The 72089-nt window shown below is 43.4% G+C and overlaps 2 protein-coding genes across 2 annotated transcripts; one reads left to right on the top strand and one right to left on the bottom strand.

The window, feature by feature from the left end:
• Positions 1 to 26670: 26670 nt before the first annotated feature.
• LOC123113911 (probable DNA gyrase subunit A, chloroplastic/mitochondrial) lies at positions 26671 to 41719 on the top strand. Its single transcript, XM_044535230.1, has 27 exons — positions 26671 to 27144; positions 28173 to 28242; positions 29672 to 29737; positions 30247 to 30348; positions 30434 to 30478; positions 30592 to 30690; positions 30804 to 30890; positions 32025 to 32095; positions 32182 to 32290; positions 32416 to 32478; positions 32686 to 32751; positions 32885 to 32973; positions 34305 to 34353; positions 34706 to 34792; positions 34863 to 34956; positions 35777 to 35847; positions 35938 to 36027; positions 37996 to 38121; positions 38245 to 38402; positions 38780 to 38861; positions 38946 to 39110; positions 39205 to 39306; positions 40075 to 40199; positions 40506 to 40626; positions 40856 to 40907; positions 41000 to 41099; positions 41280 to 41719. Exons 1-27 carry the CDS (start codon positions 26771 to 26773, stop codon positions 41371 to 41373), a joined length of 2757 nt encoding a protein of 918 aa, XP_044391165.1. The 5' UTR covers positions 26671 to 26770; the 3' UTR covers positions 41374 to 41719.
• A 970-nt stretch (positions 41720 to 42689) lies between these two features.
• On the bottom strand, positions 42690 to 45870 carry LOC123113912 (ADP-ribosylation factor). Its single transcript, XM_044535231.1, has 7 exons — positions 45655 to 45870; positions 45113 to 45305; positions 44191 to 44261; positions 43627 to 43746; positions 43408 to 43526; positions 43104 to 43185; positions 42690 to 42965 (listed from the first exon to the last, which is right to left on the bottom strand). The coding sequence occupies exons 2-7, from the start codon at positions 45258 to 45260 to the stop codon at positions 42960 to 42962; spliced, it is 546 nt and encodes a 181-aa protein (XP_044391166.1). The 5' UTR covers positions 45261 to 45305; positions 45655 to 45870; the 3' UTR covers positions 42690 to 42959.
• Between the last annotated feature and the right edge of the window lie 26219 nt (positions 45871 to 72089).

Raw genomic sequence — 72089 nt, 5'->3', positions numbered from 1 at the left:
GACCCTTTTCATCAAATATGATCCGACTAAAGTGGGAGAGACAGACACCCGCTAGCCACCTTATGCAACTAGTGCATGTTAGTCGGTGGAACTTGTCTCACGTAAGTGTACGTGTAAAGTCAGTCCGGGCCGCTTCATCCCACAATACCGTCGAAACAAGATAGGACTAGTAACGGTAAGCATATTGAACAAAACCAACGCCCACAACAACTTGTGTTCTACTCGTGCATAGAATCCACGCAATAGACCTAGCTCATGATGCCATTGTTGGGGAATGTAGCAGAAATTCAAAATTTTCTACGCATCACCAAGATCAATCTATGGAGATTCTAGCAACAAGAGAGAGAGAGAGGGAGAGAGAGAGTGCATCTTCATACCCTTGAAGATCGCTAAGCGGAAGCGTTACAAGAACGCGGTTGATGGAGTCATACTCGCGGCGATTCAAATTGCGGAAGATCCGATCTAGCACCGAACGGACGGCGCCTCCACGTTCAACACACGTAGAGCCCGGTGACGTCTCCTCCTTCTTGATCCAGCAAGGTAAGAGGAGAAGTTGAGGGAGAGCTCCGGCAGCATGACGGCATGGTGGTGGACCTTGTGGTATTTCTCCAGGGCTTCGCCAAGCTCTACGGAGGAGGAGGAGGTGTTGGGGAGGGAGAGGTTGCGCCAAGGACAAGGGTGCAGCTCACATGCGTCTCCCCACTATATATAGGGGTGGAGGGGCTTATTTCTTGCCCTCCAAGTCCGTTGGGGCGTTGGCAAAGGTGGGAGGAAAGAAATCCCATCCTTTCCTTTCCCCACCGATTGTTATCCCCCCTTTTTAGGGATCTTGATCTTATCCCTTCGAGATATGATCTTATTCCTTCTAAGGGGGGGGGTCTTGGTGCGCCTTGACCAGGGGTGTGGGACCTTGCCCCCACTAACCACGTTCATGTGGGGGCCCCCTTGCAGGTGGGCCCCACTCTGGAACCTTCTAGAAACTTCCTGGTACAATACCAAAAAATCCCGAACATTTTCCGGTGGCCAAAATAGGACTTCCCATATATAAATCTTTACCTCCGGACCATTCCGGAACTCCTCGTGACGTTCGGGATCTCATCCGAGACTCCGAACAACTTTCGGTAACCACATACAATTCCCATAACAACTCTAGCGTCACTGAACCTTAAGTGTGTAGACCCTACGGGTTCGGGAATCATGCAGACATGACCGAGACATCTCTCCGGCCAATAACCAACAGCGGGATATGGATACCCATGTTGGCTCCCACATGTTCCACGATGATCTCATCGGATGAACCATGATGTCAAGGATTCAAGCAATCGCGTATACAATTCCCTTTGTCAATCGGTATGTTACTTGCCCGAGATTCGATCGTCGGTATCTCAATACCTCGTTCAATCTCGTTACCGGCAAGTCACTTTACTCATTCCATAATGCATGATCCCGTGACCAACTACTTAGTCACATTGATCTCATTATGATGATGCATTACCGAGTGGGCCCAGAGATACCTCTCCGTCATACGGAGTGACAAATCCCAATCTCGATTCGTGCCAACCCAACAGACACTTTCGGAGATACCTGTAGTGCACCTTTATAGTCACCCGGTTACGTTGTGACGTTTGGTACACCCAAAGCATTCCTACGGTATCCGGGAGTTGCACAATCTCATGGTCTAAGGAAATGATACTTGACATTAGAAAAGCTTTAGCAAAGGAACTACACGATCTTGTGCTATGCTTAGGATTGGGTCTTGTCCATCACATCATTCTCCTAACGATGTGATCCCGTTATCAATGACATCTAATGTCCATGGTCAGGAAACCATAACCATCTATTGATCAACGAGCTAGTCAACTAGAGGCTCACTAAGGACATGTTGTGGTCTATGTATTCACACATGTATTACGGTTTCCAGTTAATACAATTATAGCATGAACAATAAACAATTATCATGAACAAGGAAATCTAATAATAACCATTTTATTATTGCCTCTAGGGCATATTTCCAACATAACCAACCTATACTAAGCAGTTTAGGATGAGCAGGTAAGGTACAACAGCCGGTACAAAAGCAGGCTATGCATCAGAATAGGAGCAATCAATTACAGTAGCAAAATCTAATGCAAGCATGAGAGAATGGAATGAGCGATATCGGGATGATCAAGGGGGGGCTTGCCTGGAAGCTCCGCTGAAAGGGAAGAAGTGTCATCAGTGACCTAGACGATCACAGGGGCATCCACTGCGGTCTTGGGGTCTACCGAAGAGAAGAGGGGGGAGAAACAGTAAATACAGAGCAAACAAGAGCAATAATATGCATGACAATACAAAAGCAGCACCAGGGGTGTTCTAACACAGTGTTACATGATACCGGTGACACGGGATAACATCCAGGAAAGTTTACTCGGAGTTGGGCATTTCGGATAGAAGAACCGAAGGGGAAATGTTTGATGTTTGCTATGCTAGGGACGTGTGGCGGACGAACGGAACACATATTTAGATTTGTCTTGTTGTTCTGAGCAACTTTCATGTATAAAACTTTTTCATCTGATTTACGGATTATTTTCTATTAATTTCTAAAGTTTTGGTAACATTCTGAAATTATTATTAATTTGAAATTAATTGGAAAAATGCTATATGCACCGAGCACAGGGTACACAGAAGTATACCCAGGGGCTGACAGGTGGGCCAGGGGGTCACAGTTGACCAGTCAACGTTGACTGGTCAACAGGGGGTGGGCCCCCTGTCATTGAGACATTTACTAGTTACATATTAATTAGCTAGTTAATTAATTTTTTAATTAAATTATTGAAAGGATCGAGGGGGTGATTAGACACTAAGTGAAAAAGTCACAGTTTTTAATTTCTTTAAGTTGAAGTGGAGTTTTAGCACAAGTTTAACAATCACAATACATAACAAGCAAGCATGCAAATAGTATATGAGCAACGGAAAGTAAAGCATGCAACTTGCAAGAATGTAAAGGGATGGGATTGGAGTGTGCAAACGCAATTTGGAGACACGGACATTTTTGAGACGTGGTTCTGATAGGTGGTGCTATCGTACATCCACGTTGATGGAGACTTCAACCCATGAAGGGTAACGGATGTGCGAGTCCACGGAGGGCTCCACCCATGAAGGGTCCACGAAGAAGCAACCTTGTCTATCCCACCATGGCCGTCACCCATGAAGGACTTGCCTCACTTGGGTAGATCTTAATGAAGTAGGCGATCTCCTTTCCCTTACAAACTCCTTGGTTCAACTCCACAATCTTGTCGGAGGCTCCCAAGTGACACCTAGCCAATCTAGGAGACACCACTCTTCAAGGAGTAACAAATGGTGTGTTGATGATGAACTCCTTTCTCTTGTGCTTCAAATGATAGTCTCCCCAACACTTAACTCTCTCTCATAGGATTTGGATTTGGTGGAAAGAAGATTTGAGAGGAAAGCAACTTGGGGAAGGATAGAGATCAAGATTCATATGGTAGGAATGGGATATCTTGGTCTCAACACATGAGCAGGTGGTTCTCTCTCAGAAAATGTACGTTGGAAGTGTAGGCATGCTCTGATGGCTCTCTCCACGAATGAAGAGTGGGTGGAGGGTTATATATAGCCTCCACACAAAATCTAACCGTTACACACAACTTACCAATCTCGGTGGGACCGAATCATCAAACTCGGTCGGACCGATTTAGCAAATAATGTGACTGTTAGGATTTTCGGTGGGACCGACATGTCAACTCGGTAGGACCGATATGGTTAGGGTTAGGGCATAACATAATCTCAGTGAGACCAATTACACAAACTTGGTGGGACCGATTTTGGTGATCAGCTAACCAGAGAGTTGGTCAGGCAAACTCGGTGGGACCGATTCGCTCATCTCGGTTGGACCGAGATGTTACGAAGAGGAACAGAGAGTTTGCATTGTAATCTCGGTAGGACCGATTACGCAAACTCGGTGTGACCGATTTTGGTAATGGAGACATACAGAGAGATTACAATCCCATCTCGGTGAGACCGAGATCCCTATCGGTGTGACCGATTTTATTAGGGTTTGTGGCAGTGGCTATGACATCTGAACTCGGTGGCGCCGGATAGAAAGAATTGGTGGGGCCGAGTTGGACTTTTGGTTTAGGTCATATGTGGATGTGAGAAAGTAGTTGAGGGCTTTGGAGCATATCACTAAGCACTTGGAGCAAGCAAGCCATTAAGCAACACCTCATCCCCTCTTGATAGTATTAGCTTTTCCTATAGACTCAATATGATCTTGGATCACTAAAATAGAAAAAGTAGAGTCTTGAGCTTGGAGCTTGAGCCAATCCTTTTGTCCTTAGCATCTTGAAGGGGTTCCACATCCTCTAGTCCATGCCACTTCATTGTTGAACTTATCTGAAACATACTAGGTAAAAGTGTTAGTACAACAAGAGATATGTTGACATTAATTACCAAAATCACCCAGGGAGCACTTGTGCTTTCAATCTCCCCCTTTTTGGTAATTGATGACAACATACATCAAAGATTTAGATAAAGATTTAGAGAATAACAAATAAAGCTTTGGAAAGACATGTAACATGCATAGGCTCCCCCTACATGTATGCAATCATGTAAATATGGAATATAGGAGCATGTGAATGCATAAGCATGATAGAGTAAGCATGTGTTACATTTATCTTGGCTATATGCATCAGAGCAAAAGATGTGAATATGGGAAATGTACCTTCATGCTCATGAGTCCTTCTTGCAAACAATATGTACATTAGCAAGAATTCCTCAAACACATGACTGTGATGCATATACTTACCTTGTGGTCTTGAGTTGGCTTAGGATGGAATGAACCTGTGTAAACAAGGTTAGATAACACAGATGCACCTACTAGCTAGAGCAAACAAAAGAAACCACAAGAGAACCAAGACTGGGATGACATGTAGAGAGTGAGTACTGAGTACCACGTTGGATATAGAGATGTCCCCAAAGGTAAAGATGTGCAAAGAATTCAAGGATTTCCTTCCCTTAGATGTCTTGCTCCCCCTAAATCTAGCATGGGATGCTGGGAGAAGATAGGGAACAGAAAATCAGATCTCAAAGAAAATAAACAAAGTTAATGCAAACAAACAAACATGTCTTTCCCCTCTTGAAGACATGTGACTTCTCTCCTCTTGAACACCAAGCATCTGGGGTCCTTGACGATTACTCTCTCTCCCCCTTGAGTATTCTCTCCCCCTATAGATGTGATTAAGCTTTGATGTGATCTCTCTCTCCCCCTTTGACATCAATTTTCAAGAAGGTTTCTTCTGGATATTTTTTACAAATGGGTTTGGTCCTTGAGTCACAGAGCAAAATCAGCAAGTTAAATGTGATGCTGGTAGAGGAAAAAATTCACTGAGTGGAGCTGGTTCAAAAAGAATGCAGGAACAAGTGGCAAAAATGTCTTTCCTGCTATGAAATCAGTGACTCCGAGTTTTATGCTTCAGTTGGACCGAAGGCAATATACCGGTGTGACCGAGTTCATCATAGAGAAAACACTTGTCCCCTCAGCTCACTAGACAAGTAAGATCTCACAAGGATTTGCAAGGAATTAACTGAAAGATTTGCAATGAATTGGATGCAGGGAATGCAGAACAGAAAATAAAAGAAAAGAAATCTAGATGAAACAAATATGCATGAGACAAATGCAAGAGCACAGAAAAGAACACAAGAGAACTTCATCTAGAGATGGTCGGCGACAAAGTCACCTATGTCAGAGTATATTGACTTAGGAGTCAAGTGAGATCACTTGATCATGGGTCATACTCATCGTTTAAGCTCAAAATGGGGTTACCATTTTTCGTTTAAGCATCTTGATGTATTCACATCTTGTCGAGTTGCTTTGACTCATGACTTGGAGTAAAGCTTCTCTAAGATGGAATAACATACATTGGGTAGTGGTGTTGATCGTGATCATGTAGTTGAACTTATTGAAGGAAATATGCCCTAGAGGCAATAATAAAGTTATTATTTATTTCCTCACATCATGATAAATGTTTATTATTCATGCTAGAATTGTATTAACCGGAAACATGATACATGTGTGAATACATAGACAAACATATAGTCACTAGTATGCCTCTACTTGACTAGCTCATTAATCAAAGATGGTTATGTTTCCTAACCATAGACATGTGTTGTCATTTGATTAATGGGATCACATCATTAGGAGAATGATGTGATTGACATGACCCATTCCGTTAGCCTAGCACTTGATCGTTTAGTATATTGCTATTGCTTTCTTCATGACTTATACATGTTCCTGTAACTATGAGATTATGCAACTCCCGTTTACCGGAGGAACATTTTGGGTACTACCAAACATCACAATGTAACTGGGTGATTATAAAGGAGTACTACAGGTGTCTCCGAAGGTACATGTTGAGTTGGCGTATTTCGATATTAGGTTTTGTCACTCCGATTGTCGGAGAGGTATCTCTAGGCCCTCTCGGTAATGCACATCACTATAAGCCTTGCAAGCAATGTGACCAATGAGTTGGTTACGGAATGATGCATTACGTAACGAGTAAAGAGACTTGTCGGTAACGAGATTGAACTAGGTATTGGATACCGACGATCAAATCTCGGGCAAGTAACATACCGATGACAAAGGGAACAACGTACGGTTTGACCGATAAAGATCTTCGTAGAATATGTAGGAACCAATATGGGCATCCAGGTTCCGCTATTGGTTATTGACCGAGAATAGTTCTAGGTCATGTCTACATAGTTCTCGAACCCGTAGGGTCCGCACGCTTAACGTTACAATGACAGTTTTATTATGAGTTTATAAGTTTTGATGTACCGAAGTTTGTTCGGAGTCCCGGATGTGATCATGGACATGACGAGGAGTCTCGAAATGGTCGAGACATAAAGATTGATATATTGGACGACTATATTCGGACACCGGAAGTGTTCCGGACGTTTTCGGAGAAAACCGGAGTGCCGGAGGGTTACCGGAACCCCCCCGGGAGAGATAATGGGCCACATGGGCCTTGGTGGAAAGAGAGAGGGGCAGCCAGGGTGGGCCGCGCGCCCCCTCTCCCTCTGGTCCGAATTGGACTAGGAGGGGGGGCGGCGCCCCCCTCTTTCCTTCCCCCCTCTCCCCCTTCCTTCCCCCTCCTAGTAGGAGTAGGAAAGGGGGAGTCCTACTCCTACTAGGAGGAGGACTCCTCCTCCTTGGCGCGCCCACAAGGGCCGGCCTGCCTCCCCCCTCCCTCCTTTATATACGGGGGCAGGGGGCACCCCATGACACACAAGTTGATCTACGGATCGTTCCTTAGCCGTGTGCGGTGCACCCCTCCACCATATTCCACCTCGGTCATATCGTCGCAGGGTTTAGGCGAAGCCCTGCGCCGGTAGAGCATCATCAGCATCACCACGCCGTTGTGCTGACGGAACTCATCCCCGGAGCTTTGCTGGATCGGAGCCCGGGGATCGTCATCGAGCTGAACGTGTGCTGAACTCGGAGGTGCCGTACGTTCGGTACTTGGATCGGTCGGATCGTGAAGACGTACGACTACATAAACCGTGTTGTCATAACGCTTCCGCTTACGGTCTACGAGGGTACGTGGACAACACTCTCCCCTCTCGTTGCTATGCCATCACCATGATCTTGCGTGTACGTAGGAAATTTTTTGAAATTACTACGTTCCCCAGCAGTGGTATCAGAGCCTAGGTGTTATGTGTTGATGTTATATGCACGAGTAGAACACAAGTGAGTTGTGGCGATACAAGTCATACTGCTTACCAGCATGTCATACTTTGGTTCGGCGGTATTGTGAGATGAAGCGGCCCAGACCGACATTACGCGTACGCTTACGCGAGACTGGTTTCACCGTTACGAGCACTTGTGCTTAAAGGTGGCTGGCGGGTGTCTGTCTCTCTCACTTTAGCTGAATCGAGTGTGGCTACGCCCGGTCCTTGCGAAGGTTAAAACATCACTAACTTGACGAACTATCGTTGTGGTTTTGATGCGTAGGTAAGAACGGTCCTTGCTAAGCCCGTAGCAGCCACGTAAAATTTGCAACAACAAAGTAGAGGACGTCTAACTTGTTTTTGCAGGGCATGTTGTGATGTGATATGGTCAAGACGTGATGCTATATTTTATTATATGAGATGATCATGTTTTGTAACTGAAGTTATCGGCAACTGGCAGGAGCCATATGGTTGTCGCTTTATTGTATGAAATGCAAACACCCTGTAATTGCTTTACTTTATCACTAAGCGGTAGCGATAGTCGTAGAAGAAATAGATGGCGTAAACGACAATGATGCTATGATGGAGATCAAGGTGTCGCGCCAGTGACGATGGTGATCACGACGGTGCTTCAAAGATGGAGATCAAAAGCACAAGATGATGATGGCCATATCATATCACTTATATTGATTGCATGTGATGTTTATCCTTTATGCATCTTATCTTGCTTTGATTGACGGTAGCATTTTAAGATGATCTCTCACTAATTATCAAGAAGTGTTCTCCCTGAGTATGCACCGTTGCGAAAGTTCTTTGTGCTGAGACACCACGTGATGATCGGGTGTGATAGGCTCTACGTTCAAATACAACGGGTGCAAAACAGTTGCACACGCGGAATACTCGGGTTAAACTTGATGAGCCTAGCATATACAGATATGGCCTCGGAACACGGAGACCGAAAGGTCGAGCGTGAATCATATAGTAGATATGATCAACATAATGATGTTCACCATTGAAACTACTCCATCTCACGTGATGATCGGACATGGTTTAGTTGATTTGGATCACGTGATCACTTAGATGACTAGAGAGATGTCTGTCTAAGTGGGAGTTCTTAAGTAATATGATTAATTGAACTTAAATTTATCATGAACTTAGTACCTGATAGTATTTTGCTTGTCTATGTTTGTTGTAGATAGATGGCTTGTGCTGTTGTTTCGTTGAATTTTAATGTGTTCCTTGAGAAAGCAAAGTTGAAAGATGATGGTAGCAATTACACGGACTGGGTCCGTAACCTGAGGATTATCCTCATTGCTGCACAGAAGAATTATGTCCTGGAAGCACCGCTGGGTGCCAGGCCTGCTGCTGATGCAACTGACGACGTTAAGAACCTCTGGCAGAGCAAAGCTGATGACTACTCGATAGTTCAGTGTGCCATGCTTTACGGCTTAGAACCGGGTCTTCAACGACGTTTTGAACGTCATGGGGCATATGAGATGTTCCAGGAGTTGAAGTTAATATTTCAAGCAAATGCCCGGATTGAGAGATATGAAGTCTCCAATAAGTTCTATAGCTACAAGATGGAAGAGAATAGTTCTGTCAGTAAACACATACTCAAAATGTCTGGGTATAATAATCACTTGATTCAACTGGGAGTTAATCTTCCTGATGATAGTGTCATTGACAGAATTCTCCAATCACTGCCACCAAGCTACAAGAGCTTCGTGATGAACTATAATATGCAAGGGATGGACAAGACTATTCCCGAGCTCTTCGCAATGCTAAAAGCCGCGGAGGTAGAAATCAAGAAGGAGCATCAAGTGTTGATGGTTAACAAGACCACCAGTTTCAAGAAAAAGGGCAAAGGGAAGAAGAAGGGGAACTTCAAGAAGAACAGCAAACAAGTTGCTACTCAAGAGAAGAAACCCAAGTCTGGACCAAAGCCTGAAACTGAGTGCTTCTACTGCAAGCAGACTGGACACTGGAAGCGGAACTGCCCCAAGTATTTGGCGGATAAGAAGGATGGCAAAGTGAACAAAGGTATATGTGATATACATGTTATTCATGTGTACCTTACTAATGCTCGCAGTAGTACCTGGGTATTTGATACTGGTTCTGTTGCTAATATTTGCAACTCGAAACAGGAACTACGGATTAAGCGAAGATTGGCTAAGGACGAGGTGACGATGCGCGTGGGAAATGGTTCCAAAGTCGATGTGATCGCAGTCAGCACGCTACCTCTACATCTACCATCGGGATTAGTTTTAGACCTAAATAATTGTTATTTGGTGCCAGCATTAAGCATGAACATTATATCTGGATCTTGTTTGATGCGAGACGGTTATTCATTTAAATCAGAGAATAATGGTTGTTCTATTTATATGAGTAATATCTTTTATGGTCATGCACCCTTGAAGAGAGGTCTATTTTTATTGAATCTCGATAGTAGTGATACACATATTCATAGTGTTGAAACCAAAAGATGCAGAGTTGATAATGATAGTGCAACTTATTTATGGCACTGCTGTTTAGGTCATATCGGTGTAAAGCGCATGAAGAAACTCCATACTGATGGGCTTTTGGAATCACTTGATTATGAATCACTTGGTACTTGCGAACCATGCCTTATGGGCAAGGTGACTAAAATGCCGTTCTCCGGAACTATGGAGCGAGCAACTGATTTGTTGGAAATCATACATACTGATGTTTGTGGACCAATGAATGTTGAAGCTCGCGGCGGGTATCGTTATTTTCTCACCTTCACAAATGACTTGAGCAGATATGGGTATATCTACTTGATGAAACACAAGTCTGAAACATTTGAAAAGTTCAAAGAATTTCAGAGTGAAGTGGAAAATCACCGTAACAAGAAAATAAAGTTTCTACGATCTGATCGTGGAGGAGAATATTTGAGTTATGAGTTTGGTTTACATTTGAAACAATACGGAATAGTTTCGCAACTCACGCCACCCGGAACACCACAACGAAATGGTGTGTCCGAACGTCGTAATCGTACTTTACTAGATATGGTGCCATCTATGATGTCTCTTACTGATTTACCGCTATCGTTTTGGGATTATTCTTTAGAGACGGCCGCATTCACGTTAAATAGGGCACCATCTGTGGTTTGGAAAGAAACCAAAGTTGTCGTTTCTTAAAGTTTGGGGTTGCGATGCTTATGTGAAGAAACTTCAACCAGATAAGCTCGATCCTAAATCGGAGAAATGTGTCTTCATAGGATACCCTAAAGAGACCATTGAGTACACCTTCTATCACAGATCTGAGGGCAAGATTTTTGTTGCTAAAATCGGATCCTTTCTAGAGAAGGAGTTTCTCTCGAAAGAAGTGAGTGGGAGGAAAATAGAACTTGATGAGATAACTGTATCTACTCCCTTGTTGGAAAGTAGTTCATCACAAGAAACGGTTCCTGTGACAACTACACCAATTAGTGAGGAAGCTAATGATATTCATGAAACTTCAGATCAAGTTTCTACTGAACCTCGTAGGTCTACCAGAGTAAGATCCGCACCAGAGTGGTACGGTAATCCTATTCTGGAAGTCATGTTACTTGACCATGATGAACCTACGAACTATGAGGAAGCGATGATGAGCCCAGATTCCGCAAAATGGTTAGAGGCCATGAAATCTGAGATGGGATCCATGTATGAGAACAAAGTATGGACTTTGGTTGACTTGCCCGATGATCGGCAAGCCATTGAGAATAAATGGATCTTTAAGAAGAAGACTGACGCTGATGGTAATGTAACTGTCTATAAAGCTCGACTTGTTGCGAAAGGTTTTCGACAAGTTCAAGGGGTTGACTATGATGAGACTTTCTCACCCGTAGCGATACTTAAGTATGTCCGAATCATGTTAGCTATTGCTGCATTTCATGATTATGAAATCTGGCAAATGGATGTCAAAACTGCATTCTTGAATGGATTTCTGGAAGAAGAGTTGTATATGATGCAGCCAGAAGGTTTTGTTGATCCAAAAGGTGCTAACAAAGTGTGCAAGCTCCAGCGATCCATTTATGGACTGGTGCAAGCATCTCGGAGTTGGAATAAATGCTTTGATAGTGTGATCAAAGCATATGGTTTTATACAGACTTTTGGAGAAGCCTGTATTTACAAGAAAGTGAGTGGGAGCTCTGTAGCATTTCTGATATTATATGTAGATGACATATTATTAATTGGAAATGATATAGAATTTCTGGATAGCATAAAGGGATACTTGAATAAAAGTTTTTCAATGAAAGATCTAGGTGAAGCTGCTTACATATTGGGCATCAAGATCTATAGAGATAGATCAAGACGCTTAATAGGACTTTCACAAAGCACATACCTTGATAAAATTTTGAAAAAGTTCAAAATGGATCAGGCAAAGAAAGGGTTCTTGCCCGTGCTTCAAGGTGTGAAGTTGAGTCAAACTCAACGCCCGACCACAGCAGAAGATAGAGAGAAAATGAAAGATATTCCCTATGCTTCAGCCATAGGCTCTATCATGTATGCAATGCTGTGTACCAGACCTGACGTATGCTTACAATAAGTTTGGCAGGGAGGTACCAAAGTAATCCAGGAGTGGATCACTGGACAGGGGTCAAGAACATCCTGAAATACCCGAAAAGGACTAAGGATATGTTTCTCGTATATGGAGGTGACAAAGAGCTAGTCGTAAATGGTTACGTCGATGCAAGCTTTGGCACTGATCCGGACGATTCTAAATCGCAAATCGGATACGTGTTTTTATTAAACGGTGGAGCTGTAAGTTGGTGCAGTTCTAAACAAAGCGTCGTGGCGGGATCTACATGTGAAGCTGAGTACATAGGCGCTTCGGAAGCAGCAAATGAAGGAGTCTGGATGAAGGAGTTCATTACCGATCTAGGTGTTATACCTAGTGCATCGGGACCAATGAAAATCTTCTGTGACAATACTGGTGCAATTGCTTTGGCAAAGGAATCCAGATTTCACAAGAGGACCAAGCACATCAAGAGACGCTTCAATTCCATCCGGGACCAAGTCCAAGTGGGAGACATAGAAATTTGCAAGATACATACGGATCTGAATGTTGCAGACCCATTGACTAAGCCTCTCTCATGAGCAAAACATGATCAGCACCAAGACTCCATGGGTGTTAGAATCGTTACTATGTAATCTAGATTATTGACTCTAGTGCAAGTGGGAGACTGAAGGAAATATGCCCTAGAGGCAATAATAAAGTTATTATTTATTTCCTCACATCATGATAAATGTTTATTATTCATGCTAGAATTGTATTAACCGGAAACATGATACATGTGTGAATACATAGACAAACATATAGTCACTAGTATGCCTCTACTTGACTAGCTCATTAATCAAAGATGGTTATGTTTCCTAACCATAGACATGTGTTGTCATTTAATTAATGGGATCACATCATTAGGAGAATGATGTTATTGACATGACCCATTCCGTTAGCCTAGCACTTGATCGTTTAGTATATTGCTATTGCTTTCTTCATGACTTATACATGTTCCTGTAACTATGAGATTATGCAACTCCCGTTTACCGGAGGAACACTTTGGGTACTACCAAACGTCACAACGTAACTGGGTGATTATAAAGGAGTACTACAGGTGTCTCCGAAGGTACATGTTGAGTTGGCGTATTTTGAGATTAGGTTTTGTCACTCCGATTGTCGGAGAGGTATCTCTGGGCCCTCTCGGTAATGCACATCACTATAAGCCTTGCAAGCAATGTGACCAATGAGTTGGTTACGGAATGATGCATTACGTAACGAGTAAAGAGACTTGTCGGTAACGAGATTGAACTAGGTATTGGATACCGATGATCAAATCTCGGGCAAGTAACATACCGATGACAAAGGGAACAACGTATGTTGTTATGCGGTTTAACTGATAAAGATCTTCGTAGAATATGTAGGAACCAATATGGGCATCCAGGTTCCGCTATTGGTTATTGACCGAGAATAGTTCTAGGTCATGTCTACATAGTTCTCGAACCCGTAGGGTCCGCACGCTTAACGTTATGATGACAGTTTTATTATGAGTTTATAAGTTTTGATGTATCGAAGTTTGTTCGGAGTCCCGGATGTGATCGCGGACATGACGAGGAGTCTCGAAATGGTCGAGACATAAAGATTGATATATTGGACGACTATATTCGGACACCGGAAGTGTTCTGGACATTTTCGGAGAAAACCGGAGTGCCGGAGGGTTACCGGAACCCCCCCGGGAGAGATAATGGGCCACATGGGCCTTGGTGGAAAGAGAGAGGGGCGGCCAGGGTGGGCCGCGCGCCCCCTCTCCCTCTGGTCCGAATTGGACTAGGACGGGGGGGCGCCCCCTCTTTCCTTCCCCCCTCTCCCCCTTCCTTCCCCCTCATAGTAGGAGTAGGAAAGGGGGAGTCCTACTCCTACTAGGAGGAGGACTCCTCCTCCTTGGCGCGCCCACAAGGGCCGGCCAGCCTCCCCCTCCCTCCTTTATATACGGGGGCAGGGGGCACCCCATGACACACAAGTTGATCTACGGATCGTTCCTTAGCCGTGTGCGGTGCCCCCTCCACCATATTCCACCTCGGTCATATCGTCGCGGAGTTTAGGCGAAGCCCTGCGCCGGTAGAGCATCATCATCGTCACCACGCCGTCGTGCTAACGGAACTCATCCCCGAAGCTTTGCTGGATCGGAGCCCGGGGATCGTCATCGAGCTGAACGTGTGCTGAACTCGGAGGTTGCGTATGTTCGGTACTTGGATCGGTCGGATCTGAAGACGTACGACTACATCAACCGCGTTGTCATAACGCTTCCGCTTACGGTCTACGAGGGTACGTGGACAACACTCTCCCCTCTCGTTGCTATGCCATCACCATGATCTTGCGTGTACGTAGGAATTTTTTTGAAATTACTACGTTCCCCAACACTTATGTGGGTTGCTCAAGGTTGATGTAGCTCATCAAGAGTTGGGAGCACCACTTGGAATTTGAGTTCATCTACCTACATGGGTTAGTTTTTGCAAGGAAGAGCACTTGTGTATCCAAAATGACAATCATGATAAACAATAACAAATTTGTCAAAGGATATGTTTGAATGGTTCTGTGCTTCCTTGTCTTCAACCACCATTGTGTAGAGACTTGGTGATGTAGAGATTGCTCAAGATGTGAGTGAGTTGCAATCTCATAGATTTAGATTCATCCAAGTACCTACAAGGGTTAGATAACATGCAAGGTGCAAATATATCCAAAACATAAGATTATCATCATAAGAGAAATATCAAGGATTAGTCATAGACTCATGTCTTGCATGTATCAAATGGAGTTCCTACTCCAAGTTTGAAGCATCAATGATGTTCAATTCAACTCTTAACCTGCAAAACACTTTATCATCAAGTGGTTTAGTGAAAATATCCGCTAATTGCTTATCGGTGCGAACATGTTTAAGATTAATGTCCCCTTTGGCAACATGATCTTGAATGAAATGATGACAAACTTTAATATGCTTAGTTCGAGAATGTTGCACGGGATTGTGAGCAATCTTGATAGCACTTTCATTGTCACAAAGCAATGGAACATGTTTCACATATATCCCATAATCTTTAAGAGTTTGGGTCATCCAAAGTAATTGAGCACAACATGAACCAGCGGCAATGTATTCCGCTTCGGCGGTGGATAAGGATACCGAGTTTTGTTTTTGGAAGACCAAGACACAAGAGATCTACCAAGAAATTGACAAGTACCCGAAGTGGACTTTCCATCAACCTTGTCACCGGCATAGTCCGAGTCGGAGTAGCCAACAAGATTAAAAGAGGCCCTCTTTGGATACCAAATGCCAAAATTTGGTGTGTGAATTAAGTATCTCACTATCCTTTTCACGGCCTTAAGATGACATTCTTTAGGAGCAGCTTGATATCGTGCACACATGCACACACTTAGCATAATATCGGGACGTGAAACACATAGATATAACAATGAACCAATCATAGAGCGATAAACCTTTTGATCAACCGGTTCACCATCTTTGGTCAAATCAAGATGTCCACTAGTAGGCATGGGTGTAGTCATACCTTTGCATTCTTGCATATTGAACTTCTTGAATAAGTCCTTGGTGTACTTTGTTTGAGAGACAAATGTACCTTCCTTAGTTTGCTTGATTTGCAAACCAAGAAAGAATTTGAGTTCACTCATCATTGACATCTCAAACTCCTCTGACATTAACTTTCCAAACTTCTCACTAAAGTGAGGGTTAGTTGAACCAAATATAATATCATCAACATAGATTTGGCACACAAATAGTTCTCCATTAACCCTTCTAGTAAAAAGAGTAGAATCAAATTTTCCAATTTCAAAGCCTTTTTCAATAAGGAACTTGGTCAAGCATTTATACCACGCTCTAGGAGCTTGTTTAAGACCATAAAGAGCTTTGTGAAGTTTATAAACATGATTAGGTTTCTTAGGATTGACAAAGCCGGGAGGTTGCTTAACATAAACTTCCTCCTCTATTTCACCATTTAGAAGCACTTTTAATGTCCACTTTGTACAAGGTGATATCATGGTGATTAGCATAGGCAAGTAAGATGCAAATGGACTCAAGTCTAGCAACGGGATCATAAGTCTCACCATAGTCCATACCTTCGACTTGAGTGTAGCCTTGGGCGACGAGACGTGCTTTGTTGCGAACTACTTGTCCATCTTCATCTTGCTTGTTGCCAAACACCCATTTGGTACCGATGATGTTGTGGTTGTTGTCGGGCTTCTCAACCAATGTCCAAACTTGATTTCTCTCGAAGTTGTGTAGCTCTTCATGCATGGCGTTTATCCAATCTGGATCTTCCAAAGCTTCTTCAACCTTCATAGGTTCAATGCTAGAGATGAATGAATAGTGTTCACAAAAGTTAGCTAAACGAGTTTTAGAGCGAGTGATTCTCCCGGTTTGGATGTCATTGTAGATTTGCTCGACGGGATGGTCTTTAATTAGCAACTCTTGCTCGAACTCGTGAAAGCTTTTGCTTGGATCTAGGTGGAACATCTTCCTCATCTTGTTCTTCTTCTTGGCCTTCTTCATTGTTGATGTTGTCGTTCTCTTGTCGTGGTGGAGAAGGAGGTTGTTGACGTTCATCTTGGTGTACTCCCTCGTTTTCTTCATCTTGGTGTGTCCCACTTGTGAATGCTTCCGTATCAACTATTGGTTCACCTTGTCGTGAGGTGGAAGCTTCCACTTGGATGGACGAGGTACTCTCCTTCACCTCCGTTGGACGAATCTTGCCAATAGACAAGTCTTGGATTGCTTCCGAAGGATCTTTGTCTCCTACATCAATTGGCAATTGCTCTACTTGCGAGCCGTTAGATTCATCAAACTTCACATCTACCGTTTCTTCAACCTTTCGAGTGAAATTTTTGTAGACACGGCAAGTGTGAGAGTTTGAGCCATAACCAAGTAGGAAACCTTCATGAGACTTAGGAGCAAAATTAGAACGACGATGCTTATCAAGAATGTAGCACTTTGAGCCGAATACTCGGAAGTATCCAACTTGGGGTTTGTTACCTGTGAGGAGCTCGTATGCCGTCTTGCTGAGTAGCTTGTGAAGATACAAGCGATTTGTTGCATGACAAGCTGTCTCAACCGCTTCCGCCAAAAAGTGCTTCGACGTCTTGTACTCAACAAGCATCGTTCTCGCCATTTCGATGAGCGTCCGGTTCTTCCTCTCAACAACTCCATTTTGTTGAGGTGTGTACGTAGCCGAGAACTCATGTGAAATCCCTTCTTCGTCAAGAAAGGTGTCCACATTTGCATTCTTGAACTCCGTTCCGTTGTCGCTGCCAACCTTCTTGATCTTCACTTAAAATTGATTTTGGGCCTTCCGAGCGAAGTTTTTGAAGATCTTTTGGACCTGTGATTTATCATCAAGAAAGAACACCCACGTAAATCTTGAAAAATCATCAACTATAACTAGACCAAAAGAATTTCCACCAAGACTTTTGTAGGCGTTGGGACCAAAAAGATCCATGTGAAGTAGCTCGAGTGGCCTCCTTGTGGTCATGATGTTCTTCACGGGATGCCTTCCTCCAATCTGTTTACCTGCTTGACAAGCGCTGCAAAGTCTATCCTTATCAAATATGACATCGTTAACACCAAGGATATGATTTCCTTTAATAAGCTTGCCAAGGTTTCACATGCCCACATGACCTAATCGTCTATGCCATAACCAACCTTTAGAGGATTTAGCAATAAAGCAAGTTCTAGGTTGAGCCTTTTTAGTGAAATCAACAATGTATAGATCACCTCTACATATACCGGTAAAGACCATTTTATGATTATCTCTACGAAACACTTAGCAATCTACTTCAATAAATAGGACATTGAAACCGAAATCAGCAAGTCTAGATACTCAAAGTAAATTGTAGCCAAGAGATTCAACGAGCATAACATTTTGAATGGAGCTATCATGTGAGATGGCCACCTTACCGAGGCCAACTACCTTACCCTTTGAGTTGTCACCGAAAGTGACATACTTTCGAGGGCCGTCATTTTCAGCAAGCTCACGAAACATATCTTTATCTCCGGTCATGTGATCGGTACATCCACTGCCAAGAACCCATTCCTTTCCTCCTGCCATATATCCCCGAAGATTTGCCATAATACCAAAGTGTCTCATTGCATCATCAAGATCAAAGTCACTATCATCATCCTCATCATAGTATCCATGTTCAACATCGCCATGTGGTGGATCAATCCCTAGAGAGGGTGATTCGTTAGAGTGAGTTTGACAATGATCTTCTTTATGAATTTTAATAGCTTCGGAAATAATATCGCTAATAATTCCAACATCTCCTTTGGCACGCATAAGGTTTGTAAGCTCAAATAGACAATCACCAAACATAGGATCATTGGAATTCATCTTACTCAAGGTAATAGACTTATGGAGAATTTCATCTAGATTTTTCAAGGAATAATTTGGAAAACGTTCCTCAAGAAATTTCCATATAGTGTAGGCACACTCAAAAGTAGGCAAGCATCCAATCAAGTTTCTAGGCAAGCCTCTAGTGATAAGATTAACAGTTCTAAGATTGTGAATCATGTCAATTGACTCATCAAGGGTAGGATGCATAGGATCAACATGAGGTGCACAAGGGCTAGCAATGTACTTGTTCAAATGATATTCATTGAAAATCACAAGCATCTCATTTTCCACTCATGAAAATACTCTCCATCAAGTATGGGCGCTCTATGTCTAAGACTCCCCAAAGTAGACTCATCCATCTTCCTCCAATGGTGTTTAAACCAAAGCAATGGAGACCAAAGCTCTGATACCAATTGAAAGGATCGATAAGAGGTGTCTAGAGGGGGGGTGATTAGACACTAAGTGAAAAAGTCGCAGTTTTTAATTTCTATAAGTTGAAGTGGAGTTTTAGCACAAGTTTAACAATCACAATACATAACAAGCAAGCATGCAAAGAGTATATGAGCAACGGAAAGTAAAGCATGCAACTTGCAAGAATGTAAAGGGATGGGATTGGAGTGTGCAAACGCAATTTGGAGACACGGAGATTTTTGAGACGTGGTTCCGATAGGTGGTGCTATCGTACATCCATGTTGATGGAGACTTCAACCCACGAAGGGTAACGGCTGCGCGAGTCCACGGAGGGCTCCACCCATGAAGGGTCCACGAAGAAGCAACCTTGTCTATCCCACCATGGTCGTCGCCCACGAAGGACTTGCCTCACTAGGGTAGATCTTCACGAAGTAGGCAATCTCCTTGCCCTTACAAACTCCTTGGTTCAACTCCACAATCTTGTCGGAGGCTCCCAAGTGACACCTAGCCAATCTAGGAGACACCACTCTCCAAGAAGTAACAAATGGTGTGTTGATGATGAACTCCTTGCTCTTGTGCTTCAAATGATAGTCTCCCCAACACTCAACTCTCTCTCACAGGATTTGGATTTGGTGGAAAGAAGATTTGAGTGGAAAGCAACTTGGGGAAGGCTAGAGATCAAGATTCATATGGTAGGAATGGAATTTCTTGGTCTCAACACATGAGTAGGTGGTTCTCTCTCAGAAAATGTAGGTTGGAAGTGTAGGCATGTTCTGATGGCTCTCTCCACGAATGAAGAGTGGGTGGAGGGGTATATATAGACTCCACAAAAAATCTAACCGTTACACACAACTTACCAATCTCGGTGGGACCGAATCGTCAAACTCGGTCGGACCGATTTAGCAAATAATGTGACCATTAGGATTTTCGGTGGGACCGACATGTCAACTCGGTAGGACCGATATGGTTAGGGTTAGGGCATAACGTAATCTCGGTGAGACCGATTACACAAATTCGGTGGGACTGATTTTGGTGATCAACTAACCAGAGAGTTGGCCAGGCAAACTCGGTGGGACCGATTCGCTCATCTTAGTTGGACCGACATGTTACGAAGAGGAACAGAGAGTTTGCATTGTAATCTCAGTAGAACCGATTACGCAAACTCGGTGTGACCGATTTTGGTAATGGAGACATACAGAGAGATTACAATCCCATCTCAGTGAGACTGAGATCCCTATCAGTGAGACCGATTTGATTAGGGTTTGTGGCAGTGGCTATGACATCTGAACTCGGTGGCGCCGGATAGAAATAATCGGTGGGGCCGAGTTGGACTTTTGGTTTAGGTCATATGTGGATGTGAGAAAGTAGTTGAGGGCTTTGGAGCATGTCACTAAGCACTTTGAGCAAGCAAGCCATTAAGCAACACCTCATCCCCTCTTGATAGTATTGGCTTTTCCTATAGACTCAATGTGATCTTGGATCACTAAAATAGAAAAAGTAGAGTCTTGATCTTGGAGCTTGAGCCAATCCTTTTGTCCTTAGCATCTTGAAGGGGTTCCACATCCTCTAGTCCATGCCACTTCATTGTTGAACTTATCTGAAACATACTAGGTAAAAGTATTAGTCCAACAAGAGATATGTTGACATTAATTAGCAAAATCACCCAGGGAGCACTTGTGCTTTTAATTATTATAATTATTATTTATTTATTATTATTTTACAAGAAAGGGGGGCTAGGGGCCCCATGAGCTATGACCCAGAGGGGGTTAGCGGGCGCGGCTAAATGGGCGCCGATGGGGCCCCAGGCGCGCGGTGCTGGTGCTGCCTGGGCGCCGGCTGAGCCCGACGCGGCAGGGTGCCGGCGGTCGGCGGTGGGGGCGAGGCAAACTGCAAGGGAGGGCGGCTCGGCCAGTCACGGGTTCGAGGCGCGGGCAACGATAGGTGCACACGGGCAGCCGCACGCGCAGCATGGGCGCTGGCATGAGCGAGCAGCGAATAGGGGCTTCGGTAGCAGTGGCAAGCCGCAGTGTAGTAGTGGGAGGAGATGAAGTAGCAAGCAATGGCAGCAGCAGGCTACATCACTAGCAGCGCAAGGAACCAGGGGTGGAGGCAGTGAGAGTGTGTGCGTGGGAGATGAGGGCCGGTCATGGCGGATGGAGAGGGTCGCGGTCGTCGCGCGGCTGGACGGTAGCGGAGTCGCAGTGGCCGGCCAGGGCGCGGAGGGATATCTGTAGTAGCGCGGGCCGGGCGCAATGATGCAACTCCGGGCAGGGGAAGCGAGACGCGGCCTATGGCGTCAAGGGAAAAGGAAAGCGGGGCGCGGGAGCTCACCGTGTGGGCGCACGAGGGCCCGGTGACGGATTAGTAGTAGCAGCGGTGCGACAACAATGATGGGATACGGCGGCGGCTCGAAGAAGAAGAGGGAGCAAGCGTCGTCTTGGAGGTCCTCGGTGCCGTCATGGTGGTGCAGACGGGGCCACGGAGTATGACGGTCCTTCTGGACACGCGAGCGGGGCTCGGGGTCGTCGAGGAGCACGCAGACGACAAATGCGACGGCGGCGGCAGCACATCGGGCGCAGCGGCTTCAGGCGCCCAAGGGCGGAGGCGAGTCCAAAGGGAGGAGGAAGTGGATCTGGAGAGGGCAGAGAGAGGGAAAATGGAGCAGGGAGGCGAGGGGACCGAGGGGAGGGCGACCTTATCCCCTCCCCGTCGGCGCCGATGAGACGGTCGGGGGCGACCCGTCCCTGTAGTGACTCGGTCGCACAAATAGGAGAGATTGGAGGGACCGAGGATGGTGGGCTGGCCTGGCGGTCCAGCTGGGCCGAGGCCCAGTGAGGAGGGAGGTGAGGGCTTTTCTTCTTCTATTTTTGTTTAAAAAAACTTGTTTCCATTTCCTTTCACCGTTTTGCATCTAGTTGGGATACCAAATGATTTTTGTTTTGAACAAAACTTGGCACATAATTTCAACACAATACCTTGAGATGGCACAAAAAGTTTGGGGGCAAAAGGAGTTGCCTGACCATTTTTAGAAATTGGAAAGGCCAATTTAATTGTTGCTGGACCACCAAATAAATTTCCAGGGGCACCTGGGAATCCAAAAGAGGTTGGTTCCAAGTTCCAACATGACAAATAACTAGAGATTATTTTCCACACTTTGAACATTTTAGTTTGCATGTTTGAGGAATTTGAATTTGAATTTGAATTATGATTTGGGTCAAGTGAGGATTAGCAACAGTAATGTGATGACATGGCACCATTAGCGGGGGATTATTGTAGCTTAATTATCCGGGTGTTACAAATCTCCTCCGCTACAAGAAATCTCGTCCCGAGATTTTAGGAGGTAGAAGGAAACAAAAGCGGGGTATCCATCACGAAGACGGTCCTCGCGTTCCCAAGTGGCTTCATCTTCAGAAGGATTTGACCACTGAACTTTAAGCAATTTGATAGCCCTCTGACGGTTGTGGCGTTCAACTTGATTGAGAACGCGGACCGAACAGATACTTCAGACTTCGATGTAGCATTTTCAATTCTCACAAAAGGAGAAGCATTTCACGCATTCAAGGAATAAATCCGTGCTTCGGCATTACAAACAAGATGAGCATGGTAACTTATTATCTCATTTAAAGGATGTAGTAGATGGACGGTTTTAGTGGCGCAAATGATAGAAGCGGTATGTGTTTTCAACCATTCTATTCCAGAATGAGGTTGATATTGGAAGACTTCAAAACAATGGGGAAAACATGAAATTCCAAACCTTCAAGTTCATCAGGGACGTTGTGACTAACCATGGTGGTTCGACATTGGCCCGTGGAATGCAGCTTGAAATTTCAGCCAAGCGGTGGCAGTTACAAAAGGTAAGGAACGCATGTGGCTGTCCCACCAGTGAGCATCGGGGCCCTTCAGGTAATAAGAAGCGAAGGTGACATAGTTGGCAGGGGCTACATCAGCTGACTCCAACTCGAAAGTGATGTTACAGAGCCAGTCATCAGCATCAAGGGGCTGAGTTGAGCTGCGGTAGATGACAGGGTTGAGACGCACAAAGTCTTGCAGTGTCACTGGAGTTGGTTGCTGATTCATATTGGGACACGGAAACTAAGCCACGACTCCTTCCATGAACTGGCAATTCAGCTCAACTGTTGTATCATTTCGACCATGTATTAGGAAGGTGGCGGATTGTTGCCACCACGGCCACGACCAGCAGATCTAACCATCCTGCTTAAATGCAACATGGGGGTAGTTTAGCCAGGGTGGAGCAAGTGTATGGAGTAATCCATGATGTAAGTTGAACAGTGAGCAAAGGGGCAGTATGTACAAAGCAGTAGTCATTAAAGACATACCGATACATATATAGAGCCAATTACATGTTGTTCATATAAGTTCAGACAAGAGAAACATCATAGACATACTTGGCGGCACACATGCACGCGATGGAGGGATACAACAATAGACATAGCAAAGGCTACATCAACATCAGAGAGAACCACTAGAGTGAGGAATTTGCAAGTGACGACACATGGTGCCCTCGATAAGAGGATCCCGCGGTCAGTGAACATTGGGAAGCAGATCTTGGCCCTCAATTCAACAAAGGCGTAATACAAATCTCCGGATGGATGTGATCACGAGATCCTAAGGTTTGAGTTAGCAAAATCATTTAACCCGAATAGAAGAGAGATCAGAGTCCCAGAGTACAGACGAGGAATGAAAGATCCTAATACCATCCAATGGCGACGTGGGCCTGTAAGCCACACAACCATGTTAGTAAAACAGTTTTTCAAAGACTAGACTCAACTTTGGCCAAGGAGTTGGAAAGGGGGTTCCTACAGGCAGTCGGCTCACCGTGTAAGCCACCAGAAGCTTGCAAGATTCCAAAGGGAGTTTCCTTACTTGGGAAACAAGGCATAGAAGTTGGACTCGGTCACGGGTTATACTACGACCCGGACACTATTGTAATACCAGGGCCTCCACCTTTATATAAAGGAGCCCCTGGGGCAGAAAAGATTAAGTTACAAGCTCTCGAGTACTAGGTTGGCCAAGTCGCACCCTAGTAATCGAGATCTCTAGCAATAATCATCAAGCATGAAGTAGGTTATTACCTCCACAGAGAGGGGCTGCACCTAGGTAAACCCTTGTCTCTCGATTCTGTTCAACCCTGTTCAAGCTACTACCTCGCGACGATGGCCTCACGACTAAGTCCTTTCACGAGGACATATGCCGTGACAAAACCACGACACTCCCGGTACAGAAAAAATCACCGTAAAATTCCATCGCGTCTGGACTTTGTTTGGTATGGTTTTTCTGCGAAACAAGGAAATGGACGGAAAAAAACAAAAACTGACACTAGGTACTAAGTTAATAGGTTAGTCCATAAAAACTATATAAAATGGCATATAAAGCATACAAGAATGATAACATAATAACATGAAACAATCAACAAATATAGACATGTTGGAGATGTATCAGTGATCTTCAATATACCATTGTGCACCAACGAACATGAGGACTTTTGGTCTTAGAATCTTGAAAAGGAGTGACACTTTACCTGTTCGCTCCCACTATCGCATGTTGGCGGTGGCGAAGAAGAAAAGGGAGGGGTGGCTCGATGAGCGCCTTGGCCATTCGAACGCAACGAATGAAGAGCTGGGGTGGTGCAGATTATGGAAAGTTGATGTCCCAACAAAGCTCCATATGTTCCTTTGGTGTTTGGCAAGGGTGTCCCATTTGAAGATGTTTGCAAGCACCGCAATATGTGCATCTCATCTATTTATTCTGCGCGACATTGAGGATCTGTGGAAACACTGTCTGATCGAGTGTTCTATGAGCTGATGCGTATGGCTGTTGGTAGATGGGGATATGCTTGAGCACATGATGGCCACGAATAAACCCAACCCCAAGTCATGGTTATTTTCCATGTTCAAGTCCATTACACACAAGCAGCTGCTTCATTTGGTGGTTACGTTGTGCTCGATCTGGACGACGAGGAGGAAGGTGATCCATGAGAATATTTTCCAGACTCCATTCGTGACACATGAATTTGTGAATCGGTACATCTCTAAGCTTGATGATCTGAAAAAATTAAAGCTGACAAAACCGTTAGTGCATGTAGCACCAGAGCATAATACCATGGTTTGAAATTTCCCCCGGTGGGGTCTGTTAAGATCAATGTGGATGGTGGAATCTCCAGGTCTGGGAATACTGGTGTGGTTGCCAGTTGCCATGGTATGCAAAGGTGAACAATGCCTTTGCTTGTCTGCTTCTGCTCTTGTCTTGCCAGGGGTCATTGATCCATCCACTCTGGAGGCAATGGGCCTTGCGTTGGCATTGGATCTTAACCTCCGGAGACTACACATTTGTTTCAAAGTGTGAGACAGCCATCAAGCAGGGGGAAACATGAAGTTGTGATAAGAGAAATTTTAGCATCCATATCCTTTTTCACTATCAATAATTTCATCCATAAAAAGGCTCAAATTACGAACCCGTTTGCATCTACTCTAGACCAGGGGAGAAACACATGGCTTGGCCTCCTCATGATACTCTTTGTATTCCGATGATTATTATTCAATAAAATCTAGTGGATTATGCTTAAAATACGACGATAGGCGGAACGAAGCGACGCAGAAAGAAATGACTCGCTACACATGAAAAATATGGACTAAGAATAAATGGATGAATAGTAGTACTATATATACATTTCTTGCAAAAAAAAAAGAACGTTGTTAACACACGGTAGAATCTAGACAATTTGTGCACGAGACAACACATAAAGCCATCCATGCATAGAGGAAAACTGACTATAACTGTTCGATCCTCCATCGTCCACAGCTCGTCCAAACGAAGTCGTGGTTTCACAAGAAAAAAAGTAGTATTATACCATATGATTTTTTTTGCATGCTCACCTTTTTCCTGGGTGCATGGTGTAAGCCGTCTTCAGGTGTCACGGACCCCCTCATTGCGGAGGCTCTGGCACTTAAAGAAGGAGTGAGATTTGCAACACTACGAGGCTACACGCATGTGATCATGGAGACCGACTGTCTAGAGGCAGTTAACCTCTGGAACTCTCGCTACATCGACCGGTTGGTGATAGCACCTATTTTCTCTGAAATTGGAGAGCTAGCTCTTAGTTTTATTTCTTTCAATATTCAACATGTAATAAGATCAGCAAACAGTCCTGCACATTTGTGTGCTATGCGTGGTACTACGCTTAATGTGACTGAGAGCTGGTTAGATACTACCCCTAGCTTCCTGATTAGCAACCTTCTGGTTGACTGCTCAACGAATGCTTTTGTTGAATAAAGCTCTCTGAAGTTCCCCGAAAAAAGAAAGGCTCTTGTCTCTAAATTTTGGCCGTCGTGTGTATTCGTGCACCCACACGGGCGAGACATCGGGCCCGTGAGCGTGGTTTCCCTTTGAAAAACCTAGGGGAGGCTTCCTCGCAGGCTCGGAGCAGCGCAGCGAGGAAGGTCAGCCGTCGGATCAAGCTCGGGCAGTGACCCCCGTCCATTTGTATCTCTCGCCCCGAGGCCCCGAGCATTCCGCCTCCTGTCATCCACCACGCCCACCCGATTCCATCTCCCTCCTGTTTATTTCCCCTTCCCCTCTGGCCCTCTCCCCACCCCACCCCAATCCAAAACCAAAACCCTCGCAAAACCCACCCCTCCTCCTCCCCTCCGCCATTTCCACCCCCTTCCAATGCCGCGGCAGCAGTAGGCCCCGCCCCGCCGCCGCGCCCTCCCCCTCCTCCCGCGATGGCCCTCTCCCGCGCCGCGGCGCTCCGCCTCCCGCTCCCGCGCCTCCTCCGCGGGCCCTCCGCCTCCCTCATCGCCGCCGCCGGGGCCGCCTCCCGCCGCCGCGCCGCCGCGGGGCCCGCGCCCGCCCTCCGCTTCCTCTGCGCCGCCCCCTCCCCCTCCTCCTCGCGCTCCGGGAAGTCCGTCCCCCGCGCGCGCCGCCGCGACGGCGACAACGACGGGGATGGGGCCGCCGTGACCAAGGAGCGGATTGTGCAGGTGGAGCTCCACAAGGAGGCCACCGACGCGTACATGTCTTACGCCATGTCCGTGCTGCTCGGCCGCGCCCTCCCCGACGTCCGCGACGGGCTCAAGCCGGTGCACCGCCGGATACTGTGAGTCCTCCCCTCTCGTTTATTTACCCCAGCTTGCTCGGTGCGCGCTTTCGCTTGTCGGATTAGAGGCTTCGCTGGATTTACATGTTCACCACCAAGTAATTTCGGTCGATTGGGGCTTGGGTGTGCTTCAGCTTGTTTAGGAGCTAGGTTGAAGCTGGTTCGTTTGCAGCTCGGTCGTCTAACTCGTTCACAAGCGACACCTGATTGCCTTACCATCTCGTTAGTCCATACTACTTTGCAAACAATTGGTGTAAGTTTTTTGGAGAGGGTTTGGTTTTGCCACATGCTTGTAGACTGCAGGGTCTGGAAGTATGCAGGAACGACCTCTAGTGGTAAACCAATAATGGTTGAGCTCTCCAATGGGTTTGAAAAAGAAGTATGAATTGTGCATAGTTTGTGATCAGAGAGTACGTCACAATATATACTGTATTGTGAATGGTTCTGGGTTGTTTTTTCTTACTTTGTTCATGTGTCGGATCGCTGTGGGTGTGTTCATTGCTGAATGCAGTCAGATTAGGATTTTGTCCCCATCTCTTTGTAAGAGTAGCCTTGATGGCCGTTTTGGCAATACTAGCCTGTCTAATAAGTCATATCAGTTTGAAGAAAAACAAATTGATGTTTTCTTAATAAATGTTATTAATGTTCTGTTGCTCACCCTTAGATTGTTGTTGAGTTAAGCAATCAAGATGTTACCATTAGTTACCAGATAACTTTGTACGTTGTAGCTGCCTGGAGATGCTTATCTTTTGTCAAACTGCTCCCATTGCAGTGAATGTATAGTAAAACAGCTGTTGTGCCTGAATCTGTCTCTTGAGCTAATCTACATTCTGAAGTATCTTAGGTTTACATGGCATCTGAATTCTTACTCTGAAGCAGTACTGGACGATCATATGAGTATTCTTCCATTTCTGAAGTTATCTGTATGACTAGTGTTATGCTAGCACATTTTGCAGATTAGTTTCATTCTAGTATTGTTATTAACCTTGCTCCAACCCATCTGGGTGATATCCTCATTTTCTCTGCAGCTATGCAATGCATGAAATGGGCCTTGCATCTCGTAAGCCATACAGAAAATGTGCCAGAGTCGTTGGTGAGGTATGCATGAAGGAACTCTGGTGTCATTGGTGATTTGAAGCATATATTCCCCTCCTGCTGTACCATGCTGTTGGTTTGTTTTACTTTGCTGTTGCACATAAGACTTTGTATTGTGCAAATAATACGCTCACTCTTACAGCTCCTCTGAGGCCATTAGAGGTCAGCCCAAGCTGATATGACCAGGATCTAAAAAAAACTGAAAACTAAGTACCTTAGTTTCATTCATGAAAGAGAGTCAAATATCTTCCAATTTCAGAATAGATCTGTAGATCATTTTTTTTGCTTTGCTACTATTGTGGAGATGGCTTAAAAGGCTTTTGTTTCTTTGGTGTCTCGGTGTGATAGCACTTGGATAGGAGAAGTGTGCATTACCTGTGTAATCAAGCATTTTGTGTTGATAACAGTGTTGCAGTTGCACCACGTAATGGGGTCATGAATTAGTTGACTTAGTTATACTGCATGGAGTTCAAAAATGGAAATGGTGGCACTATATTGGGTTTACATGTTAATCCACCGTGATTTTATAGAATGTCTTAAGTGTGTCCACATGGATAAATGGCAACTGCACACCCCAAACCATGTTTTTCCCTCATAAGTAGAAACACTAACATGTACATTAGAACCATTGAATCATCAGGAATACAGTCCCCTCCCTCCCTAGTATGGCTTCCCTAGTATTTGGATGCGGTGGACACGCTATAATGGTGATTTTTCCCATTTAACATCAGTATCCAGCAAAGCACTTTCCAAATAATCGCTCTCTCAAATAGTAAATTCATTTTCATGCTGTGCGTGAAGTTTTCGAGACTCCGCTCTATCAAAGAAGCAATTTGTTGCAGTTATTGTGGTATGACTGTAAGCTAATAGGTGTTCTTTTCTTTGTTCAATTGCATCTTCATGGCGAACAAACTATTTGCTTCTGGGCTTCTAGGGTATCATATAACAGCAGCAATAACCATTAAACCAATACACTAAAAGTGTTTTGTTTTGGAGCAGGCACATTTTGTTATACCATTGTGATCATATTTTCAGTTTATTTTGCACCACTTATTTTGCTACAGAATTGGTGGTCTCAAAACTGCATATCATGTTTGTCTAGCCTGCCCATGGATTTGGAGTTATCTAGTTAACTTTGCATATATCGGCTCACCTATCTAGTTCCTTACCCTTAGAGGCAGGACCAAAAAATTTATAATCACCTAGGCTGAGTTGTGAATGAGTTGCTACTTGCCTCATTTGACATAGTTACAATGATAAATTGGAAAGTTTCAGGTTGTAAATAAATCAGCAAAAATGTTATATATGTTGATGGATAATGCCAGAGCAGCATTACCTCTTTTGATAACATTTTTTAACGATATTGTGCTTTTCGGGTAATGCCTTTCTGCCTATTAGGTGTACGGACGTGAACTTTTCATATTTCTTGCAGGTACTCGGTAAATTCCATCCTCATGGAGATTCAGCCGTCTATGAAACTTTAGTGCGAATGGCTCAGGTAACATTACTGTGTAGATGTTATTTTTAAGGCCAGGTGGTGTCATGACATTTGACAGGTCATCTGTTTAAGTTTGTTTATCTGTCTACGTATTCCATGAAAGAATGCCATACAATGTAAATTTGTGCACTTCACCAGACCTATTCCCCTTTTGGGTGGGTGACGATGAGCAGATGCTGATTGATCCTCATTTAAACTTGGGTACTTGCATTATATGTCAATTTAGATAGCCATGACCAGAAACAGAGTTTAGTGACTGGACAACCTCTGTAAACTATATTGCAGTAGTATTAATTAATTAATATGAAAATAGTACTGACAATTCAGTTCATGTTAGGCAGATACCTGAATATTTCAAATTGTACGTACTAATTTTTGCATGTAGAATTTCTATATCTATCACATCTCTCCAATTTAAAACCAAGCTACACTCGTGAAGCTGCATCACATATGTCAAATTTGCTTATTTCATTTTAGCTGAAGAGCCTTTTCTGTATGCAATCTTGCAGGACTTTTCAATGAGGTACCCACTTGTTCAAGGACATGGTAACTTTGGTTCAATAGATTCCGATCCTCCCGCTGCAATGCGATACACAGAGTGCCGCTTGGATGTAGGTTTTGGTTCACTTCAATTTTTTTAAGCGAGCTGACTTTTTCACCAACTGAAGTCTCACGGCCCCTCTTGTTATTTTGCAGCCATTAACAGAAGCCATGTTCCTGACTGATTTGGAGCTGAATACAGTAAATCTTTGCGCTTCAGTTCTTATGTATTTCTCTTTGTGTGTGCATGCACATGTTTATGTGGATGTTCCTTTTTCCTACCTATTTCATGCTACTTGTTTGCCATTGGACAGGTTGACTACATTCCGAACTTTGATAATTCACAGAAAGAACCATCTCTGTTGCCAGCTCGTGTTCCATCACTACTGTTGAATGGATCTTCTGGAATTGCAGTATGAGCTCTTTTATAAGCTTATTAAGAAGAGTTCAGCTCATTCTGGCACCTATTTATGCTAAAAAGAGATGTGATGTTCTGGATATGATTTTTTATGCGGTATTATCTCAGGTTGGAATGGCGACAAATATCCCTCCCCACAATCTGGGAGAACTTGTTGATGCGCTCTCTGCTATAATTCAAAACCCTGATGCTACGGTAAGTATTCTATCATTATCTCCTTTTCGATCAATCGATCTTTGTTTGTTAATTGCATCGTAACACATAGCATGATGAATCCATAAATAACCAGTTGTTGGTCGCTGGTGGCACATTTGGTTAAAGCACTCAGGTGATGCCTGGTAGGCCTTTAGTGATAGAATTTGTCAATGCATGTTCATATAAATCAAGGGAAAAGTGCATGCTGCCCTTTTCTGATATATGGTCAATTGGTCATGCACAGTTATATATGGTCATGCTGCACTTCTCTGATCATGACCAAAGCTTTGGAAGTACAATTGCAATGCTAGTTGCTTAGCCTTCATTCTTTTGTGCTAAAACTACGTGGAAGACACTAGGGCCAGGATACTAGTACTCCCTCCGTCCCATAATATAAGATCATTTTTCAAGCTATGTTGTGGGACGGAGGGAGTATAAGGCAATTGCCCAGCCGAAACTTGCTGATGTAGCATGTCAGGTCTGTTGGCCAATTATAAGTGCTGCCATGCTGGTCTTGGATTGTGTCTGGGAAGCCTTCCGAATGATTGCCCTTAGTAGCAGAATGTTGAAATAGCTTCTTTGGCCGAACTGAAATGTATAATTTACGCATTCACACATCTGAGCTGTAGAAGCAACGCCACTAAATTGTTACGTACTCCCTCCGTTCCATATTAGTTGTTGCTCAAACGGATGTATCACTGTTTCGGTGACAACTAATATGGAACGGAGGGAGTATTTGTTAAGTAGCTGCTACTCTTTCTCTTAAGCAGAACAAGTGGACAACAATCTCTGCGGGCAAACTCTTGTAGTTGTTTGTTTTACTTAAGGCATAGTGAATCAATCTAATTGTCTAAAAGAAAAGGGCAGCATGCAAGTGTACTGTGCTCAATAATTGTCTGATTTTCTCTTAATAAAAAGTACATGTGCATCATTTGCATGTTCTCTAAAGAAAATATTCTCAAAACATTGGCATTGGTGTAGTCATACTAGGATAAATTCTTAGGTTCACAGCAGTTGACTGTTGCTCTTAAATGGATTTCTCTAGTTCTGTTCACTTCCAAGTCTTCTACTCCTTCTGCTTCTACATTTTATTGATTCTCATTATCTTGATTGTGATTCTCTGTTGTATGCAAGCTCCAAGAACTACTGGAATACATGCCTGGTCCTGACTTTCCTACAGGAGGGATACTCATGGGAAATGATGGGTACTGGATTCATATTTCATTGCTCTTGTTTCCCTTTACCATACACTAAGGTGTTATATTCTGCATTTCTTTTTCTGCTTGCATAGTATTTTGGAGGCCTATAGAACTGGGCGTGGTCGAATTGTGATGAGAGGCAAAACCGTCATGGAAACAATTGATGAGAAAACCAAGCGCACGGCTATCATAATTAATGAGGTTTGATTCCTGTTAGTATTTTCAGAGCAATGCCTTTTTGGCAGTCCATATTACCTTGTAATCAAGTTACCTTGTAACCAAGTGAACATATTTTACAATTTGTAATTCTTTATCCTTATGTGCAGGTTCCGTACCAGACAAATAAATCTACTCTAGTCCAAAGGATAGCTGAGCTTGTTGAAGACAAGGTAACTTCATTTGGGACATAATTAGTTGCATTTCTCCTGTATCAGGAATACTATTTTTTATTATTTGTGTAGCCTTTTGGTATTTGGGTTTATCCATAAAAAAACAGGACGTAAGTTAGCTGGTTGGCTGTAACATAAGCTTAATTTGAATTCTGTCATTGATACCACCACTGTGAACCACCAACCCATTTTCGTTACTAAGTGCAGGTGTTAGAAGGCATCAGTGATATTCGGGATGAAAGCGACCGTGCTGGAATGCGTGTAGTTATCGAGGTTTGTACTATCATCTTTGACTTTATGTGCTGAGCTTATCTTTATCATTTAAGACTGAAATTACGGGTCCAAGGATATTAGTTGTCTTGTTGCTTATGTGGAATCCATTACCTTCTCTTTCATACCGTTCCAGGTGAAAAGAGGTGCAAATCCTGCCATTGTCCTGAACAACCTGTATCGTCATACAGCATTGCAGTCTAGTTTTAGCTGCAACATGGTAGCGTAAGTAATCATTTATATAGTTGTATGATTTTCTTTTGTTTGGTCATGTGTTCTAGGGTAAAAGCAAAACTGTAAATTGTTCACATGGTGCATAGTATTTGCTCTTCATTTTCTTTTCTGATGTTGTTCCTTTGCCAAATTATCTTAGATGCGAGTTCACATTAATAGGAATATGAATTGTTTTACCTCGGTTCGACTTCCCCAGTATTGTTTACTTCATTAAATATTCTTAAATGTTCGGACTATTTTAAGGCACTTCCTCAATATTTATGTCAACCAGCTGCATTATGCACTGTTATAAGAAAATATATGGTACATATGCTTGACTGTTAAATTTGATAGCAAATATTTATCTTTGCATCATAATACCAGTCCATTCTAGGATAACAAGTATACATGAAGCTAGAAAAATATTGAAATGCCATAGTTAAGTGTATCTGCTGCAAATATCAAAAATAGAATTGACAGGGAGACTATCAATCATGTTTCACCCTTAGCCACTAGAAGCATCCATTGACCCATACCATGCAGTAACTTATTTGCAAAAAATACAATCTCATATGGAGAACTGGATGCCATGTTTGATGCAATACACATGTCAAACGTGATACTTACCAGCACGACTAAAATAATTGGCAGAATTGTTTATTTGATGTAACAACAGCTATTTAAGGCCTTATGTGAAGCTCCTGCGAAGAAGATTACCTTACATCAAGCTATGCATGCGTCCCTGTATGCAGGCAATCTGATGAGCCAGATAAATATTTAAGATCTCGGTTGACGTGTTTGAGCTCTTTATTTTAAAGAAATACTATTATGGTTATCTGTACCATATAAATCACATTTTAGGTTCGGATGCTCCCATTCAAAACCTTTAATCCAATTTATTAAATATACATCCAGTGGTTGTGGACTAATGTACCCTACCCTAATCTCTCCTGTACTTTTAAGTTCTTTATTGTCGTTATTGCCTCCTAATTACACTCTAAATAAAAAATGTTGCTATTTGTTTAATAAAAAATGTCCATTTCTGACTCTCAAGACGTGCATGTTATCTATACTGGCCTTTCTTAAAAGTGTGCACAAACATGTTTTGATAATTCTTTTCCACACCAAAGTTTCAAGATAAGAACATGTAAAAATTGGTAAGTATACATGTAAATTATAAGAGGTTTTTTTTTCATGCTTTGATTATGTTAATCAAACGTGCATTGTCCGTGCATGGTTGCCATACTATCTACAATTTGTATCTATGTCATTGCATTTTTAAACAGTAACTAACTTGACCTGTCTTCAGTTCTTACATCTGTTTTTTTCCTTGACTTGTTCAGTATTCTTGATGGGCATCCAAAACTGATGGGACTGAAGGAAATTCTTCAGGTGCTGTGATGTTCACCCTATCCTGTCCATTCCCATTCCATGTCATGTTCAATGAAGTTAATGTTTCTGTATGTCATGTCCACTAGAAAATATGTGTTGATTCTATCTGAAGTTGCAAATGCTAGTATGCTATACTGTATACCATGACATTAAGTAACTAACTGTTGGACAATAATTAACCTTCAGTAGTTTATCTTTGAGGAAAAGCTTTCAGGAGATACATTCAGCAATTGTAGTTACTGCGCATGCACACTCCAAGATTATGATTGATTACTAGGATACATGATCTAGCAGTTTATGTCCTTTTGAACTTCAGGCCTAACTTCCCATTGAAATCCTGATTGTGCTCTAGGCGTTCCTTGACTTCAGATGCTCTGTTATTGAAAGGCGTGCAAAGTTTAAGCTTTCACAAGCTCTAGAAAGAAAGCATATTGTGGAGGTAACTCATTTGGATATTCTGCCTTGTTTGGACAACAAAAGGTCGATGGTTAATTTGCTTAGTCCTGCAGGGCATTGTCATTGGTCTTGACAATTTAGATGCTGTAATTCAAGTGATAAGAGAAACATCAAATCACACCGTGGCAAAGGAAGCTTTAGCAAAAGGTAACGTTTTCTAGTTCAATTTTATCGGTTTTATTTCATTTAGTCATAATGTTGATCTTTCCATGAGGTAAAATCTAGAAATTGTTCAATGCTGTGACTCACACTAGCTCCTATTTTCTGTTCTTCTCACCTTAGCTCTACAGTTCTACAACAGTTCCATTAAAAATACCTGGTTGAGTGCTTTTTAGTTGTTATCTTTAACTCACAGGATTCACAGCTATAATGTGGCCAAGCTTAAGCAAACATAGTTGCATGTTGCATTTGTTATCCAACTTCTCCTAGAGATTCCATTGCAGAAACTGGTGTTCAGGCTATAACTGGCTGTGGCAAATTATAATGCAGCCGAATGCTGTACAGTTATTCCTGCATCATGCAAATTTGCAGTACAAGGGCACTAGTATGGACATGTTTTTGTTCAATATTTTCCTTGATTAATTTTGTTACTGGAACTCAAGAATGAAGATTTGATTTTGAGTTCTGCACATAACTAACACTAGCTCCACTGTATTCTTATCCTTCCAATTTTTCCATGCTGGTTAATGTTGAAGTGTATATGTGGATTGCCTAGCCCTTTCCATCAGTTCGGACTTTTGGTTGCATTGGCTAGTGCATGATGCTTAACAGTTAACACTGGTTTTGTTTTCAAAGTACCATGAGCGATTATATTAAGAAGAGCAATCAACTATGTGAATGGTTTCTTCATGTATTGACCACATTAACATCCATTATTACAAAGTAGTGACGTCAAATAACGTGCTGATTGATTGACTATATATGCTTTTGGCAGATCTGTATGTTTTACCCTGAATTACATTTGCAGAATATGGTCTATCTGAGAAGCAAGCAGAAGCACTTTTGGACATTACACTTAGGAAACTTACTTCCCTTGAGGTTGCCATTTATAGATTCCATTTGTCTCACAATTAAATCAAAATTATTTACCTATTTGGAGAAATCTGAATGGACCTCTGTTTGTTGCAGCGGAAGAAGTTTATTGATGAAGCTAATTCATTGTCGGAGAGCATTTCAAAGTTAAATGAGCTCCTGTCAAGCAAGAAACTTATGTTTCAGGTTCGTCATTTTAAGCTCTTCATCTATTCTGCTTGTTCTATATTTATCTGGCATTATATCCTGTTATCTTCTGAGCTCTATGAACTATTTTCTTGATATAGGAAAAGTATTAACAATATACCTAAAAATCTAATTCTCTTCAGTTTTGTTGGTAAAGAATATCAATGCTAAGTGTTAACATGTGAGAACATGAAAACCTGGTGATAAAACTGGTCATTTTCCTGTCATTTCGCTTGACTTTCTGTGTCCCTTGCTTTCTCATCTCCTATGTCTCTAACTTCTGATTCCTAGATATATCCAAAGGTACTTTTTCAAGGGGTACCCATGTTAGTTTCATCAAATAAATAGCATGACAGGCCAAATATCACCTTGCTTTGTCAGGAGTCACTGATGTATGTACTCCCTCCGTTCTGATTTACTCAGTCGTGGTTTTAGTTCAAATTTGAACTAAAACCACGACTGAGTAAATCAGAACGGAGGGAGTATGATCCATGTGATGGTGCCTTCCTGCCATGCTATTACCTCAGTTGCTAAGAATACAGTATAATTGTGATATCTAGGATGTCTGGTTTACTTTTGACCGGTTGAGCATTTTGTTTCCGTTTGCGGAGAATGAGAGAGTTTATTGATCAAACCAACATAAGAGTTATCACAATCAGAACCGATGCCCTCTGACATGCAGGAAGGAGCAGCATGAGTAAACAAATTAATAGTACCAACTCCAGATGCCAATCTAGCTATATCATGAACAACCTATTACACTCTCTCGAAACCTTGGACACACGAGCACCTGGCAGAAGAAGTAAAACAACCGTGGCCTCATTGCTTACCTGATGAATAACCAATCGATCATCCTTTGAGAAATTAGGGCTTGTATGACCGCCACACTGGACTCTGGCAATCGGCTAATGGCATAGATGCATAGTCGAAGGCCCTCCAGGCATGTGAGGACGTCCCCTAACTCTGCACTAGAACATGCTGGCAGAACATGCTATGCCGTTAAAACAACTTAAGCTCGTGAGTCCCAAATTACCATACCTGCACTCGAAGCACCATCAGTTTGGTTAAACAAGGTATCCACATTTCATTTTCACCCTCCCCTCTGGTGGGGATTTCCACTTAGGCTTGTCCAGGGAGTTCTGGCATGTGATACATTGTCCCAATTATTCTCCTGCCAGACCCTTCCCCTTTCATTGTTAAAACTTGATTTGTCCTGTTCTCAGTAACTTGTAGCTTATGAGAAGCGAAACTTTAGCCGTTACTGTATCTTGGCCATCTCCAGAGATTGAATTGTTCCGCAAATGCTGTGCTTACCAAAAGATGGAACTGTTCTGCAAATGCTATGCTCACCAAAACAGTATCAGAATTTCTGCCTTGTCGACTCACCGGCGCTAGCAAGCATGTTTAGCAGCCACTCCTTCTGTGTGCAAAACATCTTTCAGCAGAGAGACTCCAGGCCAAACTCATCTCAGCCCACAATGCTCTAGCCTCTTTGTAGCGGAGGAATATGTTCCTAACCTCCATGTGAACACCTTTACTTTCTGTGGCACTTTACAAGTCCAAACTGTTCCTAGCCTGTACTTTGCTCGAACCAGTTAAGAGCTTCTTTAATGACCTGAGCCTGGTGCATTGCCCCTCATAAACATCATACTATCATCTGCAAAAGGCAAATGAGAATTCCCTGTAGCTCTCCCAACAGTTTTTTAGCTACCAACCTCATCATGAATAGTATGAGAGAGTTCTAGCAACAAATAAGAACATGTATGGTGAAAGAGGGCCACCTTGTCGAGCATAGTTTGTGCAGATTCGAGCCACTGTACATTCAATACAACTGGTAGAAAATGCTTTCTAGGCTCTGTAGTTTCTTAACTGTTAATTAACTAGTGTCTGCACTGTTTTTTCCGCTGGGATAAATATCTTCTGATTGCACTCCCAGTTATTAACGCTTTTTTCTGATGGGTGTGTTAGCTTATCGAACAAGAAGCAGCTGATTTAAAGAGCAAATTTGCTACCCCACGACGTTCTTTCCTAGAAGATTCAGCAAACGGTGAAGTTGATGATATGGATGTTATTCCTAACGAAGAAATGCTTTTGGTAAGAAACACAAATATGTATTAATGTACCCTTATGGTCCTAGGTAGATTTTTGCTGAATCCATTTTCCTTTTCTTACTTGTGTTTGCACCTCTCTTAACCTGACAACATTTGGCACCTGAAGATTCTTAGCGAGAAAGGCTATCTTAAGCGGATGAATCCTAACACCTTCAATTTACAAAACCGGGGGACAATTGGAAAATCTGTTGGAAAGATGCGAACGAATGACAATATGTCGGATTTCATTGTCTGCCAAACACATGACCATGTTCTTTATTTCAGGTATGTGAACCCTTATTGGGAAAATTCCTCTTCTATTGGAATTGAACTGTTTCAGACAGGGCCTTCCTGTGTATGTGGGAAAGTGATTCATAACTTTTATATAGTGTTTTCAGTCAACTAGAATGTTCAACTGAGTCCCTTCAAGTTCATTCCATTACTATTGTTTACAGCTTGTCTGGAATAGTGACATTTGAATTGCCCTTCATAAGCTATGGCACTCTACCAATTAAATAATATCTTGAAAACCAAAATATACTCTTGAAATATGTTTTCACATTTGAAGCAGTTCACATGGCTTGCCTGAATTTAAAATTTAAGTTATGTTTCATTGTTTTGTTCTCTCATGTAACTGGATTATTGAACGATGTTTGATTCAGTGACAAGGGGATAGTATACTCTGAACGTGCTTATAAGATACCTGAATGCACAAGAGTTGCTGCTGGGACTCCATTAGTACAGGTACAGGGCTTGATAATATGCCATGCTAATGCAATCTAGTAGATGACAAACTGACCGACCATTACTTTGATTGTTCGTCTTCAGCTGCTCAATTTGTCTGATGGGGAGAGAATAACCTCCATTGTTCCTGTGAATAAATTTGTTGAAGACCAATATTTAGTGATGCTGACTGTTAACGGCTATATCAAGAAAGTTCCTCTTAATGCCTTCGCATCAATCAGGTCAACAGGAATCATTTCAATGCGCCTGGTATACTATCTCATGTGTCCGTGTTTCTTCTGAATAACGTACTTCTGGGTTATCTTGAATTTGTGATGTATCATTTATCATTTTAACATGTTAGGTTCCCGGCGACGAGCTCAAGTGGGTCCGTCTCTGTAGGGATGACGACCTTGTTGCTTTGGCTTCACAAAGCGGGATGGTTATAGTCAACACATGCAACAGGGTAGGTTGCAAAAATGCATCTCTGTGTATTGTATTTTTTGTGATTAACTGATGCTTGCGAAGTCGAATGCCCAATGGTGCAAGTGGAGAAAATGTTGACTGAACTGGTTTTCCATGTGATAGAAAGTTATATACTCCAAAATATAAGGTGTATCGATTTTCATGCAAGTCAAACTTGTGTATGTTTGACTGAGATTATAGAATAAAATATGAACGTCTACAATACAAAATAAATAAAATTATGAAAAATACTTTTCATGATGACAAATTTGGTACTCTAGATATCGATATTTTTATCTAAAAACTTGGTCAAACATGCACAGGTTTGACTTTTGAAAAACCTAATACACCTTATATTTTGGAACGGAGGGGGTATGACGAAAGAAATATTGGGGCTTATTTTGATTTCTCAAATCACATGTTCGCAGATATCTGATAAATGATTGAGCTGAGCATGCCATTGTTCAGAAATATCAGTTCAAATAATTTTATCTAAAGCCTATCACTAATTTCAGCAAGTATTATCTTTCTTGTGTTATGCTAGTGACTTTAAATGTTTCAGAAGTGACAAGCAATGATACTTGATTTAAGTTCGCTAGGAACTATGGATCAGATATTTCTTCTGTTCTTTTATTGTCTGTTTCTTGTTAGAAATGATATTTTGTCTCCTTCGGATTTGTTTGCCTGCTGCTTCATGTGTACCATTTTTTCTTTGCCAATTTACTGACATCTATTCTTTATATTTAATTATATTTGCTCTACATCCCAGCTTCGTCCGCATGGAAGAACTACAAGAGGTATGGGTGCAATGAGGCTAAAGGAAGATGACAAGATGGCAGCCATGGATATAATTCCATCCACAACCCATACAATGCCTGGAAAAACTGTCAGCAGGTAGTTTGGCACCAATTTTTTTGAATTTTTAAAATCAGCTCGTAATTAGCAAGACCAGATGGATGAAGTTCATCAAAATTTAACAGTTCAGTAAAATACGAAGGAAGAAAATTTGTTCTTTTGAGAAATCCAATGCATTGATGATAGGTGAATTGTATTCAGTTTAGTTTCAATGCATTTAAAAAGTATCCTCTTTGACAAATGCTTTTTGATGCCAGTGGTTTGTGCAACATTGCAGTCTGAACTGCCCTTCGGCTACTGCCCAATCACTGACCAAATTATCTTTGAACTATTTATGCATTCCAGGGTCAGAGACTTGAGTCCTCCATGGCTGCTCTTCATAGCTGAAAATGGTTATGGGAAGCGTGTGCCCCTAAATGCTTTCCGTCAATCAAGCTTCAATAGAGTAGGCTTGCGAGGCTACAAGGTATAGTAAAGTTTCTGATTTACCGTGTTCAGCGAATCGTTTTGTCTAGAGTACCTCATATTGAATAAAACGTGAAGTACACCTTGGAACTTGTAGCTTCTGTTGTCACTGAAATTTGTCACGCATAAAAGATTCAAGTACATTTAACCTGAAAATAACCTTCAGATGGTTACATCATTCATCTGAGCTTCATGGAGTTGTTGATAGTATATGCTATTTTGGCTTGCAGCTTCCAGAAGATTGCCGCTTAGCTGCTGTGTTTGTCGTTGGGGAACCGACTGGTAACTTCTGCTGCAGTCCTTTTTTGTTTCCTAACGACAGATAAGCTTTGTTTTAACATGTTGATTTTTTGTGTGTACAAATCAAATGACAGATGACGATGCAAGTGAGGAGCAGGTTGTTTTAGTTAGCCATGGTGGCACTGTAAACAGAATCAAGGTCAAAGATATATCCATCCAGGGTCGTGCGGCAAAGTAATATTCTCTCTGTAGTATTCAAGTTCTTCTCGCATTCCCTTAAAGGTCTATTGTCAAATGCCACATCTAGTTGTGTTTACCTCATGCACGTTTTAGATCACTAAATCACAGACCTCTAGTTGTGTTTACCTCATGCTTGTACACTCGACACTAATTGCTCTGCTTGGTGTGCCACAGGGGAGTAATTCTGATGAGGCTGGAGCATGCTGGGAAGATCCAGTCAGCTTCACTGATATCAGCCACAGCCACGGAAGAGATCTTGGAAGATTGATTCAGCTTACGTTACAAGAAGGAAGAAGTAGATTCTGCTGGTTGGTGTTGCATTCCAAGCTGGGGAGAGCTGCAAATTTTGTTATGTTGGGTGGCTCATGCTGTTCTCCAGTAGAAGCTAGGAATGACGCTGGTTTGACGCTGATTCGGCGGGGTAGAAGAGTAGAGCTCTGGTTGCCATTAACGTGTGTCTAGAAACTGATGTACTCATCATGCCATTAGCAGTCGATGTAAATCTTGCACGCTGGGTTGCAAAATTTGCTTCTCTGGTCAGAGACTTCTCTGGTCAGAGAGACCCCTTCTGTTATCAGTGCTCTAATCCCACTTGGCCAGTGATGCCTTTTTTTTGGAGGTGGAACACCTAGCATTCCATTAAGTGGTGGTATCGTCGGCCGCAGCATAGTTTGACATGAGGAGATAGGTTGGAAGTCACGCAGAAATGGCCTTCCACCACAGCCCTAGCACCTTGACTAGCCAGCAAATGTTAGATCCAAATCTTGTTTCAGAGCAGACAGTCCGTGGCTAAGAAGACTACCCATTCCAAAATCTTTGACAGGTGTGTGGGGTAACTTTCCCGCTGCTGCAAAAAGGCAGACCCCTGAGCAATGCGGCCCAGGCCCCATCACCTCTAGTTTGGGATAAAGTGGCGTCGACATTCAGCATCACCTCCCCGCAAAAAAAAAATAAAAATAAAAAAAGACATTCAACATCACCTATGGTCGTGGCTTCCCTTGGGCGGTGAGGCAGCTTTGTTTGGCTTATGTGATGAGTATAATTCCGACCATTCCCCGACAAGCGCCGAGAGCTGGAAGGTGAACTCGTTGGCATTCAGGCGCCTGTTCCCCGTGTGGCTTGTTCCGCTCAGTCCACCAGCTCCATTAACAGGCAGATGGTGCGCATCCTCGTTTGCTCCAGCAAGTTATTCAGGTGGAGATCGGGCACTATTATTCCTCAAGGCCGCACGCGAGCGCATCTATTATCAAAGTTCCACACCGCCAGCTAGCGATATTCCTACGCGAAGGATGATGTTTCGCCACATCCAATGATGTGCTATCCCTCCCTGGGCAGTTCTGTTTCCAGATCGAGCTCCTAACTTTCTCCTTCCAATCCGCACCTGATTATAACTTTGTATGCCGACTTAAGGAACCTTCTCGTCTTTGCCATGTGGGTGTGCCTTTTGAGCAGTTCCATGCTTATCCTCATCAAAGTAATGTGAAAAGCATATCGTACTCTTATCTTCTTCCCCAAGTGCTACCAACAAATGCGCAAATAAAAGTTGAGCAGTGCTGAATATATACAGGCATAGATAGACAGACAGATGCTTGGAACACTTATTACGAAATTGAACAGGACTCTCTTTAGCTGTTTACTTCAGAAGAAACATCTTAGGGCTCAAAATACAATAAAACAATAGTATGACAGTGAAACCACAGCCGGAGCTGGCTCAGTAGCTGTTGATCTCAGGAAAATACACAGTACATACGGGAATAGCATAGCACCATCCCATCCCAACACAATCCCTAGGTACCCGGTGATTCAATCGTCCATCCAAAGCGCTCCTAGCTCCTTCAAAATCTTGACGAAAATTTAGGACTGCAAGCACACGTTCAAATGGATGCCATTAATCAACCGACAAACAAGTCGTTGTAAACAAACTTCGCAGATGGAGACTGCATTCCTCTTCTAGAGAAGCAAGTTTTCAAGACAACCGACAAGGAAGTCTATGCATACCTTGTTGGCAATGTTGCTGGACAGCCAGTCCAGGCCTTCATACAGTCCCTCCCCTGTTGTAGCACAAGTGCTCTGGATGTACCTGCAACAACAACAACAATTTATTAAGTTGTCTGCTGAATTACCTAAACAATATGCATTACCAAGCCAAAGGGCAGCAGATCAATTTCGTTTTCTTCACACAAATACTGTAAAATTATATGTGTTGGTTGGGGGGAATGAGCCAGTTATAATGACAAGGATGACCATCATATACATCTTAAAATACAGAAAAGACAAGCAAGGGAAGTCTGCGCATGGCTACCAGTGTCGCTGGCGAAGGGAGTGCAGGCCAAGCTTATCAGTGATCTCAGCAGCATTCATGGCATTTGGAAGATCTTGCTTGTTAGCAAACACAAGCAGCACAGCATCACGTAACTCATCCTGCAACCAGTGAACATGTGAACTGTCAGCACTCGAAATCGCTGGGATAAAGTCCAACAAGTAATGCAGATGGGACCCTTTGAGTAGTGTAAGAATCTACCTCATTCAGCATCCTGTGGAGCTCATCCCTTGCTTCAACAACACGGTCCCTATCGTTGCTGTCCACAACAAAGATGAGACCCTGTGTGTTCTGGAAGTAATGCCTCCACAGTGGCCTGATCTGTTTTTACAAACATGGTAAACATTAGAATCCATTTTAACAAAAGATGCGTGACAAATCCAGAGAAGGGAGATACGAGCTCTATATTGTTCCATAGTGTATTAGAAATTAGGTGTGAGATACTAGTACATCATTACATTGCAGGTACTATAAAAACAATTCCTATATTGTTCCATGGTGTATTAGAAATTAGGTGTGAGATACTAGTACATCATATATTGCAGGTACTACAAAAACAATTCCTATATTGTTCCATGGTGTATTAGAAATTAGGTGTGAGATACTAGTACATCATTAGTTCATTACATTGCAGGTACTATAAAAACAATTCTTATATTGTTCCATAGTGTATTAGAAATTAGGTGTGAGATACTAGTACATCATACATTGCAGGTACTATAAAAACAATTCAGTTTCAAGGCGCAGAGTATGTTATTTATGTACCTTGTCCTGACCCCCGACATCCCAGACAGTGAAGCTGATGTTCTTGTACTCCACAGTTTCAACATTGAACCCTGTATTCGGAGGAAAGACAATTTTGAGAAAAAACGGAGAAAACATGTGTTGCAGATTAACAAATGTCCAAATCTGACCTCTAGTATAATATAATTTGCATGAAAGAACATGATGGTCTTGCCTTTTAGCACAATCCATAAAATGCACACGAGGATATTATACTGGCAAATTATATCATCCAATGACATTCAAAGCAAGCAGTCAATTTACAAAAGGCAATATTAAGTCAACTTCAGTGTACTTTGAGATAGGGTGGCTAGCTGGTTGTAGTGGCTTTTAATTACTCACTGGATGCTCCAAAACTGCATGAGCGTTACTATCAATGACTTCCTGTTGGCATATAGGGATTTGTTTGTTACTATCAATGACTTGCTGTTGGCATGTAGGCATTTGTTTAAAGGGAAACTTGACCATACCAAAGTAACTGGAACTTTGCCGAAGGACATCTAGCCCAGGATCGATTTTCTTATGTCTATATGTTTTTTTTGCGGGGTCTTATGTTTATATGGTTATAAGAAAGAAATGCAACAACTGATAAATCTCAGATTTGTCTGTCGTTTTGTCCATATATATATCTATGAACATAAGTGCACTACCCGTAACCTGCACAGAGATCCTGATGAACAAAACTACCTAACCATTTTTTAGATCATCCAACTACATACCCATTGATATCGTCATATTGGATATTCTAGCAGTTATTTAGGCAAACTTGCGTTTCAAAAATAGCACCGGCTGGGATCACATTGCCAAGCATTTGCATGTTCCGCTACAGATTCCCAATCTAAGCAATAACTTGGTATGAATAAATAGGCACGCATCACGCGATGCGCGCGGGACCGGTGCTCACCGATGGTGGGGATGGTGGTGACGATCTCGCCGAGCTTGAGCTTGTAGAGGATGGTGGTCTTTCCCGCGGCGTCGAGACCCACCATCAGGATCCGCATCTCCTTCTTCGCGAACAGGCGGCTGAACAGCTTGGTGAACGTGAGCCCCATCTCCTCTCCTCCCGCGTAGGTGCTCTTCCTCCCGGCTGGCCTCTCCTGCAACACAGAATCACGATCCCCACGCGTCAGACGGAATCCCATTTCGCTAGATCTACACGCGGCGCGCCAGATCCGGCCCCCAACGGAACGGCCACGGGATCACCGATCGCCATGCGCCTGGCCCCGCGATCTACGCGCCGGGCCCGGGATCCGCGGGCGGATCCAGCGCGCGGCGAGGAGACCGCGGTGCCGGAATGGCCATGGATCCCTACGAGATCTACCGAACCGGCGACCCGCTCGGCGTGATCCACCGATGGAACGGACGGATCTCGCGAATGGAGGGGCGCGCCCGCAAAGGGGAGGGAGGGAGGGGGAGAGGGTGGATCCAGGGAGGCGGGTCGGTCACCTGATCGGAGGAATCGCTCGATCCGCGGTGGGTTCGCCGGCGCCGGAGCCGGAGAAGGTGGGCGGAAACAGGAGGTCACGAGAGAGAAGGGGGAGAGAGTGGCCTGGCGTTGGGGCCTGCGGCGTTGTATTTAAGCGACGCGAGGGTGGAGAGCCAGCGCTTGTGTTGTACGGGTCGCGTCGGTTGAACGCGTCTCGCTCTATCGACACCTTTTCCATTGCCCGCAACAATAATCTCCTCACCAGTTCAAATAAAAAAACAATAATTTCCTCGCTCACCTTTTCTTTTCCTACAATATTATTAGTTAGAATGACAAAAAAAAGACAATACTGGCCCTTTTGCCAAATTAAGATTAAGAAACACCATGTGACATATTTTTATTTTTTTTTCCAGAAAGACACAGAATACCGTATACGATATAGGAGTATCTCATAAAACTCTAAGCCCACAGGAAATGTTGATTCCTGGGCCATCGCGACTGGGAACAATGCTTGAGCCCGGTGTCTACCTGTTAGGCGAGCCTGTATTAGTCGCTTTGGTTTGGATGTCCCTTTCATAGTCGCCACTCCCAACATGTTCGTTCCCTTTGCTCTTGCCTTGGTCTCCTTTCTATCGGACACGGGAGACATGGAGAGAAAGGTGGTGATCTAGGCTTGCCATGGACAGGGTCTCCTTCCACAAGCGTCATTGGTGAGCACCACCTCCACCAACTCAACCCTCTTGTGCAAATGCCATAGGAGTTGCCAGAGAGAGTTGTGGTTGGCTCAATTTCATTAAAGTGTGTTTTTTGGGATCAAATTCATCAGCTCCCGCGTCACCATTTTGAACAAAGCGAAAAAAAACACTCCAACACTGGCCACTCTCATGCCCCGGTTTTGCGCTCTTCCCGATCTGGAACCCGGACTCCCCTGCCTTCTGCGTGTGGATGCAACTGCGTCCAGGAATCATCATCCACGTCAGTCAACAACTACAGATTAGTCTCATCTCCCACCTTGATTGAGACTATGGGATACGTGGCAGGCTTCTTGCATGGAGGAGCTCGTGGCAAAGCAGGCATCCCACATGGAGGAGTGATACATGTTGGAAATATTAGCACTTTCTCGATTAATCTAATTCACGAGTGTACAATAAGCATGGCATAAATGGTATGCATCTCATAGCAATACCTAAGCATACTGGCACATACAGAACAAAGAAGCGGACCATCTATGAGCAGCACATATACGGCTAGTACAAGTACGAGTAAATGAGGGATAAACAGATCATACCCTCCGGTTGGCCAGGCCAACACGGCGGCGGCAGCAGCAGCCTCGACGTCGTCCGTAGTGGATGCAGGGGAAGTAGTGGAAGCAAAGGCCGACGGAGTTGGGGACGGATCGGGAGCAGTCGCGTCGAGACGCTCCCCAAAAACCTTATTGCCGATCTCCTGGGCAGGATCTCGAACGGCAGGGTTCCGGAGGCACCTGCTCTCCCGACCAACTGTGCACGCGATCGTCGAGATGGGATCGCCGGAGGCAGCACAGAGCAAGGAACAGTAGATGACGGCTAGGTTACGCGAGAGGGAGTGAGTGAACCGAACTAGGTCACTCCACTGGGCAAAGCCTTCTTCTATAGGCCGTCGGGTAGGAAGTTGTGGGCCTGGGCGGAGGCCAACGACCAAGTGAATGCACTACCGGCAAGGGAGTCGACGAATCCCAGCAACGCAAGAGAAGGGTCGCACTCCCGGTAAGGGAGTCGACAAATCCCGACAACGCAAGTCAGCCCACAGTCCAACGTCTCGGACAGTGGCCCACTTATTAGCGACTTGTTAATTAATCCATGATTAATTAATCCGTTCCTGAGTGGCAAAAGTAAGCTTCGGCTCAACTCATTCCTGCAGCCCGCGGCGCGCGTCGTGAGGAGGCGGGCGGTAGAGGAGGGGGAGCGCGCGTGAACCATTCCGCTTCCCAATCTCCCAATGGCAAGTGGTAGAGCAACCCTTATAAAGGGGTCTCAACTCTCCTCAACTAGCAAGATGAGACTAAACTTCCCACCACCTGCCATCTCATACACGGGCCTCAAGATTAACCAGGGATTAGTGTCTTATATGGGCCTAAGCCCATCCATAATCCATCAATACATCCATTTTGCATCATGTTTTCCTACTGTTATTTATAATGTTTTTTATGCATAATAATGCTTTATGGAATAATTCTAATGCCCCTTTTCTCATAAAATGCAAGGTTTACACAAAGAGGGAGAATGCCGGCAGCTGGAATTCTGGACCTGAAAAAGCTACGTCAGAGCTACCTATTCTGCACAACTCCAAATGAGCTGAAAATTTATGAAGAATTATTTTGGAATATATAAAAATACTGGAGCAAATAACTACTAGAGGAGGGCCACCTGGTGACCACAAGACACCAGTGCACGCCCTGGTGGGTTGTGGCCAGCCCGGCCCACCTCCGGTGCCCATCTTCTGGTATATAAGTCATTTTGACCTAAAAAAAGGGGGAGGGCTTATGAGACGGGAACTTGGGCAGGAGCACTTTTGCCCTCCGATGGAGCGATTCTGCCGGGGACCCCCCCCCCCCTCCCGAAGGGGGAAATAGAAGCCATTGTCATCACCAACAACCCTCTCATCTTTGGGAGGCCAATCTCCATCAACATCTTCAACAACACAATCTCCTCTCAAACCCTAGTTCATCTCTTGTGTTCAATCTTTGTACCAGAACCTCAGATTGGTACATGTGGGTGACTAGTAGTGTTGATTACATCTTGTAGTTGATTACTATATGGTTTATTTGGTGGAAGATTATATGTTCAGATCCATTATGCTATTTAATACCCCTCTAATCATGAGCATGAATATCATTTGTGAGTAGTTACTTTTGTTCTTGAGGTCACGAGAGAAGTCATGTTGCAAGTAATCATGTGAACTTGATATGTGTTTGATATTTCGATGATATGTATGTTGTGATTCCCTTAGTGGTGTCATGTGAACATCGACTACATGGCACTTCACCATCTTTGGGCCTAAGGGAATGCATTGTGGAGTAGTTATTAGATGATGGGTTGCTAGCAACGGAAGCTTAAACCCTAGTTTATGCGCTACTTCGTAAGGGACCGATTTGGATCCAAATGTTTAATGCTATGGTTAGATTTTATCTTAATACTTTTCTCGTAGTTGCGGATGCTTACGAGGCGGTTAATCATAAGTGCGAGGCTTGTTCAAGTAAGAACAACACCCAAGCATCGGTCCACCCACATATCAAATTATCAAAGTAGCGAACGTGAATGAAACCAACATGATGAAAGTGACTAGATGAAATTCCCGTGTGCCCTCAAGAATGCTTTGCTTATTATAAGAGACTATTTTGGCTTGTCCTTTGCCACAAAAGGATTGGGATACCTTGCTGCACTTTATTTACCGTTACCGTTACTTGTCCGTTATAAATTATTTTGCTATTAAACTACCTGTTACCGACTATTCCAGTGTTTGCAAAAATACCTTGCTGAAAACCACTTGTCATTTCCTTCTACTCCTCGTTGGGTTTGATACTCTTACTTATTGAAAGGACTACGACTGATCCCCTATACTTGTGGGTCATCAAGACTCCTTTCTGGCACTGTTGCCGGGGAGTGAAGCGCTCTTGGTAAATGGAAATTGGTAAGAAAAAATTATTACTACGTGCTGAAATTTATTGTCACTTGTCACTATGCAAAACCATCCTTTCAGGGTTGTTCGGGGTATCTTCACCTCGACTGGAAGCACAATTAGTTGACCCTGAACCTACTACACCTACTAAAAATATTGGTTGTGAAATTCCTTCGGGTATGATAGAACAACTGCTAGCTAATCCTTATGCAGGAGACAGAACAGAACATCCTGATATGCACTTGATATATGTGGATGAAATTTGTGGATTATTTAAGCTTGCAGGTTTACCCGGAGATGAAGCTAAGAAGAAGGTTTTCCCTTTATCTTTGAAGGTAAAAGCATTGACATGGTATAGGCTATGCAATGATATTGGATCTTGGAACTGGAATTGATTGAAATTGGCGTGCAGAAGTTTCGCCTATTGTCAGCTGATACGTGGCTGCCGAAGGCTAAACCCGACTGAAAGTGCAATCATGCCCTTAATCATATTTTGTTGTTGATGACAACACATATGCTAGGGACTAATCATGTTTATCAAGTATATCTCAGGATTATGTCTCAAAGACCGTGTGTATGGATCATGACTAGGGACAAAAAGCATATAACTCAAGAATGGAGATACAAGACATTGACTTCGTTTATGGTTTGTTCTTGAGTATAGGTATCCCGCACTATTAAGAGGGGATCGTTGGATCTAGTGAAAAACTTTCTCAAAATCCACAACTCCTATTCTTTGTCTCCGGACGTCCGGTGCTCTACGGACGTCCGGTCCCTCTCAGCTGTCCGGACGTCCGGCTCCCTCCGGTCATCCGGTGTTCCTTTACAGAATGATATTTGCGGATTTCCGGAACTCTCCAGACGTCCGACCTCCGGTCGTCCGATAGGTCTCGGACGTCCGGTACTTTTACAACAGAACCATATTTACGGATTTTCAGACTCTCCGGTCATCCGGGCTCCAGATGTCCGGCCCGTCTCGGACGTCCGTGTCCTGTGTACTGGTTTGTGGCTCACATATTCACAGTGGCCGGTCGTCCGATGACTGTCGGACGTCCGGACTTATTTGTGCCACCGGACGTCCGATGTTGTCCGGACGTCCGACCTATCCTGTGCACTTATGTGTCCTAAACGGTCACCTTCACACACCCACTATATATATACCTTTCTCTTCCACGGGATAAGGTTGACCATTCACTTTGAGCTTGCCAAGAACACTCCTCACTCTCTCTCTCAATCACCTACACCAAATCCTAGATTCCCAAGTGTTCTAGGAGCATTTGAGAGAAGTTCTCCAATCAAGTGATAGATCCACTCCTTCCCCTTCTTTGCACCAAAGAAATTTGTGATTTGAGCAAGTCTTGAGCTTTTCCCAACGTTCTTATTACTCTTGGAGGTTGGAGACTCCTAGGCGGTAGGAGTCTTTCATAGAGGAATCAACCTTTGTGATTACCCCCGGAAAGTTTGTAAGGGTTTGGAGATCACCCCAAGGTCTACCACTAGTGGTTGAGAAACGCCTCCGTGGTGTTGTCTCAAAGGGAGAATAGGGTGAGCCTTCATGGCGTTGGTGTGCCTTCGTGGTAACATCCACCTCTCTAACGGTGACTAGCTTCCCTCCAAGGAAGTGAACATCGGCATACATCCTCGTCTATCGGAGTTGCGGTTATTCCTAACCCTAACTCTCTACTTGTGGTTACTTGTCTCTTTGCACTTACTTACATCATATTGTGCTAGCTTACTTATGTGCTTGGTTTACTTGCTTAGTATTTAGTACTCACTTGCAATTGTTAGGCTCACCTTCATATTCCGCACTATTGCCTAAAATTGCTAAGTAATAATTAAAATTTATAGTTGTACCTATTCACCCCCCTCTAGGTCCATCTCGATCCTTTCAATTGGTATCAGAGCCTCGTGCTCTATTCTTGTGGCTTAACCACCCTAGAGTGAGATGAAGCCGGATGGGACTCCCCTGGTTATAGATCCGAAGGATAAAGGTGAGGCTTCCTCTGAAGTCAAGTCCTTTACGTCTGAGGATCTAGAACGGGCCCTTGCTAAGCAAAAAGAGGAGCATGATGCTTCCCTTGAGGCCTTGGTCCAAATGAGATTAGCCATGTTGTCCACGGTGCTTGCACCACACTCAGGTGGTGCGGCTTTGAGGCCAACTGTGCCTACTCCGTCACTTGGTCAACAACCTCCTAGCAATGAACACGCCAGTGTTCCTTGGCTTTATGCAAGACCTCAGGTTGAAAAACCAAGATATAATCCTCAAGGCAAACCTCCTTTACTTAGTGCCACTTCCGATTTTGTTTTGCGGAGAGTTGCTATGCAGGATCATCTTCGACATGGAAACGATGAGATGCTGGAGATCATAGAGTATGGCTATCATGTGGTTGATCCAAAGAACCCCACACCAAGAGAAATATATGGCAAGAACCTCAATGACACTGCAATCATGTGTATAAGGAGAGATATGGATGAAAAGCAAAGGAGACCGTTCATACACATCACAAGTGCCAATGAACTATGGGAAAATATTATAAGATCCAAGACTGGCACCTCTACCCTCCGGAGTGCTCCATATGAAATTGCCAAGGGGCAATTGCAAAACTTTTGTATGGAGAAAGGTGAAACCCCCAATCAACTCCATGAGCGTCTCATGACTCTCACTGTCGATATTGAGTCATGTGAGTGTGACAAGACACAAGATGGATTCAACATGACTAAGAGATTCCTTGTGGATAAATTGCTTCATGCTCTTGCCCCATATCACCATCAAATGGTGTGGGACATAAGACAACACCATACCTTCAAGGAAATGACTACAGATGACATCATATCCACCTTCCAACTATTTGAAGAGTCAAAGGCTAATGCCACAAAACATCTTGCCATGCATGGTTCCCCATCATCAAAGGTCAATCTTGCATTGAAGGCCAAGCATGTATGTGAAGATGAGCAAAGTGAAGAAGAAGAAGAAGAGGATGATGATGAAGATGGTGATGAGATTGAATCCGATGAGGGCCCTTCATATGAAGACATGGCTCTTTTTGTCAAGAAGTTTAGCGCGGGAAAATTCAAGGGAAGATTTCAAAAGAAGAAAGTAAGAAAATGCTACAACTGTGAAGAAACCAACCACTTCTCCAACGAGTGCCCTTATGAGAAGAGAGAAGATAAACCAAGGTTTCCCAAGACCTTTCCCAAGAAGAAGTCGCCAAATCCTTTGAACTCCAAGCTCAAGAAGAGAGATGGAAAAGCAATGGTTGCTCAAGAAGAATCCGATCCGGATGATGTTAGTGGTGTTGCCGGAGTTGCTCAAGACTCTCAAAACACCTTGAGGTTAGTAAACAAGAGTGGTGACGTGGTCACCTACAACTACATGAAAGATTACAAGGGCAGCGCTCACAAGTGCCTAATGGCAAAGGCCATGGTTGAAGATGGAGAGGACCAAAGCTCTTCTGACAAGGTCAAGGTAACTCCACGATCAAATCCTCCTCTCTTCACTCCTTCTACTCCTAGTGATGAGTATCTTGATGCGGAGGTTAGTTATGAGGATGATGATCTAGATGATCCTATGATTGCTAAACTTAATAAGTTCATGTGCTCCCTCAAAGGAAAGAAGCTCACTATGTTTCGTATGCTTATGGAGATGGTGAGTAAGCACACCATCACCATTAAGGAACTCGAAACCCTCGTCATCGAGGAAAAGGAAAAATCTGAAATCCTTGAGCAGAAAGTCCAATATGAGGAAGCACGAAATGATGAACTATGCTTAAAAATTGGTGCGAATATTGATGTTCACACTAATGATCTTGCCTCCTTGAAAAAGGCTATTGACTCTTACGAAGAGTTAATGAATGATAAAAGTAAGCTTGTGAAGTCTCATGCTTCTCTATCTAAGGACTATGAGCTTCTATCCGTGTCTCTCAAGACTAAGGAAGGAGAGCTCACCGTTCTTACAAAAAGAGTTTTGAGATGCTCAAACTTACTTATCTTGAAACTCTAGCCAAGGCTTACTCTTCTCCTATTATCAATGTTGATTCTTGTACTACTAATACTAGTAGTGATCTAGCATCTATTCTTGAGGAAAATCATTTTCTCAAGGCTCAAATCGAGAAAGATCTCATGACATGTGCTCAAGGGCAAAAGAATCTTGATGAGATATTGAGCCAACACAATGAGGTGTTTGCCAAAGAGGGACTTGGGTTTAACCCAAGCACAAGCAAGAAGAAGACGTCCTCTCAAAAGTGCACAACTCCTCTAAAAGAAACATTTGTAAGAGAAGGGCACAAGGCGAAAGGTAAGGTTGTGAGTGGGAAGGCCACAAGGGGCACGCCCACTCTCAACAAGCCTAAATAGTTCATGCCTCCATCCTATGTACTTCGTAAGACTAAGGATGGAGAAGTTTTTGCAAAATTTGTTGGTCCTCAAAATGCATTCCGGTTCTATGCTATTTGGGTCCCTAAGACCCTTATGACTAACTTGAGAGGTCCCATTGCAAAATGGGTGCCTCTAACCAAGTCTTAATTGTGGTGTAGGTTGACTTCTCAGGTGGAGTGAAATGGGTGATTGACAGTGGATGTACAAATCATATGACCGGAGATAGAAAATTGCTCTACGATTTCATGGAAGCTATTCAACCATTCATGGGCATTATGTTTGGTGGAGGTTCAAAAGGACAAGTACTCAGGTTGGGTAAGGTGGCTATCACAAATGACATGTCTCTTGCAAATGTCATGCTTGTCCAATCCCTTAAATACCATTTGCCTTCTGTTCGCCAATTGGCTTCTGTTGGTTATGATACACTCTTTGGACTAATGGATGTGAAAGTCTTTAAGAGAGATACTCTTGAAGTGGCCTTTGTTGGAGAGTTGGATGGCAACCTTTACACGGTTGATTTCTCGAAAGAGAGCACATTCCATGCAACTTGTCTAATGTCCAAGGCCGACAAGGGGTGGCTATGGCATCGCCGGCTAGCCCATGTCGGCATGAGAAACCTTCAAGATCTCTTAAAAGGGGATCACATCCTTGGATTAACCAATGTCTCTTTTGAGAAAGATCGTGTGTGTAGTGCATGCATAGCCGGGAAGCAACATCAATCAAAGCACCCACCCAAGAACATTGTGTCTACTTCAAGGCCCCTGGAGCTCCTTCATGTGGATCTTTTTGGGCCTCCTTCATGGGATAGTCTTGGTGGGAAAAAGTATGGTCTTGTCATTGTTGATGATTACTCAAGATACACATGGGTGTTTTTCCTCAAGTCCAAGGATGAGACTAAGATCACCTTCATTGATTTTGCCAAACAAGCACAACGCAAGTTTGACAAAGAGATCTTGGCAATAAGAAGTGATAATGGCTCTGAGTTCAAGAACTATACCTTGGAAGAATTCCTTAGTGATGAAGGGATTGAGCATCAATATTCAGCTCCATACACTCCTCAGCAGAATGGTGTTGCCGAAAGGAAGAATCGTACACTTGTAGAGATGGCAAGGTCCATGTTGGATGAATACAAGTCACCACATAGTTTTTGGGTTGAAGCTGTCAACACTGCATGCCATGCATCAAACCGGCTCTTCCTCCGCACTATATTGGAAAAGACTCCATATGAACTCCTAACTGGGAACAAGCCAAATGTCAAGTACTTTCGTGTATTTGGGTGCAAATGTTTCATCCTCAACAAAAGAGAACGGTTAGGAAAATTCAATCCAAAACAATTGAGGGCATATTTGTTGGCTATGGATCAAACTCTCACGCCTATAGAGTCTACAACAAGTCCAATGGATGTGTTGTAGAAACTTGCGACGTGGTGTTTGATGAATTTAATGGCTCCCATGGGGAGCAAGATGATCTAAGTGATGCAGGTGAAGAAGATTCTTCTCAAGACATTTTTACCATGGGTGTTGGTGCACTTCTTCCTATGGAACAAGAACCTCATGATGATGAAGAAGAAGATAGAAGCTTGACACATCATCAAACTACTTCAACACCCATACCGTCACAAGCTCCTATTGCTCAACCGATGCCCTTAGTCCAAGTAGAAGAAGATGATCAAGTTCCTCTTCATGATAATCTTCAAGAACAAGATCATCACCAAGGGCAAGAACAAGAAAGTACAATCATTGATGATGAACCTCAACACATGCAATATGAACAAGAAGATCTTCCTCCACACATTAATGATCCATATGTTGAGGATGTGGATGATGGACATGAAGTTGAACCGCGAGAAACCCTAACCTCCATCATGCCTCGAGTGGTCGGTCGTGTTGATGTTGACAAAATTCTCACCGGCATATCGGAAGGTAGAGTCACTCGTAAACATTTGACAAACTTTTGTGCTCACTTCTCGTTTGTGTCTAGTATTGAGCCCCTCAAGGTACAAGATGCATTGATGGACAACGATTGGCTAGTTTCATGCAAGAAGAGTTGAACAGTTTTGAACGCAACCAAGTGTGGTCATTAGTCAAGAGGCCATCTACCAAGCACAACGTCATTGGAACAAAATGGATTTTCAAGAACAAGCAAGATGAAAATGGTGTAATCATCCGCAACAAGGCAAGGTTAGTGGCACAAGGGTACTCACAAGTTGAAGGTTTGGACTTTGGTGAGACCTTTGCCCCTGTTGCACGTCTTGAATCCATTCGCATATTACTTGCTTATGCCGCTTTCAATGGTTTTACATTACATCAAATGGATGTGAAGAGTGTTTTCCTTAACGGTCCTCTACAAGAAGAAGTATATGTGTCACAACCACCCGGGTTCGTTAATCCCTTTCACAAAGACTATGTGTATAAACTTCATAAGGCTTTGTATGGCCTCAAACAAGCACCTCGTGCTTGGTATGATCATTTGAAGAAGTTTTTACTCGATGATGGTTTTGTGAGAGGGGTGATCGATCCTACTCCTTTTACTAAGAGGGACAAGGGTTATTTGATCCTATGCCAAATCTATGTAGATGACATCATTTTTGGTTCTCCTAACATTCATTTGTGCAAGAAGTTTGCGGCTTCAATGACCAAGAATTTTGAAATGTCACTCAATGCGGATTTGAAGTTCTTTCTCGGATTTCAAATTCAACAATTTCAAGGAGTTTTCTTATCTCAAGCAAAGTACCTCAAGGATATCCTAGAGAAGTTTGGCATGTCTGATGCTAGTCCATGCAAGACACCCATGCCAACCAAAATTGCTCTCACTAAATACACAAATGGTACTCCTTTTGACCCATCTACTTACCGCTCTATGATTGGTTCATTGCTTTATCTTTGTGCATCTAGACCAGACATCATGTTCAGTGTATGCATGTGTGCTAGATTTCAAGCTTTCCCTATGGAAAGTCATCATAAGGCGGTTAAGCATATTCTTAGATACCTTGTTCACACCCCAAAGTTGGGCCTCTGGTACCCCAAGGATGCTAAGTTTGATCTCATTGGGTACACGGATGCGGATTGAGCTGGAGACAAAGTGGATCGTAAGTCCACATCCGGTGCATGTCAGTTTCTTGGACGATCCTTGGTAAGTTGGTCCTCAAAGAAACAAAATTGTATTGCTCTCTCTACCGCAGAAGCTGAATACATTGCTACCGCCAGTTATGCAACTCAGTTGTTATGGATGAGGCAAACTTTGAAGGATTACGGTATCACCTATAGACACGTGCCTCTTCTATGTGATAATGAAAGTGCCATCAATATTGAGAACCCCAAGGATCATCTCCGCACCAAGCACATTGATATTAGGTATCACTTCTTGAGAGATCATGTTGAAAAGGGTGATATTCACATTGATCACATTGGTACAGATTTGCAACTGGCAGATATTTTCACCAAACCAATGGATGAAGCAAGGTTTTGTCGGTTTAGGCGTGAACTTGGTATCTTGGATCTTGACAATATTATGTGAAATCTAGTACCCATTCATGCATGAAATTAATGTCTTATCTTGATGTAGGCATATATGTAGGGGGAGACACTCAACTCATGAGTATCCTCATCCTATGAAATGCATAAAAAGAACAAACACTCTCAAAGCTACCATAACATCTAAATATGGTGCTTTCCATGATGGAGTAGTGATTATGCACTCAAAGTTCAAATCCGTGTCATGTCATGTCTACTCATACATGGTGGCAGTAGCCACCACCCGTATCATTAGAACAATATTGGAGTGGTATATGGTTACTATTGATTGGGATAGAGTACTAGTTACTTAATAAGAAATTCTTACTATGGACGGTAATCGTCTTCTCCTCATCATGATCAACAACACATACACTTGCACCTTGACCTCCTGTCAATTCTGGCGTCGGACGTCCGTGGTTTACCGGATGTCCGGGCATTTCTCCAACGCCGGACGTCCATAGACCTCCGGACGTCCGTAAATTCTTCTCTGTTGAACTCATCTCAGTCGTCCGGCCTATCCGGACGTCCGTAAAATACTCTTTGGTCCCCTTCGCTGGCCTTGGCGCCGGAACGCCGGATGTCCGTAAGCCTCCGGACGTCCGTAAATTCTTCTCTGTTGAACTCAGCCCGGTCGTCTGGCCTATCCGGACGTCCGTAATATACTTTCGGGTCTCCTTCCCTGCCTTGGCGCCGGACGTCCGAGGTTTCCGGTCGTCCGTAAAATCATCTCTGTCATACTTCCTTTTCCTGGCTCAGGCCCCGGTCGTCCGTGCCCCCCCGGTCATCCGGACTCCTATTCGACTTCGTCTTTCGTAGGCTCTGGTCGTCCGGTCGTTTTCACCGGCTCCTATATATAGTGCATGGTAGGGTTTTGGAACTGCTACCCTCATATCCTCCCTGTTCCCACCGCCGTCGCTCCGGTCCAGTGGCTTCTCGCCGCGGCCTCACGCCGCCGTGCCCCTCGCCGGGATCCTCTCTGCTCGGGATCCGCCACGTGGCCACACGCCGCCGTGTCCCTCGTCCCTCGCCGCGGCCAGACGAACGAGCCTGCTCGGTCTTCGCTCAAGCCCCGACGACCTCTCTCAGCATGTGCCTGATTTGTTCCGGTCCACAGCTTCCTTCGTGTTCCTCACTTTAAGGTAGGCCATATCTTTTCTCCCTCATGCATCGATTCCTTGATCTATGGTGGGGTATTGATTTGAGTCTTCCTTCTCCCCTAGGTCATGATGCCTAGGACCAAGCACTCCGCTCGCAAGCAAGTCACCGGTGGGCCGGGTCGTCCGTCTCGTCCTGGTGGCTCCGATGACTCCCAGGAGCAGGCTCGTCCTCGGAAGCGTGCCGCCCGTCCTCCCAGCTCGTCTAGCGACTCCTCCTCGGAGGGGTCGGACTTTGAGGATGAACTTGAGGAGGTGGAACCGGCCCCGTTTGTTGGTGTTCACGTCTCTGCACCCAAGCCGGGCACTCATCGTCCAACCTTCCAGCCTCCTCCTCCTCCGGTGCAACCCCACGGTGATGCTCGTCATATCTCACTTGAGCCTCCATTACCACTCGGCCGCCATATTAAGCATTTCAACAAGGTTTCCACCGCCTCTTATCTTAAATTGCATCACGATGTTGATCAGTTTACTGTTGTTAGGGATTCTCAGGATAGTCGCTTTCGCACTAATGTCCAAGCCGACATCTTTACAACTATTGTCATTCCTAAAGGCTTGTCACTCAATGTCTGCATTGATCTAGAGCATATTCGCACTCATCCGGATAAATATCCGGGAGCCATTGAGCTCATTGAGTCATCCAATCTAGCTGCTCCATTTGCATTTCAACATGATTTCAACCAAGCTGCCATTCATCAATTCTATGCCACATGTTATTTTGGTCCAGATAACACTATCACATGGATGACCTCAGACACCACACTCACAACATCTTATGCTCAATTTGTCACTGCCCTTGGATTTCCTGACACCGGGTTCAAAATCCACAAGGATGATCCCAACCATAGGCCCAAGGGCATTGAGGTCTATGCGGATATTCTTAAACCTATATCAACTTTGTCTGACATTGAAAAACAAAAGGGTCTAAACCAATTCTCCATTTGGCGCTTCCCTTTCAACATCATTTATCAGTGTGTCATCCGCACCATCTATCCCAAGATGGGTGACAAAGGCTCTTGCAGCAGCTATTGCATTGATCTCATGCATCACCTCTTTGCATCTCCCAAAGGGAAGATAAATGTTCCACACTTTCTATGGCATGAGATCCGCCTTGCTAGCTTCCAGCACAAGAGGGCTTTTCCTCATGCCCCCTTTATTCAGGCTTTTATCGAGAGCGTAGCTTCTTTTCCCATTGTTCGCACTCACGTGCATGAGCGATGGGCATTCCAGCTCACATGGCGGCTGATCATGTTCCTCCTCCTACCGCTACTGCTCGTCGCACCGCCGCTAGTGTTCCTTCTCATGCTGCCCGTTCTCCTTCCAGTTCTGCACCTTTTGGGCGCATTGCTCGTTTTCTTGGGAAGGCTCACTCTGCCATGATGAAGATGTTCACCTTCCATTGCTCCCAACATCACGATGTTGTCACTGGCATGGTAACTTCCAAGAATGCTCTGAAGGCTCGTCTGAGAGACTCCGAAGTGTATGATGTGAGTGACGATGAGCGTATTCCTGAAGAGCCCCTTCTGACTTTGGTTTCCCCTCGGGTCCTGAGTGGGCTGATTTCTTCGACGAGGCTGGTGGCAGTGGTGCTCATGATGATGATGAGGATGATCTCTGATGCTGTTATGTTTCCCCCCTTCTTTATTTTTGGATATTTGATGCCAAGGGGGAGTAGGCTTTATATGCATGCTTTTCTAGCTCATTATGTAATCGAACTTATTGCTATGATTGTGTTTTAGCTTGTATTGAACCTATGTTATGAGTTTGTCGAGACTGAGATTTGGTGAATCTATATGAAGTTTAATTCTTGATTATCTTGTGTATGAGATATGGTTATATTGGTATCACTTTGAGGGGGAGCCCTCTTCATGTTTTAGTATCTATGGTATCACTTTGAGGGGGAGCTCACTCTTTGCTCATTCTTGATTATTGAGCTCCACAACAAATACTTTCGATTACTATTATGAGTGTGCATATGAGTTGTCATCAACTACCAAAAGGGGGAGATTGAAACTGCAATCATGCCCTTAATCATATTTTGATGTTGATGACAACACATATGCTAGGGACTAATCATGTTTATCAAGTATATCTCAGGATTATGTCCCAAAGACCATGTGTATGGATCATGACTAGGGACAAAAAGCATATAACTCAAGAATGGAGATACAAGACATTGACTTCGTTTATGGTTTGTTCTTGAGTATAGGGATCCCGTACTATTAAGAGGGGATTGTTGGATCTAGTGAAAAGCTTGCTCAAAATCCACAACTCCTATTCTTTGTCTCCGGACGTCCGGTGCTCTATGGACGTCCGGTCCCTCTCAGCTGTTCGGACGTCCAGCTCCCTCCGGTCATCCGGTGTTCCTTTACATAATGATATTTGCAGATTTCCGGAACTCTCCGGACGTCCGACCTCCGGTCGTCTGATAGGTCTCGGACGTCCGGTACTTTCACAACAGAACCGTATTTATGGATTTTCGGACTCTCCGGTCGTCTGGGCTCCGGATGTCCGGCCCGTCTCGGACGTCCGTGTCCTGTGTACTGGTTCGTGGCTCACATATTCACAGTGGTCGTTCGTCCTATGACTGTCGGACGTCCGGACTTATTTGTGCCACCGGACGTCCGATGTTGTCCGGATGTCCGACCTATCCTGTGCACTTATGTGTCCCAAACGGTCACCTTTCCACACCCACTATATATATACCTTTCCCTTCCATGGGATAAGGTTGACCATTCACTTTGAGCTTGCCAAGAACACTCCTCACTCTCTCTCAATCACCTACACCAAATCCTAGATTCCCAAGTATTCTAGGAGCATTTGAGAGAAGTTCTTCAATCAAGTGATAGATCCACTCCTTCCCCTTCTTTGCACCAAAGGAATTTGTGATTTGAGCAAGTCTTGAGCTTTTCCCAACGTTCTTATTACGCTTGGAGGTTGGAGACTCCTAGGCGGTAGGAGTCTTTCGGAGAGGAATCAACCTTTATGATTACCCCCGGAAAGTTTGTAAGGGTTTGGAGATCACCCCAAGGTCTACCACTAGTGGTTGAGAAACGCCTCTGTGGTGTTGTCTCAAAGGGAGAATAGGGTGAGCCTTCGTGGCGTTGGTGTGCCTTCGTGGTAACATCCACCTCTCTAACAGTGACTAGCTTCCCTCCAAGGAAGTGAACATCGACATACATCCTCGTCTCACGGAGTTGCGGTTATTCCTAACCCTAACTCTCTACTTGTGGTTACTTGTCTCTTTGCACTTACTTACATCATATTGTGCTAGCTTACTTATGTGCTTGGGTTACTTGCTTAGTATTTAGTACTCACTTGCAATTGTTAGGCTCACCTTCATATTCCACACTATTGCCTAAAATTGCTAAGTAATAATTAAAATTTGTAGTTGTACCTATTCACCCCCCCTCTAGGTCCATCTCGATCCTTTCACCGACGGGTGGAGCTTATTAGGCATACTCCGTACCTTCTCATGAGCTTCCTAGAGATCACCCAATCTCATAGACTGTGACCAGCAGTCGTGCTCACATAGGTGTGTTCCTCCAAAGAATGCTCTGTAGGTTAGCATCTTGCTTACATAAGCTTTGGAACACATTAAGACAAAAGTCAGGCTGCCTTATAGAATTGGGAGTATTATTGCATCTCCAACGGAGTGGGATAATTAAGGATACTCCCCTCAGTTGACCACTGGATTGTTTTCCCAGGTCCTAATTCACGGGATCTCCGATCACATAGGTTGGGTTACCCCCATAGCAACTTACGTGGGTCTCATACCCATCTCCCTCGATGCATTTTCTATCACAATCCGTGATAGCCCTTTAGTAAAAGGGTCTGCCAGATTCTTAGCCGTCTGGATATAATCCAATGCTATTACTCCGGAGTTTCTTGATTTTTTGACAGGTTTCAATCTTCTTCTTATGTGCTTTGTGGATTTCATGTTATCCTTTGAACTCTTAGCCTTGGCAATCATCGTTTGATTGTCACAGTTCATAAGGACAGCCGACACTGGTTTATCAACCACCGGCAAATCCATCAAGAGCTCTCGAATCCTTTCTGCTTTGACGCAGGATGTGTCTAATGTTGTGAGTTATGCTTCCATAGTCGATCTGGTTAAGATCGTCTGCTTGCAAGACTTCCAGGAAACAGCACCACCACCAAGTGTGAAGACATGTCCACTTGTGGCTTTCATCTCATCACCATAAGAAATCCAATTCGAATCACTATACCCCTCAAGTACCGCCGGGTACCCAGAATAGTGAATTCCATAGTTCGCAGTACCTTGCAAGTAACGCATCACTCGCTCAAGGGCATGCCAATGCACATCTCCCAGATTGGAAACAAACTGGTTCAGTTTGCACACAACAAATGAGATGTCAGGACGAGTAGCACATGCTAGGTACATTAGTGAACCAACCACTTGAGAATATCTCAATTGATCTACGGTCGTGCCTTCAAACTTTCGAATCCGCACGCTAGGATCATATGGTGTTGCAGAAGGTTTGCAGCCCGAATATCCAAAACGGCTCAAAATCTTCTCAACATAGTGGGATTGCAAGAGTGTAATTCCACCCTCAGAATTTCTTAGTAGCTTGGTGTTCAAGATAACATCAGCCACTCCTAGGTCTTTCATCTCAAAGTTATGAGATAGAAAAGCCTTGACGTCCTCAACGACCTTGGGGTGGGTCCCAAATATCAGTATGTCATCGACATGCAGACAGAGTATAACTCCTCCGCCCCCACCATAGCGACAGTATACACATTTGTCAGCTTTGTTAACAACAAAGCCAGCAGATGTCAGAGTAGTGTTGAACTTCTCATGCCATTGCTTAGGCGCTTGTTTCAGGCCATACAAGGATTTCACTAGCTTGCACACCTTTCTTTCCTGACCATTTACTACAAAGCCATCTGGCTGTTGCATGTAAATTTCCTCGTCGAGCTCTCCGTTAAGGAAAGCCGTCTTAACGTCCATCTGGTGAACGAGAAGACCATGCGAGGCACCCAAAGCGAGTAACACTCGAATGGTTGTCAGTCTAACCATAGGTGAGTAAGTGTCGAAGAAATCCTCTTCTTCTTTTTGGGTATAACCCTTGGCCACAAGCCTAGCCTTGTACTTCTCAACAGTATCGTCGGGCCTAAGCTTCTTCTTGTACACCCACTTACATCCTAATGGTTTACAACCATAAGGACGATCAGTGATCTCCCATGTCCCATTAGCCAAGACGGAATCCATCTCGCTATAGACCGCATCCTTCCAGTAGTCAGCATCCGGAGATGCATAAGCTTCTGAAATGGAACTGGGAGTGTCATCATCCACGAGGTACACGAGGAAATCATTACCAAAAGACTTTGCAGTTCTCTGTCTCTTGCTCCTAACAGGAGCTTCCTCGTCATCCTCCATGGAGCTTTCATCACTTTTGTGTTCATAGTATTCCATCGGAATGGCAGGTTCAGGAGTCTCATTAGATTCTAGTCTAGAAGTGCTTTGCATATCTCTCATGGGGAAAATATCCTCAAAGAATGTATCATCCTTAGACTCTATAATTGTACCGACCTTCTGGTCAGGTACCTTAGATTTCACTACTAGAAATCTATAGCCAACGCTATTCTTAGCGTAGCCCAAATTAACGCAGTCCACAGTCTTTGGTCCAAGCTTACGCTTTTTGGGGATCGGCACATTGACTTTCGCCAAACAACCCCAAGTGCGCAAGTAAGAGAGTGTAGTTCTTTTCTTTTCCCATTGCTCATAGGGAGTAGTCTCATTATCCTTCGCGGGAACTTTATTCAGAACATGAGATGATGTCAATACAGCCTCCCCCCCATGCCTTGGATAAACCTGATGTATCTAACATGGCGTTAGCCAAATCTGTTAGAGTACGGTTTTTCCGTTCGGCAAACCCGTTTGACTGGGGTGAATAGGGAGGCATCATTTCACGAATAATACCATGTTCCGCATAGAATAAATCAAACACACTAGAAAAGTACTCTCCACCATTATCAGACCGGACTCGTTTTATTTTCTTCTCAAGTTGGTTCTCAACTTAAGCCTTATAGATTTTAAAGTAGTGAAGAGCCGCATCCTTTGTATTTAACAAATACACATAACAAAATCTAATGGAATCATCAATCAAAGTCATGAAATATCTCTTTGCACCTTTAGTTAACACACCATTCATCTCACATCGATCTGAATGTATGAGCTCTAGTGGTACTAGGTGTCTCTCCTTCGCAGGCTTGTGAGGCTTACGAGGTTGCTTTGCTTGCACACACGCATGGCACTTAGAGCCTTTGGCTAAAGTGACACTCGGGATTAGATTCATCTTAGCTAGCCGCATCATACAACCGAAATTTATGTGACAAAGACGTGAATGCCAAACCTCACATTCGTTCACATTAGAATGAATTTGGTTCATGACTTTATTATAGAAATCCTCCAGGGAAAGGCAGAACAAACCACCACTATCATATCCTTTTCCAACAAATAGCCCATACCGAGATACGTCTGCTTTGTTGGACTCAAATACTAACTTGAACCCTTCTTTACATAGAAGGGAGCCACTAACGAGATTCTTCTTGATGCCAGGGACATGCCGCACGTTCTTCAGTTACGCGATCTTTCCCGAAGTAAACTTCAGATCTACCATGCCAACACCATGAACAAAAGCATGTGAGCCGTTCACCATCAGGACGGAACAATCTCGTGTGATCTAGTAAGAAGAAAACAAAGACACATCAGCACACACATGAATATTGGCCCCAGTGTCAACCCACCAATCAGTGGATTGACAAATTGAAAGTATGGTAAACAGATTACCATACCCAGATGCTGCATCATTGTTGCTCAGAGTGACATTCACGGACTTGGAGTCCTGTGTTGACTTCTTGTACTTGTTTGGGCACTTGTTTGCCCAATGTTCCTCTAAACCACAAGTAAAGCAGCCATCTCTCCTTTTGTCTTTCTTCTTACCCTTCTTCTTAAAGGTAGTATTCCGCTGGACAGAGTTCTTTCCCTTGAACTTGTGGAAGTTCTTCTGCACCACATTGGTGCTAGAAGAACCCTCTGCCGCTTTCATGTGTGAGTCCTTTGCTCTCGAGTTCCTCTCAACACTCAAATGACCGATGACATCCTCAACAGAAGTGCTTGAGAGAAGTAGCAAAGTTCCTCCATCCAGGAGGGAGTTTTGCAATAATGCAACCCGCGACAAACTTGTCCGGTAACTCACACTTCAGGAGCTCTAGCTCCTTAGAAATCATTGTATCTCATGAGCCTGGTCCAATACATGATGGTTATCAACCATCCTGTAATCATGGGACTGCTCCATGGCATACAACTCACTGCCAGCATCGGTTGCGCCGAACTTAGCTTCGAGCGCATCCCACAAATTCTTGGCAACACTCATATGGAGATATGCACCGACTAGCTTGTCTCCGATCACAGTAAGAACGGCTCTCACAAAGATGGTGGTTGCCTCCCTAAACGCATTCTCCTATTCAAGAGCAATCGTTACCATGGGAGACACACCACCAACCCAGAACATCTTCATTGCTGTGAGCCACAAGGTAGTCCTCGTCTGCCAACGCTTAAAATGCGTTCCAGTAAACTTTTCCTATTTCAGAGTGGCGGCAAAGCCGCCATGAGTCGAAAAGTGCCTAAAATAAGGTTTTTGGATTGTTGGAAATATTAGCAATTTCTCGATTAATCTAATCCACGAGTGTACAGTAAGCATGGCATAAATGGTATGCATCTCATAGCGATACCTAAGCATACTAGCACGTACAGAACATAGAAGCGAACCATCTATGAGCAGCACATATACGGCTAGTACAAGTACGAGTAAACGAGGGATGAACAGATCATACCCTCCAGTTGGCCAGGCCAACGCGGCAGCGGCAGCAGTAGCCTCGGCGTCGTCCGTAGCCTTCTTCTTGGCGGCGGCGGCCATGGTGTCGATGCAGGGGAAGTAGTGGAAGAAGCAACCGACGGAGTTGGGGACAGATCAGGAGCAGTCGCGTCATGACGCTCCCCAAAAACCTTATTGCCGATCTCCCGGGCAGGATCTCGAACGGTAGGGTTCCGGAGGCACCTGCTCTCCCAACCAACCGTGCACGCGGTCGTTGGGATGGGATCGCCGGAGGCAGCACAGAGCAAGGAACAATAGATGATGGCTAGGTTACGTGAGAGGGAGTGTGAAAGGACCACGATGTCGCCTAGAGGGGGGGGGGTGAATAGGCGTTTTAAAATCTTTTACGGATTTGGCTATATCCTAATGCGGAAATAAACTAAGCGGACAAGCACAAATCCTAAATATACTAGGCTCAGTAAGTGCACCAACAACTTAGCATGAACAAGATGAGAACAACGAGGATATGAGTAAGCATAAGTAAGTTACACAAATTTACTCAATGTACATCACGAGATATGGAAATGGATAATACACTCACCCACAAGTAGGCAATACAAGATTACACAAATTGTATCACAATATATGGAATTGAATGATACAAGCACACTCAAGTAAGCACTACAAGCTTACACAAGATATGTTATAAGCTAGTAGTTCGCACTAAATACAAGATAGAACAATAGTAGGAAGTATGAATTGCGGACTATAAAGTGTTGGCCTAAATAATCTCTACGATATGATAACCAACACAATATAATGAGGACAACAAGAATAGTGAATGTGCGGTCAAGTGACCAAGGTAAACCACAAGTAAGGAGTTAGGGTTAGGGATAACCGATGTCACGGAGACGTAGATGTATCCCGATGTTCACTTCCTTGGAGGGAAGCTAGTCACCGTTAGAGAGGTGGATGTTACCACGAAGGCACACCAACGCCACGAAGGCTCACCCTATTCTCCTTGAGATATCACCACAAAGGCGATTCCCAACCACTAGTGGTAGACCTTGAGGTGGCCTCCAAACCTTCACAAACTTTCCGGGGGACAAATCACAAGTTGATTCCTCACCGGAGCACTCCTACCGCCTAGGAGTCTCCAACCTCCAAGAGTAACAAGATCAAGGGGGAAATGCTCAAGACTTGCTCAAATCACGAATTCCTTTGGTCAAGAGAAGGAGAGGGAGTGGATCTTCACTTGAGTGGAATCTCTCTCAAGAACTCTCACAAATCTCTCTAGAATCTAAGATTTGAGGTAGGAGAAAGGAGAGGGAGCTTTTCTTCAAGTGCGGGTCAATATAGTTGTGTTGCTCAACCCCTCCACGAAGTAGTGAAGGGGTATTTATAGTGTGGCCCCAAATGGCCGTTGGGGCAGAATTCTGCTCAGGAAAGTGTCGGACGTCCGGTGGCAAAACAGGCACCGGACGTCCGGTGGAACACCGGACGTCCGACGGCTGTAGCACGCCATTAGACGAATGTATCAGGATATTAGCGAAACAGGTTTGACGGACGTCCGACATTTTCCGGACGTCCGGAGATCGGACGTCTGATACTTGCCGGATTTCCGTCCGTTTGATTCTGGATTGGCGCACCGGATTTCCGGACGTTACCGGACGTCCGGCCAAAATAACAGCAGGAACCCCAAAACTAAAACATGCATAACTTTCACATCCGGATTCCGATTTTGATGATCTTGGGCTCATTTTGAAGCTATGGAAAAGCTCCAAGTCCTCAGAGAGAGAACCACCCAAAATAAACCAAAATAGAGGGTTCAAATTATGCAAAGGTTAGATCATATATTTTGGGAAATTATTTGACTTTGGCTTTTCTTTGGTATATAGGATATGAGTGGAATTGTGTATAGAAGCTGCTGACTTGAGCAAATCCATCACAAACCCTTTGATCCCCTCTTAATAGTGCAGGATCCCTATAAATCAAGAATCATAAAAATAGCTACACTACATAGCTATCAAGAATCCATTCTTGAGTGTATATGTTTCTTTGGTGGTCATCACTCCACAACACTAACGTCAAAGGAAATAATACCTTTGACACGAGCCGTTCACTTGAGCTTGATGTTGATGTTTATTCTTGGCTCAAGATGAAGACAAGACATTGGTAAAGTCTTCATGTCTCTCGCCCATACACAATGTGGGGACGCTTTGCTTTGTATTCATCTTCACTTGTCCATCATGTGATCATCCACAAGCTTCAAGCATGTAATCCTTCGGGATGGTTATCTTGAACTTGCCCTTGTCAATCATGATCACCAACACTTGATGTCATCCTCTCATAGACATTTGAAATCTCTTTCTCGATGCGAGCCCATGAGAATCACCTAACCCTCAAAAACATAGACAACACATAGTATGGGTTAGTACACAGAGTGCAATTGATAATTTCTTATCATACCACAAGATCCTATGTGGTGCATCATTTGCGCTCGTGTTTTGAACATTTAGAGTTCGATCTTTGAGCTTCATCTTGGTCAACCTATATCTCTACTCCATGTTTAATCTTGACGTCCTGAAGGGTATATTGAATTCTTCACTTGAATAGCTTGCTTGAATACTTGATCAATCATGACTCAACACATGAGTCCATTATGATCATATCTTTGAGCCACTCCTAGAGTTCATCATTCAAATCATCCTTTTAAGATCTTGATCCATTATGTCTCAAACCATAGCTCTAAGCATGGCAACCCTTAAGATACTCCAATGAACTTCATTTTGATCATCTCAATGTAATTGTTGCTTCAAAGGTCTTCCATTATTCTTCAATCACATTCCAATGGGACTAACCTTCAAATGTATATCTTAATGCAAACATTAGTCCATAAGTATTGTGTCATTAATTACCAAAACCACACATGGGGACAACATGTACTTTCAATCTCCCCCATTTTGGTAATTGATGACAATCTCAACAAGAGGGTTCATATAATGATTTTTTAAACAAGCACACAATATTTTTCGAGGATAAATTGTATACTTGCGGTGATTTTGATAGCATCAATTATCACAAAGAAACTTGATGATATTAAAACCGGTTGTACTAACATCAAAACACTACACAAGCATTTGATGTTAGTAAGACCACAATATATAGAGTAAGCTCCCCCACAATATATGCATGTGGGAATGAACTTTGAATTTCATTGCATATATTGGTTGATATGAACTAGTTGGAGATTTCTCTATATATTCATTCATGCAACAAGCATATATAACTGGGGTGAATAGAATGAATGATAACAAGAACTTTAAAAGATATTTATTTTATGCACATATTCAATAATGAACACATACTATATTGGTCTTCTAGATGTTTTGTCTTCCATTTTGGCATTTGCTGCCAGTGGGGGAGAAGTTTAGAGGGTTTAAAATAAATGAACTTTGAATTTCATTGCATATATTGGTTGATATAAACTAGTTGGAGATTTCTCTATATATTCATTCATGCAACAAGCATATATAACTAGGGTGAATAGCATGAATGACAACAAGAACTTCAAAATATATTTATTTTAAACCCTCTAAACTTCTCCCTCATTGGCAACAAATGCCAAAATGGAAGACAAAACATCTAGGAGACCAATATAGTATGAGTTCCTCCTTGATGTGTGCATATCACAAGATGTGAGTGAATGCAAATGCACATATTCAATAATGAACAATTTGAGGAGCTCAGAATCTATAAAATGCAACTAGATATAAAGATATGAAAACACGCATAAGACATGTGAGGAAAACAGTCAAAACACATGAGTGCGCAAGATTATATGCCAAACATACAAGCACTCACGTCACAACCTCTTACTGAAGCCACCATAAGAATAAGAGGAAACGAACAAAGTGGTCGGCAAGGAATAAATGATATCAAGGAAAGATATGAACTTTCTCATGTATAAAAATTTCTGAGTGGCCAATCATAATCATGATATGCATCCGCAAAGAAACTTTGCAAACACAAAACAGATGCAATTGATAAGAACATGATATACAGAAGTGAATCCATTATTATACATCTGACACCTAGTGATAATAGCAAGGCACATGGCACAAAGCACATGGCACAAATTGATCTCATTTGCATAACACAAAGTGAAGCAAGCAATCAAATGATCCGATGAGCCAAAAGGATAAAAGAATATTATGATTTGGGAAAATGAGTGTTCTAAGGAAAATAGAGAAGCTCCCCATGATTTGTGCACTATGTAGAATTTTTGTATTTGGATACAAGTGCACAAAATAGGATCATCACTCCCCCAAAAACAATAGGAACACAACACAATTTCAAGCAGACATAGATAAGAAAGGAAGCCTAGCATTTGCAACAAACATATGGTTGAGCACCATGTAAATGAGGCAACCTAAGAATAGGCACAACCAAAATGATGTGTGTGAGTCACGTCAAAGCACTTGAGAAGACTAGTATAAGGATGAGAATTAAGCATCAACATAGCCTTGAGTATATGAGATACAAGGTGCAAGACATGTCCTTCCCACACACATGAAGTTAAGAAGGTCACACACACATCAAGCAAATGGGTTCACACGCTTACTAATAGCAAACTAAAAATCAAAGCTTGTGACAACCCATGATGAAGATAGGAAATAATAGGCTTTGTCAAGACAAGCATGAGGACACCAATCTTCACCAAACATGAGTGCACTAAGATGCAAAGAGGTAAGACATGCACTCATTCAACAAATGCTTCCATGGATCCACCAAAAGGATATAAAAAGTGAATGAAATGGTGGACATGAAAGAATAGGGATATCATCTAGAGATGTAACTTCTCTCACGTGTATAAGATACTAGGTAGATGATATCCACAAAGAAGGATGTACACATAAAATAGTTACAAAAGGAAGGAATAAGATATCCAAACGGGAGTCATAAAATATACCAATGAGATCTTTGCTTGAAAGCATAGCACATGGCTTAATATAATCTTATTGTATATTAATGAACTCCAAACACACAACCATCAAAGACATTACAACTAGCAAAGAGAGATCATTGTTGGGATGCTTTGAGAAAGGAAACAAGAATCACAGGAACGAGTCAAGAAATTCATGCCATGATGCAACCTACACAAGGTTGACTCCATTTACACACACACACACACACACACACACACACACACACACACACACACACATATATATATATGTACATACATATATATATATGCATGACGTAAATGCTTGTTACCGAGATAGCATTGTATGAAGTCATAGATCAATAAAATGTCCAAGCTTGGCTCTAATTTCCTCATAGTGCCACCACCTTCATGAATAAGCCAAGCACCCAAAGCTTCTCAAATGTACCTACAACATTTTAAGTACAATACGGTCCCCAAACTTATTGGGTCCGAAGTAGTTAGCATAACTACAACACATAGGGTAAAACCACTTAAATATGTGCCTATTGATGTGAATTTGAATTTCATTCACATCATAACTATTAAGAATTTGATGGATTTAGCATATATATATATATTGGAGCAAATAAGGCAAGCAAGGCATGTGAATTTACACATAGTAAATATGCATGCACAAGCCTACCAAAATCCAGGGAGATACAAATTGGACAAATGACCACATAACCGTTAATACTTCCAATAACATAACTAGTCATTCATGTTGTCCAAAATGAATCAAAGTGACAAATCAACATATGATAGCACACAAAGTTCAACATATGAACCAAGGAAAAAAAATGAGCATATAAGATATGCATTGCACACATACTCATAGGAATATCTTACTCAAGTAGATATAGGACACTATAAACAATGAGATAACAAACTCTCATATAGAGCAATAAGATGAATTCGAACAAAATG

Source organism: Triticum aestivum, chromosome 5B, assembly GCF_018294505.1.
Source record: "Triticum aestivum cultivar Chinese Spring chromosome 5B, IWGSC CS RefSeq v2.1, whole genome shotgun sequence".
Classification (NCBI taxonomy): domain Eukaryota; kingdom Viridiplantae; phylum Streptophyta; class Magnoliopsida; order Poales; family Poaceae; genus Triticum; species Triticum aestivum.
This window is presented reverse-complemented; position numbering and strand designations above follow the sequence as displayed.

Excerpts from the sequence above, each read along its gene's own strand:
- LOC123113911 (XM_044535230.1), top strand. The coding sequence starts at position 26,771 with ATGGCCCTCTCCCGCGCCGCGGCGCTCCGCCTCCCGCTCCCGCGCCTC. Across the intron at positions 40,627-40,855 it reads TAGGCTTGCGAGGCTACAAG|CTTCCAGAAGATTGCCGCTT; the intron begins GTATAGTAAAGT and ends TTTGGCTTGCAG. Across the intron at positions 40,908-40,999 it reads TGTCGTTGGGGAACCGACTG|ATGACGATGCAAGTGAGGAG; the intron begins GTAACTTCTGCT and ends ATCAAATGACAG.
- LOC123113912 (XM_044535231.1), bottom strand. The coding sequence starts at position 45,260 with ATGGGGCTCACGTTCACCAAGCTGTTCAGCCGCCTGTTCGCGAAGAAG. Across the intron at positions 44,262-45,112 it reads CACCACCATCCCCACCATCG|GGTTCAATGTTGAAACTGTG; the intron begins GTGAGCACCGGT and ends CTCCGAATACAG. Across the intron at positions 43,747-44,190 it reads ATGTCGGGGGTCAGGACAAG|ATCAGGCCACTGTGGAGGCA; the intron begins GTACATAAATAA and ends TTGTAAAAACAG.